General features: G+C 43.0%; 4 protein-coding genes across 5 annotated transcripts; 2 read left to right on the top strand and 2 right to left on the bottom strand.

Annotated features, from left to right (window-relative positions):
• Positions 1-3,814: 3,814 nt before the first annotated feature.
• LOC311132318 (putative tyrosine carboxypeptidase MATCAP2) lies at positions 3,815-17,110 on the bottom strand. 2 transcript variants are annotated; one of them, XM_084165567.1, is made up of 7 exons: positions 16,842-17,110; positions 14,428-15,197; positions 12,464-12,607; positions 7,765-7,897; positions 7,034-7,339; positions 6,386-6,483; positions 3,815-5,580 (listed from the first exon to the last, which is right to left on the bottom strand). In XM_084165567.1, exons 1-7 carry the CDS (start codon positions 16,864-16,866, stop codon positions 5,422-5,424), a joined length of 1,635 nt encoding a protein of 544 aa, XP_084021693.1. In that variant the 5' UTR covers positions 16,867-17,110; the 3' UTR covers positions 3,815-5,421. The 2 variants fall into 2 exon arrangements, with proteins under 2 accessions (XP_084021693.1, XP_084021694.1); XM_084165568.1 differs by having other exon boundaries at positions 14,428-15,193.
• Positions 17,111-25,819: 8,709 nt separating this feature from the next.
• On the top strand, positions 25,820-46,940 carry LOC311131746 (anillin-like). Its single transcript, XM_084164874.1, has 24 exons — positions 25,820-25,897; positions 27,529-27,682; positions 28,131-28,604; positions 28,775-29,148; positions 29,387-29,774; positions 29,969-30,219; positions 30,385-30,492; positions 30,623-30,797; positions 31,023-31,228; positions 31,427-31,581; positions 37,395-37,542; positions 38,043-38,178; positions 38,352-38,531; positions 38,918-39,044; positions 39,160-39,208; positions 39,308-39,361; positions 42,404-42,436; positions 42,733-42,751; positions 42,991-43,103; positions 43,446-43,499; positions 43,854-43,940; positions 44,196-44,303; positions 44,555-44,727; positions 45,103-46,940. Exons 1-24 carry the CDS (start codon positions 25,880-25,882, stop codon positions 45,215-45,217), a joined length of 3,699 nt encoding a protein of 1,232 aa, XP_084021000.1. The 5' UTR covers positions 25,820-25,879; the 3' UTR covers positions 45,218-46,940.
• Positions 46,941-47,904: 964 nt separating this feature from the next.
• On the top strand, positions 47,905-59,591 carry LOC311131693 (asparagine synthetase [glutamine-hydrolyzing]-like). Its single transcript, XM_084164802.1, has 12 exons — positions 47,905-47,991; positions 49,783-50,038; positions 53,329-53,569; positions 53,853-54,038; positions 54,402-54,503; positions 54,739-54,866; positions 55,727-55,853; positions 56,403-56,509; positions 56,727-56,827; positions 57,083-57,164; positions 57,430-57,585; positions 57,741-59,591. Exons 2-12 carry the CDS (start codon positions 49,790-49,792, stop codon positions 57,948-57,950), a joined length of 1,689 nt encoding a protein of 562 aa, XP_084020928.1. The 5' UTR covers positions 47,905-47,991; positions 49,783-49,789; the 3' UTR covers positions 57,951-59,591.
• Positions 59,592-65,449: 5,858 nt separating this feature from the next.
• Positions 65,450-69,588, bottom strand: LOC311132317 (protachykinin-like; the record flags this gene model as incomplete). Its single annotated transcript, XM_084165566.1, has 5 exons — positions 65,450-65,496; positions 65,648-65,704; positions 68,170-68,193; positions 68,431-68,533; positions 69,478-69,588. The coding sequence occupies 5 exons, from the start codon at positions 69,586-69,588 to the stop codon at positions 65,450-65,452; spliced, it is 342 nt and encodes a 113-aa protein (XP_084021692.1).
• Between the last annotated feature and the right edge of the window lie 2,199 nt (positions 69,589-71,787).

Here is a 71,787-nt window from a genome sequence, read left to right as displayed (position 1 = left end):
TGGGGGATTGGAAGTGATGCAGACAATTACATTGATAGAAGATACAATCTATCTGCAATATTAAGCTGATCTACCCCCCCCATAAAAAAATAAATTAAAATAAAAAAAGATTTAAAAAATAAAATAAAAATACAAAATAAAGAAAAATAAGTAAAAATGTATCTGTAGGGAACACAATATATGGTCTGTACTTGGCATGTAGGTTTCTCACTTATCGGTGGCACAAACTGCGACATGGGGGAGGGGAATGGGCAGGGTATATGCAAATTAAACACTGTAGTATTTGCTATAGTTAAAAAAGTGCAGTGTTTTTGCAGACCTTATTGTAGTATTTACTACAGTGGTTTTTCTCTCCAGAGAATACTGTAGTGTTTACTATAGTAGTCTACAGTATACTACAACATTCTATAGTAAGTACTACACTACACATGATCGAGGGATCCTACAGTGTGTTGTATAGTATTCTACAGTATACTACAGTTTATGATAGAATTCTATAGTAAGTAATGTAGTATTCTATAGTAAACTGTAGTATTTTGTCATGTGGGCAGACATTCAATAGTATTCTTTATCAGTATCCTAAAAGGGTAGACCTGGCTTTCCAACCAGATGTGAAAATAAGGACTATTTGGAAGCTGTGACATCCTGAAGGTAAGTGTCTGGAAAGTGTCGAGCTCTGCTCTTGCGACAGCTTATCGTTTCAGTTCAGCCAAGTTCTTCTTTCAGTGACACATGCAGGGGCGGTGTGTTCAATAGGGCGATATGGGCGACGCACTGCCAAACGGGAAAAGGAAGGGATTTTTTTTCTAATCAATTATATCACGGCAACAGTAGTTATCAGTGTTCTAATCTGATCTGACTGCCACTAAATGTCAAATCAGGCTAAAGTCGTGCTTCAAATGGCCCCGCCCGTTTTTGGGGCGATTTCAGTCATGTTGAAAATCGCCCAGAAGTCTGTCATAGACTCCCATGTAAAATCTATTTTTTTCAAATTTCAAAGCTTTCAATACAATCTCTATGGGTGTCTGTGGGCTTGCACTTACGCGCTTTCGTCATACGTGACGTAACCATGAACGTAACTAAGAAAATAGCGGCTAGCAGCGTCTCTGTTGCGACCTGCAGTGTGGCGTTATCTTATGTTTTTAATTTGTACACTTAGTGGCGTTATTTTATGTTTTTAATTTGTACACTTAGTTTACAAACATTCTGCCAACCATGGATTTCCAGTGGTGGGTTTTGGACTGATCTTGTTGATCGTGTACATACCCGCTACGAACGGACTAAATAATGAAAACGCTGCTGGCAGCGGAATCCAATACAGCTGGGAGACTTGGCTGGATGACAGAGTCCCGGACAGAGAAGTGGAGCCGGCCGGCTTCACCCTGGTCAGAGCGGACCGCGATCTGACAGTCACAGGGAAAATCGATCCTGGTAAGAGAGCGACTCTGTACCCCCGACATTGAACTGCTTTCTGTGTCACTGCGACCTTACTATCTGCCCCGTGAGTTCCCCCAATTGTTTGTTACCGTTGTGTACTGTTGATAATCACAAGTTTACTGGAGAACTGAGACCAAGTAGAGACTTTGGACAGGGTGGATATGGTATAATAAAGGCAGTTTATTCAGAGGTAAAGATATCTGGAATCGCGTGCACGGACTCGTTCGTCAAACTCTTAGGGCGCTATCTGAAGAGAGCCCCGAAAACATTGTGTGCAGACATTTTATACAATAAATGATGTAGGTTGAATCTAGTAGTTCTGATCTTCTGATTGGTCCTGATGAGTTGGGCGAGGTCCCCTCCACTGTTGCATTGGCTCTGAGTCGGGTTCTCTGTCTTCAAATGTTCAGCCTAAAGAGAGGGGATTTTTGTGTCTGTGTGTGTGTGTGTTTAACAGTGATGATGTGTGTGTGTGTGTGTTATCAGTGATGATGTGTGTGTGTGTGTGTGTGTGTGTGTGTGTGTGTGTGTGTGTGTGTGTGTGTCCTCAGAGCAAGAACTCGTGAGTTGGAAGAACTGAGAGACCTATGGCGTGGGTGTTGTCCTTGGCCACCTGCTGACAAGGCTGACAAGATAGGACTCTTTTGTCCATTGTTATAGGATAGGAACAGCATTGATTGAAAACAAACGCCCAACACAAAATGGGTCATGCACAAGATTTTAGTCAGACCAAGCTATAACATTATATATTTACTACGACAGTACATTCAACCAAAAGCTAATATAACAAAGGCATCAGAGATTATTTATAATCTGTCACAGAAACTGGAATCCATCTCCCCAGATCAGTCAATAAATGCTTCTGGTATTGACTTATATGCTGCCCCTGTCTTCATGTTGTTGCTGGACATATCTTTTTTAAAATGTGTGTAGGTCACCTAAATCATCAGAAAAATTGCCCCTCCTGAGAATTTTTTCAGGAGCCGCCACTGGACACATGACTGAGTGAACTGTGCTTAGGGGATGTTACATCCTCTATTTCTATGGTTACATCACTGTCAGTATCAGGATGAGGAAGTTCAGAGGGAACTTTTGGTCTGTGATGTCATGTATACAATCATATCCTCAGTAAGAGTATGGTTACTATCGGTCAATAATAGCAGTGTTACATTAGGATTGAATGTGTTTAAAGTAAAATGCACCTTTTGTAATCTTCATAATACTACTTTCATCATTGGTATATGATGTTGGGGGTTGAGTTGGCGCTTTCTTCAGTTTTTAAGTGATTCCTCACATATCGTAGTCGAATCATATCGCTCCCCAATAGAGTTATGGAGAAAGTAGTGGATGTGACTGCCCTCTAGTGGTGAAATATTTGGACTGCAGAGGCCTCCTCTCCTTCTGCCCACCTACACTTCAGCGGTCACCCTGTCCTATAAACGCCTGACCCACTTTGACCAGACAAGCTTCTAAAACAAAATGCCTCTGTGAAATATTTATGGTTGGCCTTTGAGGCTGCTGAGGGGAGGATGGCTCATAATAATGGCTGGAATGGAGTCAATGGAATGGTATCAAACACGTGCATGTGGTACCATTCCATTGACTCCATTCCAGCCATGATTATGAGCCATCCTCCCCTCAGCAGCCTCCACTGATAAACACCCATATCTAACTATAGAAAACACCTCCTGACAAGCCCACACTATGAAGTTGTCTCCTCAAGTAGAACAAGCACCTATCAGTTTAACAAACCAGGGCACACCAGTAGAAAAACGTTTCAAAACGTTGTGCAACAGAAAACTAAAACAAGCATTTCTTATTGGACAAGTTCCGATAGTACCTCCCTGTTTCGGCCTGTTTTCTTCCATTTCGTGCCTAGTGAATACGACCCAGGTTCTATGGAGCAGAGTGGAAGCCCAGGATAAGAGGCCCTGTTCTTGTTGGTGGTCCCCGTGTAGACAGAGGCCTATTGTCCAGCATGTCTCCCGAGTGGCGCAGTGGTCTAAGGATCCTGGTTCGAATCCAGGCTCTGTTGTAGCCGGCCGTGACTGGGAGACCCATGGGGTGGCGCACAATTGGTCCAGGGTAGGGGAGGGAATGGCAGGCAGGGATGTAGCTCAGTTGGTAGAGCATGGCGTTTGCAACGCCAGGGTTGTGGGTTCGATTCCCACAGGGGGCCAGTATGATAAATAATGTATGCACTCACTAACTGTAAGTCGCTCTGGATAAGAGCATCTGCTAAAATGTAAAAATGTCAGTGCTTGTAGGTGCCAATAAATGGAGTCCAGTTTCATAGCAAAACCGGAGATGAATGAATGGGACAAGGTGACTGCAACACCTCTTGCCCCAGATTGAGACAGAGACACAAAGCCAAGTCTCCAAGGTGATGGATCCAATTTATTAGGGTTTCCCAGGGCTTCAGTGAACACCAGGAGGTATTAAAATACAGTACAGTTACAGTACAATACAATATATAGTGCAACATAACTTATAAACACCAGTGCTCATCATACAGTTGGATCATACCCAGGGCCATTTGTGGTAAAATAGCGGCAGCAAACATGCTACCTACATCAGGTCAAAGTTAGCCTGGTCCCAGATCAGTTTGTGCTGTCCTGCCAACTCCTATGGTCATTGGAAATTACTATTAGCAAGACAGCACAAACTGATCTAGGACCAGGCTAGGTGGAAGTGTCAATATAACCATATTTATCAAATATCACAGTGTTCAGTTCTCAAAACAGGTACCAAAAGCAAGAACATCAACAACCTGTCAATCATGTTTGACCAAAAGGAGAAAAACATTACAGTACAATATTATGTTGCACTGTGCCTTTAAAAACACTAGTCCTATTGGTTGGATTTAAAATGCAGCAAGGAGAGTTCATCAATGTAAGGTTGTAAGGTTATCTCTAAGGAAACTGCCAGAAACAAAGCAGTTCAAAGTTCATAGGTGAAAGGTTATAAATGCTGGAGAGAAAAGTGCAAATCTTAAGACTGTGGGTGTGTTTGTAGGGATTGATGCTGCTGCACCAAGGTAACCTCTTGCTGGATATGTCAACGGGGCACAAATACATATGAGCCACAATGCATTTCTATGCTATCCCAATTCTACTATCTCAGCACTATGCTGCTGTCTTGTGCTTCGTTAGGTTGCCTCTTCCACATGCCTTTCTCCACTGTGACCTGGCACATCATAAATCAGTGTTGTGCTTTTATGATACCATAGCCATCTCTCTCCTGTATGTCTCTCACTGCAGCCCGATCCTGACAAACACACACACTCTCTGGTTCATGGGTAATTCCCTGAACATCAACTATCACAACAGCAACCAACCAAGTCCACAGTAAAACTCTGTTTAGAAACATTAGTATAGGAACCCATTGGTCTTTGGAACAGGAGATTGAAAATAGAAGTACACTTAGCTTTGGGGTGCAAGAGAGCGATATAGAGATGGAGAGATGGAGAGGTGAGCGAGATGGAGAGGGAAACCCTACATACAATACAGTACTCTGCACAAGTCATGTCACATCACACAACTACCATAGGTGGTGGAAAACCAGTTTACAACCAGGAAATTACATCATCATGACATCAAATGCCATTTTGCCTGTTGGGGATGGTAGTGGCGGTGAAAGATGCAAGGGTTGTCACTGTGGATGATGTCACTGACTTTAATGAGGTTTCGGTAGCCCAGTAGCTCGGTGGAGGTGTGGCATGCTGGAGGGTCAGGGGTCACTTCTTTCTGGGCATGCTCAGATGAAGAGCGTAGAGTCACTTCTCATGGGGTACCGGGCCAGAAGAACCAACACACTCACTTATTCCAACACACACCTTTATAACAACCTTATAACAACCTCTATGCCTTTGTTATATACAAAACGTTTAGATCCCAAATGGATCTTGGTCAGGTTGCTGTTAACCTATAAAAGCTATGTGTAGGAGTAACTGAGTGTGCAGGCCCTCCTCTAGTCCACCATGTCTCAGATGAGCACCCTGAGCTCCTCGTCAGTCAGCTGGTTGACCTCCATGATCTTCTCCAGCTGTTCAGCGTAGCACGCCGTGTCCTGCAGGAAGTGAGGTATCCTCACGTGCTCCATCTGCGCCAGACCTTTCAGCCGATCCACGTCCTCGTACGACACCTGGGCAAGCAGACAGACAGAAACAATCAAGATCATGCTAATGTATTTTAGAACAAGCGAACAAAAACGTCAGACTGACAGAAACAATCAAGATCGAATTTGTGCTAATGTAATAAAAGCAGGTTTCTATTCTGCAGGGAGTGCCACTGGCCAAACCGCCTCTTGGCAGGCTTTTGTTCCAGCCCTACTCTAACACACCTGGAACTGTGAATCCATGCTCTGATGAGCAGCTCATTAGTAGAATCAGATGTGCTAGAGCAGGGCAGGAATAAACGCCTGCATACCAAGTAGCTCTCTAGGAGGGTTGGCCACCTGTGCTATACAGATATGCCTAAAACAGACAGCAGTAACACTGTAAGCCCATCTGTGTGAAACACATTGAGTCATGTGTTCCCTCTCTATGCCTGAAGTCATTCTTCTTCTCAGGCAGAATAACATGGTCTGCTCTGCTTTCTCCTCATACAGCTGTAGTTACGTAAGCTTATTCAGCCTGGCATCTCATTCAATTTCATGTGCAAATAAGCATTGTCGTTATGGTGAAGGAGAAAGAGAAATAGGAAGAGAGGAGAGCGATACGAAAGCTGTGCAGTCAAACACATCAAACATATTGCCTTTGTGTCTCCTGTCTGCAGTGTAATGCAAACCCTTTGAAAAATAATCATTATGCACAAAAAGCCATAGGATGCAGATCATAGAATAAGAATTGGTGACCTTGTTAGCCGGTTTGGCAGCCTCCTGATAAACCTACTCTTGCTATGTCTACGGGTCCTAGTCTGACACACTAAACAGACCCCCTGTTACGCACCTTGCCCAGGGACATGAGCAGCTGGAAGTCAATCTTCTCTCTGTGTCTCAGGATCTTCAGGATGCCATCCAGGTACACCTGGTCCTTACTGAAACAACCTGAAATATACAACAACAAGCCCATGGAGATGACATCAGTACGTACTCAAACAACCTGAAATATACAACCACAAGCCCATGGAGATGACATCAGTACGTACTGAAACAGCCAAGTCCACATTCATTACATCTGAACTTAAAAACCCCCAAGGCCTGGTAGAAAATGCTGACTCCAGTAGGTGGAAAAGCTAAAGTAAGAGATAGGTGTGTGGCTGCATGCAGGAATGCCTATGTACAGATGTAAGATCTTAATTTGATTACCCAGTTGCAGGAGAACTTTCATGCAATGCAGAACATTTAAAACGTGTAGTATATTTGAGGTTTAAAAAGGCTTCTGAAGCTTGCAGTTTATACTTAAAAATGTCAGACTTGATTTTCCCTTACGAAAGATGTATCAACCCCTACAAAAATGTCCATTAATTATAATCAACATAATAATTCACATTTCCTGTTGCTGCAAGATTATTTTCCTGCTGTAGCAAACCGGCTCAAATTAAGATACTACATCTGTATGGGCGTGTGAACAAAAGGTTGTGTCTGTGTTAGTTACCTGGCTGTGCAGTGTCGGTCTGTCCCCTCTTGGCTCGTACACAGTAGTCCCAGCGTGTGTTGGGGTCCTGGACGAAGCGTCCCAGGCTGTGGAACAGCTGAGAGAAGGACATGCGGCTGGCCTGGTACACTGTGTAGTAGAGTAAGGCAGCCCTCCACAGGGTAGGGTCCTTACGGAACAGGACAGAGTGGATGCTGGCCAGCCCTTCCTCCGTAGGGTTCAAAGGTCGGAGATTGTGCTTCTTCCTGCCGACTACGATGTTCCACGGCTGCTGGGCGTTGTTGATGCCCCGGAAGTAGTGTGTGCCTAGGAAGAGGGCACAGACACAGGAAATGATCACAGTGGCTATATTGCACCAACAGGGTGAAGAGACCCAAGCTGACCTCATCCTAGAAAAAATAACAGTGCCGCTGAGTACAGCAGAGCCGACTAGTGGGCCGGTGAATTACTGTGCGCGAACAGCAAGTTCAGTATTGAGTGGACCAGGACCATGAGTAATGATTGTGTTAATTTAAATGTGCTGTGGTTGCGGAAGTGCCTCTTATCAACCAATACATGTTTTGCACCTAGCTCTCCTGACCCATTCTCCCTGATCCAGGACAAATGTGTGCATTATGTCACCCTTGAAATACATTACTGTGTGGCTGTAATACTGTAACAAACACTGGGATATGTGCACCTCTTGACAAAACGACGCACCCCTAGAGGTATAATGGAGTTATAGTACCAACCGATCTCGTGTCGAAGCATGCCCTCCAGCCAGTGTTCCCGGGCTGTGGCAATGTTGATGGTCAGAGTGGGACGGCTGTTCACCACCGTCATGGACGCTCTGGAGAGGAGGTCGTCTGTCACGTTGACCACTATCTGACGACAGAGAGAAGGAGAGATGTTGAGACTCACTTTATATGGAGCACTATCTGGCAAAGACACCACATAGAGATATGTAGTTAAGAAACGTCTACCTTAATAAGCGATACGGTACCGTAGCAGGATATGGGGTTACTATGTGGCGGCTACATCATATGAGGGAATTGTTATGATTGGGGTGTGCAGAATTGTAATTATAGTGATCTTAGGGGGTTTGTTCTTTTGGGAGATTTAGGAGGAACAATTAAAAAAAATTGATTAAATATTTATTTTTCTCTCACCCATCTACACACAATATCTTACAATGACAAAGTGAAAACATGTTTTTAGAAATTTTTGCAAATGTATTTAAATGAAATAAAGAAATACAGTACCAGTCAAAAGATAGATACAGTGCCTTGCAAAAGTATTCATCCCCCTTCACGTTTTTCCTATTTTGTTGCATTACAACCTGTAATTTAAATGGATTTTTATTTGGATTTCATGTAATGGACATCCACAAAATAGTCCAAATTGGTGAAGTGAAATGAAAAAAATTACTTGTTTCAAAACATTCAAAAAAAAAAATAACGGAAAAGTGGTGCGTGCATATGTATTCACCCCCTTTGCTATGAAGCCCCTAAATAAGATCTGGTGCAACCAATTACCTTCAGAAGTCACATAATTAGTTAAATAAAGTCCACCTGTGTGCAATCTAAGTGTCACATGATCGCAGTATATATACACCTGTTCTGAAAGGCCCCAGAGTCTGCAACACCACTAAGCAAGGGGCACCACCAAGCAAGCAGTACCATGAAGACCAAGGAGCTCTCCATACAGGTCAGGGACAAAGTTGTGGAGAAGTACAGATCAGGGTTGGGTTATAAAAACATATCCAAAACTTTGAACATCCCACGGAGCACCATTAAACCCATTATTAAAAAATTTAAAGAATATGGCACCACAACAAACCTGCCAAGAGAGGGCCGCCCACCAAAACTCATGGACCAGGCAAGTAGGGCATTAATCAGAGAGGCAACAAAGAGACCAAAGATAACCCTGAAGGAGCTGCAAAGCTCCACAGCGGAGATTGGAGTATCTGTCCATAGGACCACTTTAAGCCGTACACTCCACAGAGCTGGGCTTTACGGAAGAGTGGCCAGAAAAAAGCCATTGCTTAAAGAAAAAAATAACCAAACACGTTTGCAGTTCGCGAAAAGGCATGTGGGAGACCCCCCAAGCATATGGAAGAAGGTACTCTGGTCAGATGAGACTAAAATGTAGCTTTTTGGCCATTAAGGAAAACGCTATGTCTGGCGCAAACCCAACACCTCTCATCACCCCGAGAACACCATCCCCACAGTGAAGCATGGTGGTGGCAGCATCATGCTGTGGGGATGTTTTTCATTGGCAGGGACTGGGAAACTGGTCAGAATTGAAGGAATGATGGATGGCGCTAAATACAGGGAAATTCTTGAGGGAAACCTATTTCAGTCTTCCAGAGATTTGAGACTGGGACGGAGGTTCACCTTCCAGCAGGACAATGACCCTAAGCATACTGCTAAAGCAACACAAGCGTGGTTTAAGGGGAAACATTTAAATGTATTGGAATGGCCTAGTCAAAGCCCAGACCTAAATCCAATTGAGAATCTGTGGTATGACATAAAGATTGCTGTACCAGCGGAACCCATCCAACTGCCTTGAAGAATGGGCAAAAATCCCAGTGGCTAGATGTGCCAAGCTTATAGTGACATACCCCAAGAGACTTGCAGCTGTAATTGCTGCAAAAGGTGGCTCTACAAAGTATTGACTTTGGGGGGGGGGGGGGGGGGGGGGTGAATAGTTATGCACGCTCAAGTTTTCAGTTTTTTTCTCTTATTTCTTGTTTGTTTCACAAGAAAAAATATTTTGCATCTTCAAAGTGGTAGGCATGTTGTGTAAATCAAATGATACAACCCCCCCAAAAATCAATTTTAATTCCAGGTTGTAAGGCAACAAAATAGGAAAAATGCCAAGGGGGTGAATACTTTCGCAAGCAAATGTATTATGGCAAGAACAGCTCAAATAATGAAAGAAAAAGGACAGCCCATCATTACTTTAAGACATGAAGGTCAGTCAATACGGAACATTTCAAGAACTTTGAAAAGTTTCTTCAAGTGCAGTCGCAAAAACCATCAAGCCCATGGGGTGGCGCACAATTGGCCCAGCGTCGTCCAGGGTAGGGGAGGGAATGGCCGGCAGGGATGTAGCTCAGTTGGTAGAGCATGGCATTTGCAACGCCAGGGTTGTGGGTTCGATTCCCATGGGGGGCCAGTATGAAAAAAATAAATGTATGCACTAACTGTAAGTCGCTCTGGATAAGAGCGTCTGCTAAATGACTAAAATGTAAATGTAAAATGTAAGCGCTATGAGGAAACTGGCTCTTATGAGGACCGCCACAGGAATGGAAGACCCAGAGTTACCTCTGCTGCAGAGGATAAGTTCATTAGAGTTACCAGCCTCAGAAATTGCAGCCCAAATAAATGCTTCATAGAGTTCAAGTAACAGACACATCTCAACATCAACTGTTCAGATGAGACTGTGTGAATCAGGCCTTCATGGTCGAATTGCTGCAAAGAAATCACTACTAAAGGACACCAATAAACAAGAGCAATGGACATTAGACCGGTGGAAATTTGTCCTTTGGTCTGGAGTCCAAATTTGAGATTTTGGGTTTCAACCGTGTGGGTGAACGGATGATCTCCACATGTGTGTTTCCCAACGTAATGCATGGAGGAGGAGGTGTTATGGTGTGGGGGTGCTTTGCTGGTGACACTGTCTGTGATTTATTTAGAATTCAAGGCACACTTAACCAGCATGGCTACCACAGCATTCTGAAGCGATACGCCATCCCATCTGGTTTGGGCTTAGTGGGACTATCATTTGTTTTTCAACAGGACAATGACCCAACACACCTCCAGGGTGTGTAAGTGCTATTTTACCAAGAAGGAGAGTGATAGAGTGCTGAATCAAATGACCTGGCCTCCACAATCCCCCGACCTCAACCCAATTGAGATGGTTTGGGATGAGTCGGACCGCAGAGTGAAGGAAAAGCAGCCAACAAGTGCTCAGCATATGTGGGAACTCCTTCAAGGCTGTTGGAAAAGCATTCCAGGTGAAGCTGGTTGAGAGAATGCTATTTCATAGTTTTGATGTCTTTACTAGTATTCTACAATCTAGAAAATAGTAAAAATAAAGAAAAACCCTTGAATGAGTAGGTGTTCTAAAACTTTTGACCGGTAGTGTAAGTATTCACACCCCTGATTCAATACTTTGTAGAAGCACATTTGGCAGTGATTACATTGTTATTTTCAAAATTCTTCAAGCTCCGTCATATTAGTTGTTAATCATTGCTAGACAACCATTTTCAGGTCTTAGATTTTCAAGTAATTTTAAGTCAAAACTGTAACTCGGCCACTCAGGAACATTCACTGTCTTCTTGGTAAGCAACTCCAGTGTATATTTGGCCAGGTTTTCTACTAGGATTTTGCCTGTGCTCAGCTCCATTCTTTTTTATCCTGAAAAACTCCCCAGTCCTTAATGGTTACAAGCATACCCACAACATGATGCAAGCATCACTATGCTTGAAAATGTGGAGCGTGATACTCAGTAATGTGTTGTATTGGATTTGCCTCAAACATAACAGTTTGTATTCAGGAGAAAAAGTTAATTGCTTTGCCACATTTTTTGCAAACAGGATACATGTTTTGTAATATTTATATTCTGTACATGCTTCCTTCTTTTCCCTCTGTCAATTAGGTTAGTATTGTAGAGTAACTACAATGTTGTTGATCCATCCTCAGTTTTTTCCTATCACAGCCATTAAACTATGTAACTGTTTTAAATTCACCATTGGCCTCATGGTGAAATCCCTGAGCGGTTTCCTTCCTCTCCGGCAACTGAGTTAGGAAGGACGGCCTGTATCTTTGTAGTGACTAGGTGTATTGATAAACCATCCAAAGTGTAATTAATAACTTCACCATGCTCAAAGGGATATTCAATGTCTGCTTTTTTTTTTACCCATCTACCAATAGGTGCCTTTCTTTGCGAGGCTTTGGAAAACCTCCCTGATCTTTGTGGTTCAATCTGTGTTTGAAATTCACTGCTCGACTGAGGGACCTTACAGATAATTGTATGTGTGGGTAGTCATAAAAAAATCATGTTAAACACTATTATTGCACACGGCATGAGTTCATGCAACTTATTACGTGACTTTTATGCAAATCTTTACTCCTCACCTTATTAAGTCTTGCCATAACAGAGGGGTTGAATACTTATTGACACAAGATATCTAAAAACATAATTCCACTTTGACATTATTGGGTATTGTGTGTAGGCCAGTGACAAAAACATCGATATTTAATCCATTTTAAATTCAGGCTGTAACACAACAAAATGTGGAAAAAGGGTGTGAATCCTTTCTGAAGGCACTGTAGTTGACCCTGGATCTGTGGTAAGGGGTATCTTATACCTTTCTCCAGGTAAAAGTTGCCCTTGACCACAGATTTGGAATCAGATTACTCCAGCTGGTCCATGTCCTCTCACCTCCCCAATACAGCCCTCCTTTTCCATGTACTTCTTGACCAGGTACCAGATACGACACTTGGTGAGCAGGTTGCCCCCTGTGGCTTGCTCAAACATCTCATAGCTCCCATACTTCTGGAGGGCCAACTCCATGATACGCACCGCCTGTAGGGGGAGAGAAACACCATGACAGAATACATTATGCTAAAATCTAATGATGGACTTAAGTGTTTTCTTGGTAAGAATACAGCTATAAAGGCTTGATTCAGTTCAGGAGTGCAACTTGTGTTGAGTTGATATTGAGGAAAATAACAAGAACTTGAGTAATCCTTCAGTTGATTTGTTTGGAGGGAAATACTGCATAGCAAATAGCTATCTATGATTAGGCTATATAAATAGCTCCCTATTAGGAATAGCACTTGGAGAAGTTTTGTCCGGTGACAAGGCCAGGGCAGTACAGGTCAGTGCTTTCTCCATTCTCTCTGTGGTGTGGTCAGGGCTGTGGAATAGGCCTAATAGAGACAGTCCCTACTCCCTACAGATCATTACAGAGATCATCCTCTCTCTCGCCCCAGCACACACGCCACAGAGACCAAGTAGAGTCAGTTCTGTTAAATGTACACTAACTGGAGTTGTTACGCAATAGTACAATTAGCTGTTGAAGTCACATAGTGTAAATTTGTTCCTGAAACTTATCAGGGTTAGGATTACTGCATGAGGTAGCCTAATCAACATGAAGTTGGGCAGATTAGTGTTTCATCGTTTTGAAGTTTAATAACAGTTGATTGTCAGCATTGAGGATCAAACTAAAAAAGGGGTCCTATTCTACATTAATTCTACATCAGTGTAGAGAATGGCCACACAGTTATACACAATGGGAATCTGTAAAACGATACTAGTGCCAGGAGTGGAAGACAGAAAACATGATAGCACAAAGGGCAATGTCCACCACAGGATCACATTACCTGCATTTTCTGTAGACTTCATTCAACAAAAGAGGCTGCCATAGGTTCCTATCAGTATACTAGTGTTACCCAGGTAGCTAGCACTCAACGGAACACCTTAGGGGTTGCTATTAAGTTCAGACAGCACTAGAAACACTAGACCAGACTACATTCTATTAATTCTCCTGAACTATATGTTAGACAGCAGGCTATCTAGTACAATCACTATGATTTACAGTAGTACTTAAAAGCATATTTTCTTGGAAATTGATTTGTCCCTCAATTCATTCTTGTAGCTCCGCTAACTATTGCGTAAGGTACTGATTTCTCTTGTCTCTCTTGTTGGGGTAATCGCAACATGACTTTTAACATACTCACTCAGCTATTGATCTGTCGGTAGAGTAGCTTGTTGGCTATCTGCCCAGAATAAGGGCTAATGTTGATAGCCATTTGATAAATACTAATGTGGATAGAGAGTGCACAAAGACATATTTTCTACCTCAATCATACAGCTCAGACAGAGAGAGCACTGATGTCTCTTTCCACCCCCTGACTGGTGTGCTGGAGTTTTAAAGCACCACCCCCCAACTAATCTATCCAAGCTTGTCTGACAGGGTTTGTCTGCTGCCTGGCTGCGTGGCTTTCAGTAAGTGGGCAGATTTACTTCAGCTCAGTCCTGGGAGAATAAGAGGTTTGGCAGAGACATTTCTTGGCCCCAGGCTCTGGGCTTGACCCCTGGCACAATGTGCCTCGCTATCTAAAATCAGCCGACTCAGCAGTAGCCTTGGGCACTTGGGACATGGTTTAGGACAGGGTAGGTCACCTGTACCGACCTCTGGAAGTGCTTAGTGTTTGTTTGTTGTGCCTAGTCTACCTCTTGCCTTAGTTGTATAAAACCTGTCCTATCCTTAGACTTACCTGTAACAGTAATTGGCATGATAATTCACTCCTCACCTCTCCACTGTTATAGCTGATGTGTAGGGAGATTTATGGTTTAAAATGGCCCGAAAAGCACTATTAATTCATTGACATGGGTCTCACCTGTGTCAGGAAGCGGTCGGAGGCGTTGTTGTGGCGAGCCAGCACCAGCGGAGACACAGGGTTGCTGTACTCAAACTGAGGATTGTAGCTGAAGTCCGACTTGAAGAACTTCACCTTCTCCTTCTCCACGTTGGACGGCTTGATGGCGGTGAGGATGCAAAGCTTCTTGATTCCGGCGTTCTCCCCTTCCCGCATCACCCCTCCTCTGGGCAGCGAGGGCAGCTTGGTACGGGTTGAGCTGGAAAAGCAGGTCTTCCATGGCCGGGCGACAGGGCGGGGGGACAGGCTCATGGTGCTACCCAGGACTGTGATGCTGTGGGCTGGCTTGGGTCCACTGGCGAAGCCCCCTGAGGCGGAGGAGAAGACATGGTGGTGGGAGGAGTGCCTGGTGTCCCTGGTGTCTCCGCTGCCCTGCTGGCCCAACAGTAACAGAGGAGTTACAGACGGATGGTGGTGGTTATCGTGTGACCTGCTGGATGTAGAGGCACATCTCACAGTCTTCTTGGGTCTGCGGTACGGGGAGTGCTTGGGGCTCTGTCTCTCCTCCTCCTCGGCCTGCAGGAGCACATTGTAGCTGCTGGTTCCTGTGGTGAAGAGGTCCTTGAGGATGCTGGACGACAGCTTCTCCAGGCACACCTGAGTGGGGCTCAGAGGCCGCTTGTCCGGCACCGTGGGGCTTGAGTACTTCTTAGAGATCTCCATCTCTACCGGCAACGTCGAGCTCAGGAGGTACTTCTTAGACTGCTCCATCGATGGCCAATGGAGCCTTTCTGAAACAACAAGTGTTGATGACTGACCAAGGGTTGAGTCAGTAATACTGACGCAGCAGCTTACTTATTTTAGATTATCTCTCTCACTCACTCACTGAACAGTACCTAGACTAATCCTTTTACAGAATGAGACAGAGGAGCTTCTTCAGTCTGCAGCCAGTTCAGCTCTAAAGCTAGACTTCTGTGAATTCTGTCATGTGTGCATGCGTTGTTTACAGAACCCAATAGAGGATTATTCAATAGCTCAGAGGGTGATATCATTGGTTTGGGTTTGGAGTGCAACACTGACTCACTCAGACCAAGCCAATAAAGGCTGCTACTATCCTCCTCCATTTCATAGAATCACAGTGCATAGACCTTAAATGGACATATCCAAATGGACATTTCTGACAACCTCTCCAGTTACAGCTTTATAGCAATTGTATCAGCAGTCCTTATTGGGACTATTAGCTATGCTTCATTGATTTCTCTATGCACAAAGCACAGTCAGTTATGATGTAGGTGTGTCACCAAATTATTCCCATCATGTCTCCAGAGTGTGACAGGGTAGCAGCCCTAGTGTAGAGCCTTGTGTCCTGTGCTCCAGTGAGATGGGCTGGATGACCAGGAGCGTCATCACACTGTGTATAACTACTTTGTTCAGACAGGAGCACTGATGTGGAAGCTATGCAACCATTGCACTAACAACACAACCACTTCGGGGCTTCAGCAGATCACATGGCAACAACAGATTTCAAAACAAACCATCTCAGATAACATTACCCAAGCTGAATCATTCCAAAAGATGAGTCAGTAGCTGGTCATGGAACAAATACATTAAGAATGGATAAATATCCCTTGACCATGTCAATGTTTTCTGCTTTATTACAGCAACAGGTGTATATTGCAGTTCTACATTATTTTAGCTACACTATTCTGTTCTTGCTGCACTGCAAAATAGCTTGATTTAGATTTTTGAGGTAGTACAGTACTGACAAATAATGCAATACAGTGGCTACTGACAGTTATAATGCATTGTTAGACTTGTTATAACAATGTTGGTGTACTTTTTTTATACTAACTTTTTTTTAATGTGTGATTTTATAGATTTTTATCCTGCTGTTGATTATCTTGTGTATGTAAAGTGACTTTGAATCTCTTGAAAAGTGCTTGAAAAGTTAAGCATGTATGTTATGACAGCTTTATAATGTCTAAAATGTCTATAATGTATCTACAAGATCATCAGCAGACTCCATCACCATCATCTACCATCCTCTGACCAGCTCCCTCCACTCAAGCCATAAACTGACCCTACCCATCTTCGGAGGATGCAGCTTTCAAAGACTTGGCCTTTGTTGACCTGTCATGATAATATTGCTTGTTGTTTTTTTTCTCTTGAAGCGCTTTGAGATTCTATGAAAAGCGCTAAAGAAATGTAACAAATTATTATTATTAAAAACATCCTATTAATGAGTGTCAAAACAACAGCCAGTTTCAGAATGAGTGGAAAATGCAGAACAACTTATTATAAGCATTTTATGTTTGAAGTTCAGACTTCTGTGTTCAGTGTGTCTCTGTTGTTGCTGGCTTTCTGACCAGATTGGAACGCTAATGTTAGCTAATTCAAGCAAATTCAAGTCATACACAGATAAAGTGCATACATACCAGTCACTTTTATTGATTCGAGCATTGATTCGAGTCTTTGTTCTGTGGACCACCTCTTGACAACAACGTCTCCCAAGCAAAAAAAAAACAAGTAGCTAGCAAGCTAACAAGTAACCTTAGCTAATGTAGCTAGCTAACCAGTTTGCCAACTGTCACTAACCTAACCTAACTAGCTAGTTAGATCAAACTAAACAAGATTAGCTAGCTAGCAAGCTAGACAGTCAACTAACGATGATAGCAGATAACCAGCTAGCTGAGAATGTCTTCACAAAAAGAAAAGCCTTGTTGAAGGCATCTTGTCCTTCTATTTTGAGCACTCAGACATCAGTCGTTCCGTACTGTTGAGACTGAAGAACGAAATTACACAAACTAAGAGCTGTTTCCATAGTGCCCGTGCAACGTCACACATAAACGACTGTGCTTCTGGGAGATAATGTTTTCAGTAAAAAGACAAGATTCGATTTTTTGCAACTAATATTATTCCAAAGTGTCATTACAGTTTATACAGACTTGTATTATGTTTTTAACTTTTTTAACCAAACCTCAGACAAATTCCACCAAATTGTTTCATAAATGTGGCTTCATTCAATATCTACTTATCTGATTCCATGTATTTCTGCATGTTTTAAATTTGTGACTCAGACTCAATGGCATAAAAAAAATAATATGCTTAATTTAACCAGGCAGCACAAATTCCATCCTCCTCCTAATGTCTCACTGAAGGTAGGGACTTGAATTATGGGATTATAATGATGACAGAAGCACATAACTACCTGAGTTTGTATTCTGAATTTCGTGGTTGCACATTATGATTCATGGTTGCAAGTACGATTCGCAAATGTGTAATTTAATTTCGCAATTTCGTGTGAAAGATTTAACAACGGTCGCAAACTTGTAATTTGACATTTGAATACATTCAATAAGACTTGCAAGCGTAAAGTCAATTTACAAGCATGAATATTCTGCTGTGAATCAAAAATACACTTGCAGATTTTGAATCTGCTTGCACTCTGAGTTCTGTCACTGTTGTCACCTTACCAAGAGATTCGTGGGGGCAGGACCGTTTACTCCTGAGTCTTGACCAATCAGTTTCCTCTGCCAAAACCACAGCCGCCTAACCATTGGCTGGATTGTTCCATCGATCAAATCAATGTTTATCATGTGAAATATACTGGTACATTTCAGATGAACTCCAGACCACTCTACGGGTACTTAAGAATGGCTTGACAGAAAGGACGAGAGCATGGCTAGAAGAACGATTAAGACAGGCAAAGGGGAGGCATGGCGGGAATTTTGCTCCACTATTGGTAGAGGGACCGAAATTGGTGCGCTTTGGAAAATGTTTTTTTAAATGATGGGGAAGGATAAAACTGATGGAATTCCAGTGTTGGTAGATGGAAACGTCATAGCTGTATCGAGTAAAGAAAAGTAAAATGCCCTAAGTGGTGCGTTTGCAGCGGTTCATAGATGTGAGCACCTGTGTGATGAGAGTAAGAGGAGACCATAGGGAAAAGTTAAAGAAGCATGGAGATGTCTTAAAGAGAAAAGGGGAGTCAGGAGAAGCTATGGATGCAGAGTTCTCTATGTTTGAGATGACAAGGGCAATGGAGGGCTGTGGGCAAACTGCTCCTGGAGATAAGGTGTGTTATATGATGATGTTTAAGCATGCATGGTAGAGTGTGTTGGAAGCAGTGTTAGGGTTGTATAATAAGGTGTGGAGGACTGGGGTGATACCTGCTGTGTGGAAAAGTGAGGTGGTGTTGCCGTTTGTAAAATCAGGTAAAGATCTCGCTAGGGCAGGCAGTTATAGGCCTATCGCGCTGACACCCAACGTGTACATTTATGGAAAGGATGATAGTGAGTAGGATGATGTATCTCTTGAAAGTTAGGGGTTTGATGAGCGTAGCACAGAGTGGGTTTCTGGAGAGGGAGGTCTGCCATGGATGCCCTGGTGACAGTTAGTACATATATAGCCAGAGGTGATGAGTGTTGTGTATTTTGACATTGAGAAAGCTTACGATACCATGTGGAGGGAAGGGTTGTTGATCAAGTTGAGTGCCTTGGGCATTGGGGGACTTCTGTATAACTGGATCATAGAGTTCCTGTTCGATTGAGTCATACGGGTGAGGGTGGGGTCAGAATTGTCAATGCGGTTTGAAGTGGACAATGGTACTCCTCAGGGAAGTGTTGTTAGTCCGGTGTTTATCACCCTGATGATAGATTACATATTTAAGGAGGTGGGACAGGGAGTGGGTGTGGCCTTGTATGCCGATGATGGAGCTGTATAGAAGAGAGGTGGGAATGTGAAATATGTGATGAGGAAGATGCAACAAGCTGTGGAAGTTGTGGAAGACTGGTCTCTAACATAGGGGTTTAGGATGTCTGTGGCCAAGTCCTACTTTATGGTGTTTTCTAGGAGGAAGGTTAAAGATGTTAGGCTGCACATATACGGTCAGGATATAGGTAGGGTGTCTGAGTTTAAAGTGATTAGGTATGTGGTTTGATGAGAGGCTTACGTGGAAGAGACGTTGACTATATTTAAATTAAGTGTAGGAAGGTGCTGAACCTCATCAGGGCAGTGGCAGGATATGATAGGGGGTCGGATAGACAAACACTGTTGTATATGTACCAGGTATTGATCAGGTCATCTTTGGATTATGGGTGCTTTGTATATGGATCGGCAGCCAAAATGGTACTACAGCGCCTGGATAGGATATGGTCAAGGGCCCTGAGATTGTGTGTGGTTGCCTTCAGGACCACACCTGTTGAGGCGTTGCAGGTGGATAATGGGGAACTGCCACTGAGAATAAGGCGGGACAAACTTGCATTAGCATACTGGGCGAGGTTGAAAGGGAGTTCAGAAGGACATCCTGCGGCCACAACAATTGGGGAATGCTGGGAGCGAGGAGGGGTTAAGCAGAGGGCGTACGGGTGGACAATCGGGCAAAAGGTGGTAGAATATGGATTGGGGGAGAGCGAGATAGGGCCGCCAATTGCATTGGGGAACGTTCCTCCGTGGCTGTTTCCGAAACCAAGTGTAGATGTGGACATGATTGAGGGCAGGAGAGAATGGGGTGAGGACGTGAGACGGTGTGTGGAGAGATACTGCTAACAGCAGTGAAGGAGGAGGGAGAGACACACATGGACCACAACCCCAACACCACAATGGGACAGACAACACTGGACCCAACAACCCAACAGACTCCACCCCCTCCTGACAGCCCCCCTGTCAGCTCCCCCATAGCTCTCCTGACAACCCCTACACATCCATTGAGGACACACAAAAGCCAGAAATTGTGCTCCTCATTGACTCAAATGGCAAATACATTCAAGAGAATAAACTTTTTCCCAAACACAAAGTGGCTCAACTCTGGTGCCCAAACACTAGGCATGCCCTGGAGCTGTTGTCAGAGGACAGACTAGGGTCCCCCAGCCACATTATAATTCACACGGGCACAAACGACCTGAGGGCCCAGCAGGAAAGGGTGGACACAGCACCCAAGGGAGTGATTGAAAAAGCTTCTTCCACTTTTGCTAGGATGCTGAAGGACGTCACCCTCAACCGCAGCCCCAGCACCTCACACAGGAGCAACGGACACCTCGCCCAGACCAGCGAGACACTCTCCCAGACCTGCAAGACCCCCTCCCGAAGGACCTGCATCAAGAGAACCCATGCCAAGAGGACCTACACCCAGACCACAGCTTCACCAGCCACACCCCAACCAGCTGAGACCACCCCAAACACACAAAAACAATACTAGACGCTATGGCTATGGAACACAAAGCTTTTACTATCTCATCCTGGAATATATAAGGTCTGAGGTCATCTGCCTAAAGAGCAGGAACCCAGACTTCATCAAAGAAATTGGAAATACAGACATTGTCATCCCACAAAAAACATGGTATAGAGGAGACGGACCAACTGGTTGCCCTCTAGGTTACAGAGAGCTGGTAGTCCCATCTACTAAACTACCAGGTGTGAAACAGGGAAGAGACTCAGGGGGTATGCTAATTTGGTATAGAGCAGACCTAACACACTCTATTAAATTAGTCAAAACAGGAACATTTTACATCTGGCTAGAAATTAACCTCTTAAGGATCAGATCTTTTTTTTCAATTTTTGCCTAAAATGACATACCCAAATCTAACTGCCTGTAGCTCAGGACCTAAAGCAAGGATATGCATATTCCTGATACCATTTGAAAGGAAACACTTTGTAGATTGTGGAAATGTGAAATTAATGTAGGAGAATATAACATATTAGATCTGGTAAAAGATAATACAAACAAAAAAAACATGCGTTTTCATTTTATTTTATTTTTCATCATCTTTGAAATGCAAGAGAAAGGCCACAATATAATATTGCAGTTTAGGCGCAATTTAGATTTTGGCCACTAGAGAGCAGCAGTGTGTGTGCAAAGTTTCAGATTGATCCAGTGAAGCATTGCAATGCTGGACTATTTTGTATCAAGTCTGCCCAAATGTGCCGAATTGGACAATTGATACATTTTCAAGTACATAACTATAGAGAATGTACAAAAATGATATGTTAATACAAAATGTAAGTTTACACACTCCCAGGAATGTCATACATGATGGATCATTAGCTTATACACTAACTTTCACACATCTAGATGGCCAGGCAGGGTGGGTGTGGAGCCAGAGACAGCAGAGGTTCAAATTATTGAACCCAGTTCCTACATTTAAATACAAAACTATGCTACATTTTATCTCTAGGACCCTCAGGATGACAAATCCGAGCAAGATTACTGAATGTAAGTACATTATTTACCTTCAGAGGTGAATGTATCAAACCAGTTGCCGTGATAAGTTTTTTGTTGTTGTGCACTATCCTCAAACAATAGCATGGTATTTTTTCACTGTAATAGTTACTGTAAATTGAACAGTGCAGTTAGATTAACAAGAATTTAAGCTTTCTGCCCGTATAAGACATGTCTATGTCCTGGAAAGTTTGCTGTTACTTACAACAGTCATGCTAATCACATTAGTGCACGTTAGCTCAACCGTACCGTATACGGGACACCGATCCTGTAGAGGTTAATAAGAAAATTATCTCAACAGAGAAAAATTTCCTCATGTGTGCTACCTATATCCCCCCAATAGAATCCCCATACTTACTTCTCCATCCTAGAGGGGGAGATCAACCATTTCCAGGCCCAGGGGCATGTACTAGTCTGTGGCGACCTAAATGCCAGATCTGGACAAGAACCTGACACTCTCAGCACACAGGGGGACAAACACCTACCTGGAGGTGACAGTATTCCCTCCCAAATATGCCCCCCTAGACACAACTATGACAAAACAACCAACAAAAATGGGTCACAACTCCTGCAGCTCTGTCGCACGCTGGGTCTGTACATAGTCAATGGTAGGCTTCGAGGAGACTCCTATGGTAGGTACACCTACAGCTCATCCCTTGGCAGTAGTACTGTAGATTACTTTATCACTGACCTCAACCCAGAGTCTCTCAGAGCGTTCAGAGTCAGCCCACTAACACCCCTATCAGATCACAGCAAAATCACAGTCTACCTGAACAGAGCAATACTCAATCATGAGGCATCAAAGCCAAAGGAACTGCACAATATTAAGAAATGCTATAGATGGAAGGAAAGTATTGTAGAAACCTACCAAGAAACAATTAAGCAACAACAAATTCAATCCCTTTTAGACATCTTCCTGGACAAAACATTTCACTGTAATAGTGAAGGTGTAAATGTGGCAGTAGAAAGCCTAAACAGTATATTTGACCTCTCATCTTCCCTATCAAATCTAAAAATCTCTAACAGAAAACTGAAGAAAAGTAACAACAATGACAAATGGTTTGATGAAGAACGCAAAAACCTAAGAAAGAAATTGAGAAACCTATCCAACCAAAAAAATAGAGACCCAGAAAACCTGAGCCTACGCCTTCACTATGGTGAATCACTAAAACAATACAGAAATACACTACAGAAAAAGAAGGAACAGCATGTCAGAAATCAGCTCAATGTAATTGAAGAATCCATAGACTCTAATCACTTCTGGGAAAATTGGAAAACACTAAACAAACAACAACACGAAGAGCTATCTGTCCAAAACGGAGATGTATGGGTAAACCACTTCTCCAATCTTATTGGCCCTTTAACAAAGAACAAACAGCAAAAAAATAGACATGATCAAATGAAATGAAAATCTTAGAATCAACTATTAAAGACTACCAGAACCCACTGGATTCTCCAATTACATTGAATGAACTACAGGACAAAATACAAACCCTCCAACCCAAAAAGGCCTGTGGTGTTGATGGTATCCTCAATGAAATGATCAAATAACAATTGGCTATACTTAAACTCTTTAACATCATCCTTAGCTCTGGCTTCTTCCCCAATATTTGGAACCAAGAACTGATCACCCCAATCCACAAAAGTGGAGACAAATTTGACCCCAATAACTACCGTGTGATATGCGTTAACAGCAACCTTGGGAAAATCCTCTGCATTATCATTAACAGCAGACTAGTTCATTTCCTCAGTGAAAACAATGTAGTGAGCAAATGTCAAATTGTGTTTTTACCAAATTACCGTACGACAGACCACGTATTCACCCTGCACACCCTAATTGACAAACAAACAAACAAAAATAAAGGCAAAGTCTTCTCATGCTTTGTTGATTTCAAAAAAGCTTTTGACTCAATTTGGAATGAGGGTCAGCTATACAAATTGATGGAAAGTGGGGTTGGGGGAAAAACATAATAAAATCCATGTACACAAACAACAAGTGTGCGGTTAAAATTGGCAAAAAACACACACATTTCTTTCCAAAGGGCCGTGGGGTGAGACAGTGATGCAGTTTAAGCCCCACCCTCTTCCATATTTATATCAACGAATTGGCGAGGGCACTAGAACAGTTTGCAGCACCCGGCCTCACCCTACTAGAATCTGAAGTCAAATGTCTACTGTTTGCTGATGATCTGGTGCTTCTGTCCCCAACCAAGGAGGGCATACAGCAGCACCTAGCTCTTCTGCACAGATCCTGTCAGACCTGGGCCCTGAGAGTAAATCTCTGTAAGACAAAAATAATGGTGTTCCAAAAAAGGTCCAGTTGCGAGGACCACAAATACAAATTCCATCTAGACACCGTTGCCCTAGAGCACACAAAAAACAATACATACTGTACCTCGGCCTAAGCATCAGCGCCACAGGTAACTTCCACAAAGCTGTGAACGATCTGAGAGACAAGGCAAGAAGGGTCTTCTATGCCATCAAAAGGAACATAAAATTGGACATACCAATTACGATCTGGCTAAAAATACTTGAATCAGTTATAGAACCCATTTCCCTTTATGGTTGTGAGGTCTGGGGTCAGCTCACCAACCAAGAATTCACAAAAAGGGACAAACACCAAATTGAGACTCTGCATGCAGAATTCTGCAAAAATGTCCTCTGTGTACAACGAAAAACACAAAATAATGCATGCAGAGCAGAATTAGGCCTATACCCGCTAATTATCAAAATCCAGAAAAGAGCCGTTAAATTCTATAACCACTTAAAAGGAAGCAATGTCCAAACCTTCCATAACAAAGCCATCACCTACAGAGATATGAACTTGGAGAAGAGTAAGCTGGTCCTGGGGCTCTGTTCACAAACACAAACAGACCCCACAGAGCCCCAGGACAACAACACAATTAGACCCAACCAAATCATGAGAAAACAAAAAGATAATTACTTCAACTACCTCAACTAGCCGGTGCCCCCGCACATTGACTCTGCACCGGTACCCCCCTGTATATATAGCCTCCCGACTGTTATTTTATTTTACTTCTGCTCTTTTTTTCTCAACACTTTTTTTGTTGTTGTTTTATTTTACTTTTTTATTAAAAATAAATGCACTGTTGGTTAAGGGCTGTAAGTAAGCATTTCACTGTAATGTCTGCACCTGTTGTATTCGGCGCATGTGGCTAATACGATTTGATTTGATTTGATTTGACACATTGGAAAGAATTAACAAAAAAACTGAGCAAACTAGAATGTTATTTGGCCCTAAGCAGAGAGTACACAGTGGCAGAATACCTGACCACTGTGACTGACCCAAATTTAAGGAAAGCTTTGACTATGTACAGACTCAGTGAGCATTGCTATTGAGAAAGGCCACCATAGGCAGACCTGGCTCTCAAGAGAAGACAGGCTATATGCACACTGCCCACAAAATGAGGTGGAAACTGAGATGCACTTCCTAACCTCCTGCCAAATGTATGACCATATTAGAGACACATATTTCCCTCAGATTACAGAGATCCACAAAGAATTCAAAACCCAATTTTGATAAACTCCCTTATCTACCGGGTGAAATACCACAGTGTGCCATCACAGCAGCAAGATTTGTGACCTGTTGCCACAAGAAAAGGGCAACCAGTGAAGAACAAACACCATTGTAAATACAATCCCTTTTGTACTTTAACTATTTGCAACCCATATTTATATTTATTTATTTTCCCATTTGTACTTTAACTATTTGCACATTGTTACAACACTGTATATATACATAATATGACATTTGAAATGACTTTATTCTTTTGGAACTTCTGAGTGTAATGTTTCATGTTAATATTTATTGTTTATTTCACCTTTGTTTACTATCTACTTCACTTGCTTTGGCAATGTTAACATACGTTTCCCATGCCAATAAAGCCCTTGAGTTGTTATTGAATTGAATTGAATTGAATTGAATTGAGAGAGACAGCGAGAGAGAGAGAAAGAAAGAAACTTGAATCTGATTGGCTAGACTGCGTCTGTCTACGCCCATCGTGTTTATCATTGGCTGTCGCGTGATTCCAACCGTCGGAGTCTGCGCATTGAACACAGCACTGAAATTCAAATGTTGAACTGATCTGTTTGTTAAAGAAAAGGAGGAACGAATCGAGGCGTCTGGAGAAACGACGGCTGAGAAGCTGTCCGCGTTTGGTGAATTAGGATAGATAAACGACGATTATTCAATATTGCTAAGTCAATAGATTTTAACAAAGATAAACTCTTATCGGAATGGATCCGTTTACCGAGGTGAGTGCACAGTTTGTTTCTAAGCTAGCAAGTTACGGGTAACAGCTAGCTAAGGTAGCTGCCATGGCCAGCTAAGGTAACACGTTAGCCAACAAAACATTGTTTCTTGTTGCAGTGCATGAAGATGGTAAACTTGTTTGATAGTCACTGTAAAGCCCATATTTGGTCACGTTAACTTACTAGCTAGTGTTTAAGTTAGCTGGTTACGGTTGCTAGCTAGCTGGTAGTAACTTTGGGACACAACAGCGGAAGTCTGTGTATTGGTTGGAGTCAAACTAATACAGACTCCAGACGTTGTGTCCCATAGCTAGGTAACTAGTAACTACCTCAACTTGTTCTTCAACAAATGTGAATTTAAATATCTTAACTAACTAGTGTTGCTAGGTTGCTAACTTTGGCTTTATTCAAATGTATAACCCTAACGTCAACTGAAAGTTGTTGGAAACGTTGCTAGCTAACGTTAGATAGCCAAGTCAAATATTATAGAAGCGACATCTAAACCCCGACACCTTCCATACCGTATATCATTTTATAGCTGAAGTTAGCTAGCTACCTTTCATCTTCATAATACTGTTCTAAAATTGCATGCCAGCATAAGGCAGTCAGATTGTCATCTTGTCAAAAAAACTCAGCCCCTCCCCTAACGTGCGAGCAGGGAGAGAGGAATCTAGCGAATAATGGATTCGTTAGTCAAAACTACAGTATGACGAAGAGAATAGTATGAATACAGGAATAAGTGTTTTCCTCCTTCATTTCCATACAGCAGCTGTCGGTCAATTTCACTTTCTGATGCACTCTTGTCAACTTTATCAATTTGATCAAATGTGCCAGGAGTGAGTGGATAATTTATTATTATTTTTAAATCACTCCAGTTTGGAACTAAGTGTGTTTCATGACAATTCGGATATAGAAAAAACAGTGGCAGGCAGCAGTATACAAAATCCCTCAAATTTCCATTCCAACCAATAGAAATGCCCGGGAGATTTCAAATCCAGTAGCTGCAACAGTCAGGAGTGGCTCATTCTTAAGGAATGACACACACTTTGTAACAAGTTTTCCACACAGCCTGGCTTGATGAGAGATGCTCAGGCAACTGAAACAGTCAGGAATGTGTTGAGTCTTGCACTGTATCAGCCAGGGCTCTTGCCCAGGTCAATAAATCATGCCTCAGGACTGTTTGCCCTTGACTGGGAGGCCAGCTAGGGTTTTGGTGTACATATGAGAACAGATGGGAGAAGAGGCCAGGGAGAAGGAGTTTAGAGACAACTGCAGCCTTTTATCTCCCCCAGAACAAGTAGTTTTTCTTGACCCTGTGACATGGACTAAAACATTTTCACTATTCTAAAACCATAGACCCCCGCCATCCACTGCTCACTATGGGTGCAATAAAGCAGAAAAGGAAAATGTACTGAAATGTCACTAACTTAAGTTTACGGTGGTGTGGAATGTCCCTCAGTATGTCACTTTTATCTGTGCTAGTCAGTGCTGTACAGATGGTAAGTCAGGCTACTCCTGAGTTATGTTCTTATTAGATTAATTTAAATTATAAGAGAAAAACAAGAATTGGTGCAGACAGTGCTTTTAAATGGAAATGTGTTGTATTTTGTAATAGTGTATTCTTGCCTGTTCAGAAACTCCTGGAGAGGACCCGTGCTCGCAGGGAGAACCTGCAGAAGAAGATGGCAGAGAGGCCCACTGCTGCTAACAGACAGATGGCCAAGCGAGCTAGGGAGCCTCTGGCTGAGACCCGCAACAGCCTGGTCACAGAGCCTGTCATCGAAAAAGGTATGATCTTACACATTTATTCTCAATGTGATACATCATCATTTCTCAAATTCATTTTATTTGCTACCCCAGTGTTCCCTCTGGCTGCGATAGTAAGTATTGCATTGATGGGAATTATTTTAATTTAAACTGTAGGTGGCTCCATTAGCCTTTAGGAGGTGGTTGAACTTCCTGCCCTGCACATGCATAGCTTTCCATACAGGAAGCTTGACCTTTGTAACGGCTCACTGAGAATGCTCTGTTCAAATCAAATCAGAGGAATGGGTCTAGGGCTGCAGCTTTCCCTATGCTGTATTCAAATATAGACAAAATGGTGATGTTTCAGATCGTATGTATATTTGTGAGCTTTAATATGATACTCAAGGCAAATATTTAAATTCATTTTGCGGATTGGAAATCTCCCAGTGTGTAAACTTAACTCATGGTCTTTCTCACTTGACCCCCCTAGCCCCCCACCCGTCCACCAAGCCCTCTCCCTCAAAGCGGAGTCGTTCAGGTGAACTTGGTCAGCCCACCATTATTGGTGAGGAGAACAGGGAGCCTTCGATGACTCCTCACACTCTGACAGACCCCCAGACTGACCGGAAGCCCCCAACAGGCCCAGCCAGCATCCGCTCTTCTCTGGAGAGGGTGGCTGTCCGCGCTCCCGTTCCTGAACCAGAGCCCATGGTGGCAGCACAGCTTGTCCCAGAGCAGGTCAAGTCCAGGGAGGTAGCACGCCCTGCCCCAGAACCAGAGAAGGTAGCTGTGAGTGCTGCTCCACAGCCACAGAGGACCAGGAATGTGGAGGTGGTCCCTGCTAGCCCGGTTCTTCAGAGGAACAGAGAAGAGCAGAGGGAGGCTCCCACCTCCTCTACCCCTGCTGCCATGAAGTCTCGCCTGGCCAGACTGGCTGAACAGAGGCAGTACTGGGACGCTGAAGGTCAATTTCATTTGTACATGTAGCACCTGCTTAACCTTTATAGATCACCCGAAAACCAAAACGTTTACACAACTTCTAATATGAGTTTGGAATGGGACTACAACAATCATATTAAAAACATATTTGCTTTTGGCTGACAAAAATGAATGTGTATGTTTTTCCCTTTTAAGGTACCTCTGAGGTTCCAGACATCCCAGCAGCTCTGTCCCCAGTAAAGAGCCAGACCCAACTAAGGCAGGCTGTGGCCCCGATCCCCGCACCCGTCCCTGCTGCTGCGTCCTCAGAAGCCCCCATGGGCCGGAAGGGTCGACTGGCCAACCTCGCTGCCAGCATTGGGTCCTGGGAGGACGACCTCGGCCATGCGGCCCCTCGCAGCAGAGACAATGCACAAGGGAAGCCTGGTAGTTTCAGTACCGTCACCCCTGCTTGGAGGAGAGAGGCTGGTGCTGGAGCCAAACCCGTCTCTGCTGCTGCAGACCGGACACAAATGAGTCAGACATCAAACAGCAAGCCTGTTCTGGACTCCAACCAGGTGAGTCATAATGTGACAGTTGGCTTAGTTATTAATCATGATGTACATAACTGTTGTGTGAGTAATATGTCCATGCATGGGAGAGACTGATTCTATAGAGAAGATTAAGATACGAAGTGGTGATGCTTTGCAAGAAAGCGATGTGCAGTAACAACTTATTTTAAATAGTTGTGTGTCATCGCACATGCACAATACTTTTTGCGATTTTCTGAATAGTTTGGTTAATAATTTCTCTCTTGCATTTCTTCAGCAGCCTTTCAACTCCACCAAAGCGGTTCCCCCCAGCCCACAGAAGACTGAAGTACCTGAAGCCAGACCAGCTCGACAGACAGGCAGAGGTCTCCCCTCTCCTGTATCCAGTCTCCAGAGGAGTTACCAGGGGAGATCCTCAGCCTTCACCCCCAGCCCCCAGAAAGGTGCTCCCTCCTCAGCCTCACCTGTGCCTCAGAGCCCCCTGAAGAACCAGGCCCTGTCCCGAGCCCTGGAGGTCAATGCTAGCCCCAAGAATCCCGAGCTCCCCACCAAGCCCTCTAACACTGGGCCCTCTGTCCTGCAGACCAGGGAGAGGTTCACCAATGAGACTTCCCCGGCCACTCCCCTGCAGCAGAGAGGCGTCGCAGGAGCAACTGGAACTCCAGGTGAGCGAGAATGAGCGCTCAATTTAGCTTTGTATTTCCTACGCTAAAGTTTACATCTTATTAGATTGTTCTGGAATAGCAGATGTTTTAATACGCAGTCTCTGCTCATTTGTCCATTGCTGTGTTTCAAACATGTTTAAGTCCTCTTCCATTGTTCTCCCAAGAGTTTCTAAATATTTGTCTGTTTCCAACAGGTGTCAAGTCGTTCATGGAGCGTTTTGGGGAGAGGTGCCAGGAGCGCTCCGGCCTGAGTTCCGCTGATACCAGCCATGGAGCTGCCACTCGTACCCCGACCGTAGTGAACCCGTCTGGGGCAGGCCTTGCTGGTCGTACCCCTGTGGTGAGCCAGTCTGGGACCCCCAACACCAGGCTGGTGCAGGAGACGCTGAGAGCTGCCCAGGTTGCCAACACCACCACCGCTGACCTCGCGCAGAAACAGAAACTGGTACGTACAGTCTTAGTTTTGCCTTTGTACAGCACTTTGGCATTTATTTTTGTTATAAATAGCTCTTTTGAAAATAAAAGTATTACATGTATTATGACATTTGTTTTGTGACCAGAATGTTGACAAATTGATGAAAAATCGTAATTTTCTTGTTCTTTATCGCAGGAGCGTGAGTCGGAACTGGCTCATATTCGTAACCGCTTCCAGAAAGGGAACAACATTTGGAAGAACAAGGATGAAGAGGCAGACGCCAAGAGAAACACAGTGGCCAAGGTTGGTGGTGAAGTATATTTATTTCGACCACGGTTGGACCAAACTTCATATGTGCAGACTGTTGTATGATGGACGACTGCAAAGCAGTTAGGAAGGAAATGTTAAATGAGCCTGTAGTAATTTTTCTCAGGATCTGATTGAGCAGCCTGGGGAGAGACGGCCTGTTGTCTCCCAGCCTGATGCTGAGCCAACAGCTTCCCCTCTGGATAGCCTGAATGCAGCACCCAAGAAACCCAATGTACCTGCTGCCACCACCCCAACCTCTAGCCCTGTGAAGCGAGTAGAATTCTCAGTGGAGGAATCAGGTACTGTACATAGTATACTACTTGATCATACCAACTTGGATTTCTATGAGTACACTGATCATAAAAATAAGTATTCGGACGCTTGAATCAGATGCAAGTTACAGCGTTTTAATGTCCTAATGTTTCAGTCAACAAAAAAATTAATTAGAGCAGTCATCCTTAAAATCTACGTTTATACTGATGGCGTCACTATATAATATTCCACTCACGATTGTCTCTCTGCAGACGAAGAGAGTCATGAGATAGAGGTGAATGTGGACCAGTCCATCAACTCTGATGTGATCAACGGGATCTTTGACGGGGTCCATGACCAGAGCGAGGTGCAGAGTGGTGAGGAGGAAGATAAATTGAACATTTCCTCTATGTCCATCCTGGCCCCCTTCTCTGAGACTGTGGCTTCTGTGGTCAAGAGCCCAGTGAGGAAGATGATGGTCAGTTACAGCGCAAAGCTGGAAAAAAACTACAAGCATACACAAATATTTCAGCCATTTAATGTCTTGGATGTACAACTGCGTTTTAATGCAAGCTTGTCATATGTTAATTGCGGCCATTGACTAGATATAATGTTATGGCCAATTGTATTTTTTTTGGGACAACCTAATTACTTTTTCATGTATATCCCTACCCAGACGTCAACCCCAGCCAGTTCGTTCAACGCTAAGAGCCAGACTCCTGACAGTGTTTCCAGACCCAGTAAGTTCCAGAGGGCTCACATGCTCCGGGCCGGGTCATCAGACAGCCTAGAAGAGACAGACGAACATGATGGCCACAACCTGCCCTACAGGTAACCAATCAATCAAATTGATTTATAAAGCCCTTTTTACATCAGCAGATGTCACAAAGTGCTATACAGAAACCCAGCCTAAAACCCCAAACAGCAAGCAATGCAGATGTAGAAGCACGGTGGCTAGGAAAAACTCCCTAGAAAGGCAGAAACCTAGAGGAACCAGGCTCTGAGAGGTCGCCAGTCCCCTTCTGGCTGTGCTTACATTTACATTTTCGTCATTTAGCAGATGCTCTTATCCAGAGCGACTTACAAATTGGTGCATTCACCTTATGATAGCCAGTGGGACAACCACTTTACAATATTTTTTATATATCTATTTTTTGGGGGGGGGCGTTAGGTAAGGGTGGGTAGAAGGATTACTTTATACTATCCCAGGTATTCCTTAAAGAGGGGGGGTTTCAAGTGTCTCCAGATGGTGGTGAGTGACTCCGCTGTCCTGGCGTCGTGAGGGAGCTTGTTCCACCATTGGGGTGCCAGAGCAGCGAACCGTTTTGACTGGGCTGAGCGGGAACTGTGCTTCCGCAGAGGTAGGGGGGCCAGCAGGCCAGAGGTAGATGAACGCAATGCCCTCGTTTGGGTGTAGGGACTGATCAGAGCCTGAAGGTACGGAGGTGCCGTTCCCCTCACAGCTCCGTAGGCAAGCACCATGGTCTTGTAGCAGATGCGAGCTTCAACTGGAAGCCAGTGGAGTGTGCGGAGGAGCGGGGTGGCGTGAGAGAACTTGGGAAGGTTGAACACCAGAAGGGCTGCGGCGTTCTGGATGAGTTGTAGGGGTTTAATGGCACAGGCAGGGAGCCCAGCCAACAGCGAGTTGCAGTAATCCAGACGGGAGATGACAAGTCCCTGGATTAGGACCTGTGCCGCTTCCTGTGTAAGGCAGGGTCGTACTCTGCGAATGTTGTAGAGCATGACCATGTGCTGGGTGGAGATTATAACAGTACATGGCCATTAAGGCCAGATTTTTCTCCAAGATGTTCAAAAGTTCATAGATGACCAGCAGGGTCAAATAATAATCACAGTGGTTGTAGGGGTTGCAACAGGTCAGTACATCATGAGTAAATGTCACTTGGCTTTTCATAGCCGGACATTTAGAGGTTGAAATAGCAGGTGCAGTAGAGAGAGAGAGTTGAAAACAGTAGGTCTGGGACAAGGTAGCACGTCCGGTGAACAGGTCAGGGTTCCATAGCCGCAGGCAGGAGAGTTGAAACTGGAGCAGCAGCACGACCAGGTGGACTGGGGACAGCAAGGAGTCATCAGGCCAGGTAGTCCTGAGGCATGGTCCTAGGGCTCAGGTCCTCCGGGAGGGGGAAATAAAGAATTAGAGGGAGCATACTTAAATTCACACTGGATAAGACAGGAGAATAACACCAGATATAACAGACTGACCCTAGCCCCCCGGCACATAGACTATTGCAGCATAGATACTGGAGGCTGAGACAGGGGGTCGGGAGACGCTGTGGCCCTGTCCGGACAGGGCCAACCAGGCAGGATATAACCCCACCCACTTTGCCAAAGCACAGCCCCCACACCACCAGAGGGATATCAACAGACCACCAACCTACTACCCTGAGACAAGGCTGAGTATAGCCCACGATGATCTCCTCCACTACACGAGCCCGAGGTGGCGACAAACCGAACAGGAAGATCACGTCAGTGACTCAACCCACTCAAGTGACGCACCCCTCCTGGAGACTGCATGGAAAGCACCAGTAAGCCTGTGACTCAGCACCCTTAATAGGGTCAGAGGCAGATAATCCCAATGGAGAGATGGGAACCGGCCAGGCAGAGACAGCAAGGGCGGTTCGTCGCTCCAGTCCGTTCACCTTCGCACCCCTGGGCCAGACTACACTCAATCATAGGACCTACTGAAGAGATGAGTCTTCAGTAAAGACTTAAAGGTCGAGACCGAGTCTCTCTCACATGGATAGGCAGACCATTCCATAAAAATGTAGCTCTATAGGAGGAAGCCCTGCCTCCAGCTGTTTGCTTAGAAATTCTAGGGACAATAAGGAGGCCTGTGTCTTGTGACCGTAGCGTACGTGTAGGTATGTACAGCAGGACCAAATCGGAGAGATGGGTAGGAGCAAGCCCATGTAATGCTTTGTAGGTTAGCAGTAAAACCTAGCACTGGAGTAATATGATAATTTTCTGGGGTTCTAGTCAAGATTCTAGCAGCCGTGTTTAGCACTAACTGAAGTTTATTTAGTGCTTTAGCCGGAGAGTAGAGCATTGCGGTAGTCTAATCTAGAAGTGACAAAGGCATGGATTAGCTTTTTGAGTTAAGTTTCTGATTTTTGCAATGTTATGAAGATGGAAAAAGCAGTCCTTTAAATGTTCTTGATATGTTTGTCAAAAGAGGGATCAGGCTCCAGAGTAACGACCAAGGTCCTTCAGTTATTTAATGTTTTTTGGAGACTCATCAAGATTAATTGTCAGATCCAACAAAAGATCTCTTTGTTTCTTGTGACCTAAAACTAGCATCTCTGTTTTGTCCGAGTTTAAAAGTAACACATTTGCCGCCATCCACTTCCTTATGTCTGAAACACAGGCTTCCAGGGTAGGCAATGCTGGGGCTTCAACATGTTTCATCAATGTACAGCTGCGTGTCGTCCGCATAGCAATGAAAGTTAACATTGTTTCCAAATGACATCACCAAGAGGTAAAATGTACAGTGAAAACAAAAGTGGTCCAAAAATGGAACCTTGAGGAACACCGAAACTTACAGTTGATTTGTCAGAGGCCAAACCATCCACAGAGACGAACTGATATCTTTTCGACAGATAAGATCTAAACTAGGCAAGAACTTGTCCATGTAGACAATTAAGGTTTCCAATCTCTCCAAAAGAATGTGTTGATTGATGGTGTCAAAAGCAGCACTTACGCTTCGAACACACCGACTGCGTCATTGCGTTTTGGTACACCAGAAGTACATTAATTTCCAATGGAAAGCTGTGTTTGCCTTGCAGCATTGCGTTGCAGGGACAGTTGCAGTGCGTTGTGTGTGTGTGTGTGGTGCATACGTTGGATTTATCAAATGTATGCGGCAAACTGTATGCGTACAGTTGACAGAAATGGTAGCAGAAGGTGAATGTTGAACTTTTGTTGCCCACATCTAGATGATGCTGCATACTATTTTGCGCAATGACTGTCGGTGTGTTCAAAGCGTAAGGTCTAGGAGCACGAGGACAGATGCAGAGCCTTGGTCTGACGCCATTTAAAAGGTAATTTACCACCTTCACGAGTGCAGTCTCAGTGCTATGATGGGGTCTAAAACCAGACTAAAGTGTTTCGTAAACATTATTTGTCTTCAGGAAGGCAGTGAGTTGCTGCACAACAGCTTTTTCAAAAAATTGCAGGAATGGGAGACTTGATATAGGCCGATAGTGTTTTACATTTCTGGGTCAAGTTTTGGCTTTTCAAGAGAGGCTTTATTACTGCCACTTTTAGTGAGTGTTACACATCCAGTGGAAGCCATTTATTATGTTCAACATAGGAGGGCCAAGCACAGGAAGCAGCTCTTTCAGTAGTTTAGTTGGAATAGGGTCCAGTATGCAGCTTGAAGGTTGAGGCAATGACTATTTTCATGAATGTGTCGATATAGGATTAAAAAACTTGAGTGTCTCCATTGATCCTAGGTCCTGGCAGTTTTGTGCAGACTCAGGACAACTGAGCTTTGGAGAAATACGCAGATTCAAAGAGGAGTCTGTAATTTGCTTTCTAATGATCATGATCTTTTCGTCGAAGAAGTTCATGAATTCATCACTGCTGAAGTGAAAGGCATCCTCTCTTGGGGAATGCTGCTTTTTAGTTAGCTTTGCGACAGTATCAAATATAAATTTTTGATTGTTCTTATTCTTCTCAATTAGGTTGGGAAAAATAGGATGATCGAGCAGCATTGAGGGCTCTACGATATTGCACTGTACTTTATTTCCAAGCTAGTAGGAAGACTTCCAGTTTGGTGGAAAGCCATTTCCGTTCCAATTGTCTGGAAGCTTGCTTCAGGGCTCGGGTATTTTCTGTATACCAGGGAGCTAGTTTCTTGTGCCAAATGTTTTTTGTTTTTAGGGGTGCAACTGCATCTAGGGTATTACGCAAGGTTAAATTTAGATCCTCGGTTAGGTCGTTAACTGATTTTTGTACTCCGACGTCCTTGAGTAGGTGAGGTGGAGGGAGTCTGGAAGGACCTCTAGGAATCTTTGGGTTGTCCGAGAATTTATAGCACAGCCTTTGATGATCCTTGGTTGGGGTCTGAGCAGATGATTTGTTGCGATTGCAAATGTAATAAGATGGTGGTCCGATAGTCCAGGATTATGAGGAAAAACATTTTGAGCCACTATTTATTCCATGGGACAAAACTAGATCCAGGGTATGACTGTGGCAATGAGTAGGTCCGGAGACATGTTGGACAAAACCTACTGAGTCGATGATGGCTACGTAAGCTTTTTGGAGTGGGTCTGTGGACTTTTCCATGTGAATATTAAAGTCACCCAAAATTAGAATATCTGCCATGACTACAAGGTCCAATAGGAATTCCGGGAACTCAGTGAGGAACTCTGAATACGGCCCAGGAGGCCTGTAAACAGTAGCTATAAAAAGTGATTGAGTAGGCTGCATAGATTTCATGACTAGAAGCTCAGAAGACGAAAATGCAGTAATTTTTTTTTTTTTGGGGGGGGGGGGTAAATTGAAATTTGCTGTCGTAAATGTTAGCAACACCTCCGCCTTTTGCGGTATGCGCGGGGGATGTGGTCACTAGTGTAACTAGGAGGAGAGGCCTCATTTAACACAGTAAATTCATCAGGCTTAAGCCATGTTTCAGTCAGGCCAATCACATCAAGATTATGATCAGTGATTAGTTCATTGACCATAACTGCCTTGGAAGTGAGGGATCTAACATTAAGTAGCCGTATTTTGAGATGTGAGATATCACAATCTCTTTCAATAATGACAGGACTGGAGGAGGTCTTTATTCCAGTGAGATTGCTAAGGCAAACACTGCCATGTTTAGTTTTGCTCAACCTAGATCGACGCACAGACACGGTCTCAATGGGGATAGCTGAGCTGACTACACTGACTGCTAGTGGCAGACTCCACTATGCTGGCTATCAGCCACTAACCAGGTAAAGCCACATACCCAAACTGGTGCCCTACTGAATTCATGGTATCTGTAATGAAACTGGCTGAGCTTCACCCCTTCAACTGATACACCAACAACTTTTCTATTTGACATTTAGTTTCACTGAGTTCAAGATGCAACTAGTTCACGATACTTAGGTGCTGATATGAATCGATAGTATTGCGATACTCACGATTCTATATGTATTGCGATTTGATGTTCCAAACATACTGCTCACTATGTCTGCTGCGGAGAGACGAGAGAGCATGAGAACTCGTTTTCATCAGTCTGAAATAAAAGCATTGAACATGTTGGCTCACTATTTAAAAAGAAGCTGGAGAACAAGCTATAGGATAAAAATACAGGCGTTTTGCCGCAGGTACAGCCTACTAACGCTACCTACAGTAGCAAATTTGTTTTAATATTTCTCTCTTCAAATCGATACTTGGACTGAAATATTGATGTAATATCGTCCAAAAATAATATTGCCATATATAACTATCGATTTTCCCCCCACCCCCATCACTAGATACAACCTCTAACTATTTTCTTAGTTCATCCAGACCCTTGTATCCAATTAACACCATTTTGATACTCTTTTTTTTTTACGGAAGCAAAGCATCCCTCCATGTTCACTCTTTCCATACAAGCATTTCGCTACACCCGCAATAACATGTTTTCCTTTCTCTGCTAGTATTGATGCGTACAGGTCGACCAGGATCAAGGATAGTACGGAGAGGCCTCGTGTGAAGCAGGTCATCGTGAGGAAGGAGGATATGTCTCGTAGAGCAGCAGAGGAACCCAGGAGCCAAGGACACACCAGCATCAAACAGAAGATGAAGGTAAAGGCACGGACAGACCGGTAGGATTGTTGAGCGTCTGTCGGCCGAGAGTACTTAGCACCTCTGAACAGAGTGCCGGCTGTAATTTGCAAACTGATTCCACATGTAGAAACGGACAATGGTCCCTATAACACACCGTGCTGACAGCGAACGAATGGCCCCATACTGTGCAGACTGACAGCGAACGATTGTACCCATACTGTGCAGACTGACAGTCGCTCTGGATAGAAGCTGGCTCGGTAACACAATGCCAGAAGAAGAACAACTTACTTCAGAGGTGACCCTGTCATACTGTTAGGAATAGTAAGGGATCTAGTAGTAGTAGAGGGTATAATATCTCAGACTCTACAAAAACCAGACTTCATAGAATCAAGTGTAAGTGCTCTGAGTGCAAAATATATTACCTCTTTCCCCTTCATTCCATGTAGGTTCTTCTGACCACTGATGTTGATTTCCTCATTCCATGTGACCAGTGATGTCTTCTTTCTGATTCCTTGTAGGTTCTGACCAATGAGATGAACCTGCAGCAGACCGTGATCAGCCAGGCCAGCCAAGCTCTGAACTGCTGTACTGATGAGGAGCATGGGAAAGGCTCGCAGGTGGAGGCAGAGGCTGAGAGGCTGCTGCTTATAGCCAGTGAGTTTCTCTTCCACCTCGACAACATGGGTGCACACACTGACCGCCAATCCCAATTTGCGCCATACCCCTTGGGACCGGCTGTGATATCTTGAGATTATTGACATTTCGCATAAACATTGTATTGTTTTCTTCAGTCTTTTCTTACATGTAGTTTTCTTGTCTCCCTCCAGCGGAGAAGCGGGGGGCTCTGAAGGTGGAGCTAGACCGTCTGAAGGGAGAGGGTCCTAGTGGTCAGAGGAGGGGGCAGGGTGGGGACATGGGGGTTACAGCCTCCAAGGGATCCATCTCCCTCCTGGAGCTACGACTGCCCCTCAAAGCTGACTTCGTCTGCTCCACTGCTAACAATCCAGGTAGAGACCCAACAATTGTTACTTGATTATCTCTTCTTTTTTTTACTAATGTTTTGTAGTGTGTAATGTGCCTGCGACCAAATTGCCTTTCGGGGACAAAGTTCTATTGAACTCCTGTTTCCCACATTGTACTGTCAAAAACAAGATACAAATGTACATTTCTCAATCCAATTGTAATATACGTTTACATTTTAGTCATTTAGCAGACGCTCTTATCCAGAGCGACTTACAGTTAGTGAGTGCATACATTTTCATACTGGCCCCCCGTGGGAAACGAACCCACAACCCTGGCGTTGCAAGCGCCATGCTCTACCAACTGAGCTACATGTATAGTGTGTTAGACTGAAGTCATTACGTTTTCCACTTTATATCTGTGTTTATTCCAGAGTCGTCCAGCCATTACTTCTTCATCATGATCCGTGCTGGAGCTGAGAATACAGTTGCTACTCCCCTGGCCAGCACACGTAGCGCTATCAGTGGAGACGCAATCACCTTCTCTACCAAGTTCACCATGTCAGTTAATTACAGATTCTCTCTCTGAAATTCTGTAGAATAGAACCACTGTCATGCATGCATGTCATTCCCCATACATGTTCTAATGCCTTTCTCTGTCTGTCTTCCATTTTAGGCCTGATGTCTCTAACGACTTTGCAATTGATATTGAGGTTTACTGCCTGGTGAGTTCTTGCTGCTTTTGGCAAATGCAGATGTTATTGTTTGAGGAGGACTGACTTCTTTGAGCTGAGATATTACTCTAACCATGTTTATTTCTTCAGGTGCAGAAGCGTGAGTTGAACCCTGACAAGAGGAAGAAGCCCAGCAAGTCAAAGGTAGTTAGATTTTCTCAAATGTGCCAAAACAAACTACAAATCAGTTTATTGAATGTTGGAACTGAGCATAGTCTTGTATCTTGGCAGCTAGTTTCTGCTTGAATACACTGCGATTGCTGTGCATCAGAATATGCATTTAGAGCAGGGGTGTCAAACTCATTTTAGCTCAGGGGCCACATGGAGGAAAATCTATTCCCAAGAGGGCCGGACCGGAAAAATCATGGTGTATATATATATATAACTTAAAAACAACAACTTCAGATTGTTTTCTTTCTTTTAATACGATCAACATACAACATAAAGCTGGAGCCTGAGGACAGTGTGTCCAAAATAGTACAAGCACAACATCACTATTAATCATAAAACACGTCAAGTTTATTTGAAAATTATAAAGAAAAAGAACACAAACACACAATGCCTCAGTGATTAACAGAACTGTTTCACAGATCACAGAACTATATCAGGGTGTCATTTCTCAGGCAGAAATGTAGATAAAAATAATGAAATCCTGTTCCCCAAACAAGTGCAAGAACCACAGAGTCAAGAATAGGTTAAATATACAAATAAAATAAAATCAATTAAAAACAATAGCACATCAACATAAAAACATATAAAGATATAGCTGGAGCCTGAGGACAGTGTCCAAAAGCACAACATCACTATTAATCATAAAACACCTCAAGGTATTTGAAAGTTCTGAGGACAAAGAACACACAAACACACAATGCCTCAGTGATTCACAGAAGTATATCACAGATCACAGAACTATATCAGGGTGTCATTTCTCAGGCAGAAATGTAGATAAAAATAATGAAATCCTGTTCCCCAAACAAGTGCAAGAACCACAGAGTCAAGAATAGGTTAAATATACAAATAAAATAAAATCAATTAAAAACAATAGCACATCAACATAAAAACATATGAACATAAATCTGAAAGCGTTGCTCAAACTCCCGTAACAGTCCCGTTATTTTATCTTTGAACCGCTTCATGTCTGCCACATGTTGGGTCGCGCACACATTTTTCAGACAGGGGAAGTGAGCTGCATCACCACCGGCAAGTTGCGTCTCCCACAATGACAGCTTCAACTTGAAAGAACGTATGCTGTCATAATACTGCGTGACAACTTTGTTGCGCCCTTGCAGCTGTTTGTTCAAGTTATTCAGGTGCTCTATAACATCCACCATAAATGCAAGGTCCTGCATCCATTCTGCGGAATGAAATTCTAACACTGGTTTGCCCTTTTCTTCCATGAACTGTTCAATTTGTTCTCGTAAATCAAAGAAACGCCTCAGCACCTCGGCTTAACCATCTTACCTCAGTGTGGTATGGCAGGCCATAGATGTGGTCTTTCTCTCTGAGAAGGCTGTCAAACTGACGGTGATTCAGGCTTCTGGATCGGATGAAATTAACAGTTTGGATGACCACCTTCATGACGTTATCCATCTTTAATGACTTGCAACACAAAGCCTCCTGGTGCAAAATACAGTGAAAAGTCAAAAAATCACGTCCTCCATTTGCAGATTGCACTTTCTCTCTGAACTTTGTCACAACGCCTGCTTTTTTCCCGATCATTGAGGGCGCACCATCTGTAGCCAGGCTGACAGCGCGGGACCAGTCCACTCCGACCCTGTCCAGCGCGCCGACGAGTGCGGTAAAAATATCAGCTGCTGTCGTTGTATCTGTCATCGGCACCAACTCCACGAACTCCTCGGTGACGGTCAATGTGTCATCAACTCCGCGGATGAAAATGGCCAGTTGTGCAACATCTGTAATGTCCGTGCTTTCATCAATTGCAACCGAAAACGCAATAAATGACTTTACTTTTTGCTTCAACTGGCTGTCCAAATCCACTGAAAGATCGGAAATCCTGTCTGCAACTGTGTTTCTTGTCAGGCTGATATTTGCAAAAGCCTGCCGCTTTTCAGGGCACACAATCTCCGCTGCCTTCATCATGCATGTTTTTACAAATTCACCCTCACTAAATGGTTTTGAAGCCACTGCGATTTCATTAGCAATGAGGTAGCTAGCTTTCACTGCAGCGTCACTGATGTCTCGGCTGTGAGTAAACACAGACTGCTGTTTCTTCAGACCCGCCAACAGTTCATTCACCTTCTCTCATCTCCGCTGTCCTTGAAAGTTGTCATATTTGTCGGCATGAAGACTCACATAGTGGCGACGAAGGTTATATTCTTTCAGCATAAATAGGATGACCATTTTTCTTGGAACACTCTGCACTCTGCGTCCACTTTTCTCTTTTTTGACAGAGACATATTGGGGCAATGAGGGTGCCAAAGCACATAATGTTAAAAGTAGAAGCCGTAATAAATATCGCGGGCAAAACAAAGTAGCTCATTGGCTGCACATGCTTGACCTACTTGCTCTGCCCCGGTATAAACAGTTTGCTTGCTTAACACAATTGCTATTGCGCCATCCAGTGGACGCAATTGGAACAGCAGTTTATTTTATTAAAAAATTGCAGCGCATTTTTATACTTCACAAAATTATTATTATTATTTTTATTTATTTTTCAAAATCATCTCGCGGGCCGGATTAAACCCGTTTGCGGGCCTGATCCGGCCCGCGGGCCGGACGTTTGACACCCCTGATTTAGAGCATTTCATTTAGAGCTATTTTCAAACAACGTCCCGTCTCTAAGATGAGATGGTGTGTGTTCAGATGCTCCGGAGGCATGTTCATGAGGCCCTTGAGTTGTGCTTGTCGGTATGGACTGATTTTAAAACCCTACTCACCTTTTGGTGTGGGTGTACTGTAATGTTACTACTCGGTAGTAGAACACAGCTAACACTAGGCCTACCAGGCCCTGGGCCTACTGCTGCCATCACACACATTAGGCTTTCAGGCTCCACTTCTTTTCATTCCAACACATGGTGAAAGGTCCCTTGTTGTAGGATGGAAGGCTTTGTTCACAGCTCACAATGGCATAGTTGGCTTAGTCAGTGATTTGAGTTAACCATTCATTCACTTGTCTGTGTCCCGACGTAACCTCTACTGAAACTGAATCACTGTTTCTCTTTCTAGGCCATCACTCCCAAGAGGTTCCTCGCCATTACTGTAAGCTTTCAATCTTACCAACCTCTAATACAGATAGTACTGCCTTGTGGTCATATGCAGAATGTTTGAACACTTACCGTATCTGTTCAGGGGGATTGGTAGGAATGATTGCCTCATGGAAAATGTAGAATTACATCAGTGAATGCATTATAGTAATATTCTGTTACTGTGTAGGTTATGCTGTCACAAAAAAATTAAAAATATATATGTTGTATGCACAGTCAGCGATCTTGAAAATGATTCTAAACATGCCTCCTCTTTCTAACTTCTCTCTCTCTCTCTATTTGCCCCTGTAGAAGAGCAGTCTGACTCCAGGTAAGGATACTTCTTCGGTTGATGAATTTGGACCCTGATGTCTTGCGGTGCTTGTTTAAATAACTCTGCTGCTAGTGGATATTTTTATGAAGGTTTTACTTGCAGTTATTGTGATGTGTGGTTCTGTCTCACCTACTTAAGTTGAACTGACTTATTAATGTTGCAAGTCTCTGGATGATGATGATGTCTGCTTAAATTACAAACAAATTGCTAAAACATCCTCCTAATGCTCTTTGCAGTGGTGGCCAGTCCTGGGGGCCCAAATGCAGTCCGCACCAGTAACTTTGTCCTGGTCGGGTCTCACAAGCTAATGCTAGCCTCTATTGGGAAAAACAAGTTCTCATTGGAGAAGGTAAAATCTGAAGACTTTTGTTACATAAAAAAAAAAAACTTTATTGAAATGTTCTAACTCCATTTTGCTTTCACTGTTGTACAATGCATTAACTTCCATTATATCCTGAATTCACCCTCTATTTCCACTTTGGCTGTATCTCTGCACACAATGCCAGCTAATGTACAGGGTAATCATAGGGGAGGGGGTAACATTTGTAGAGTTTAGAACTGATAGTTGGCAGAGCAGGGAGACAGGCCTCCCAATCTGACAGTGTTCTTTGTTCTCCCACCTGCACGGTCTGCGTGCTACCTACCAGCCTCTGACACGTATTCACTCACACTCCTTGTTTCTCTCTTTTAGATCAAATATGAAGGCATTGAGAGAGAGCTTCTCAGAGACATGTTTCACAGCAAGGTTGCTAATTGATCCACAACCACTTTTAATATTTTGGGATTTGTGTGTGGTGGTTTGTGATAAGATAATGTGGTTCTGTTGTGGCACCAACTAACATTTCTAACCTCAATCTACAAGTTAGTTGGTATTGTCGTAAGGAAAATAAGTTGTCCTGGATATCTTTTGTATGTTGCACAGTTAATGTATCTCACCATCCATCCAATGTAATCTTCCCTACGAGAAGACAAGTCTTGCGTTTCAGTCTAAAGCCTGATTAACACAATCGGTCCTGTCACCCGATGGAAGCGTTTTGTGGAGGTGTTGGTAGTCTTTCAGCTGAGGCCTGTGTTACAACATGTCCTGTGTAATCTGTAGGTGCCTTTCCTGTGCCCCTTGGAGGGACACATCTACCTGAAGATGCAGTGTGAGGTGGGCTCCTTGGTGGAGGAGAGAGGCTTCTTGGTGAGTACACACTGTCTTTGAACTGTGTCCCCTGCGCACCGCAAGACTGTTGGCCTGCTGAGCTAAAGCCTATCAATGTATTTATAAATCCCTTTTTACACAGCAATTGCCAGTGTGTTTACAGGAACCCTGCTTAGACCACAAAGAGCAAGCAGAAGTAGAGACAAAGCCTAGGCATTCACGTCTTCATGTCTCAGTCAAGGTTTATTACACAAGCGGGTTCAATAGCCTAATCAACATCCTTCTGTTTTTCAGACGATGTTTGAGGATGTGAGTGGGTTCGGAGCGTGGCACAGGAGATGGTGTGTCCTGTCAGGATACTGTATCTCCTACTGGACCTACCCTGATGATGAGAAACGCAAGGTAAGAGAGGACGTGGAAGCCAACCTGCCTTCGATCGCTATTATTGGAACCTTTAGTCTTGAATAATAAGCCCTGTGAGCCTCATTTTGCAATACCATAGGACTCCAGTGGAAATGAGACTTCAGTCTTTGTGTTAATTCTTGATAGTTTTAATGTACCAGTATGCCAATTCATGTTTCCTCCGATTAGAGTAGCTTTTTATGTATTTTAATTGTTAATCAATTTCTCTGGACGGATCCACGTCTTTCTAGAACCCAATGGGTCGCATCAACTTGGCCAACTGCACCAGTCGTAAGGTGGAGCCAGCCAACAGGGAGTTCTGTGCCCGGCCCAACACCTTTGAGCTGATCACTGTCCGGCCTCAGCGAGAGAATGACAGAGAGACGCTCGTCAGCCAGTGTAAAAACACAATGTGTGTCACCAAGTAAGTCACTGGTCGAAGTTGCCATAGTACGCTGTGTTTTGTAGGCAAATACCTTGTGTGGAGCAATTGTTTGCAGTCATGAAGTATGATTGCTGATTTTATTACATTTAATGCACTGGAGCCCAAGTTTTCTATTTTTTGCACTCTTCTCCCTGAAGTGAGCACTTATTTACTCCCCCCTCAAAGGTTTTAAAACCATTGGATTGGTGTAGGCAGTGTCTAGTGTTAACATATTTCTTAAACCAATCCAATGCCTTCAAATCCTTCAGGGAAGTGAACGAGTGCACACTTCAGGAAGAAGGAAACTGAATTGGACTTGGGTCTCCAGTCCAGTATACTGAAACGCATGACATGACTCTTTACGTGTACCTGCAGGAACTGGCTGTGTGCCGACACCAAGGACGAGAGGAACCTGTGGATGCAGAAGCTCAACCAGATCCTAGTGGACTTGCGCATGTGGCAGCCAGATTCCTGCTACAGGCCTGTGTGAGCACAGCACCCCTGCCTAGACTGGAGGGCTAACACCCTGCATGGCTCTGGGTCTCTCATATGGACTGTCACTATCAGTGACACTTACGATGACTAAAGTGCAATACAGTATGAAAGTTATTGAATAAGATTTACAGGTGGATGGTATTTTTAGAGGTGCTTTAGTGGACAGTCAAGACAGTTTAAGTCCAGGGTGGGCAACTGGCGGATCAATCCCCCACCCAACTCAGTCAGGGTCTCAACTTACTGTTGAGAATTATAGTAGACACTACAAGGTGTAATTTGGTTGTGAATCAGCTGTTTTTCTCTTGTCAGTCACTGACAGTCACTCAATTAGCCCATGTCAGCTAACATTTTTTAGATTGGTTGGTAAGTTAGTCTAGCCAGCTATCTAAACTTGGAGTAATCATACTCGAATTACAGTCTGGGGGGGCATTGATTTTGTTAGTCACTCATATCATATTAACTGCAAATATTTATCTCCGCCCATGGCAAAATGTGTAGAATTGCTGGAAATTAACAAACATTTTCTCTCTGCTGTCGAGGGCCGCTAAAATGTTTTCCTCGCAAGGTCGCTGCATGTGGTTATGGATGTGGTATGCAGACCCGCAAGCTACTGTGGCCCCTCGTGATGAGTTCAGATTTTGTGGCCACCACCCCCATCAAAGATGCCCATCCCTGGTTTAAGTTATGAGTGTGAGAGATATATCAATAAAGCCATACTTTAGTAGATATTACAGTATTGACAAGGGCTGCTGTTGCTTTTAACACAGTCCATGCTGACCCTGTATTTTATATGCATTTCCAAAGTGTTGGGAGGTCATAATCGTATTTGAGAGAATTTTGAGATGGTTGCATTTTAGTTTTCTATGCTGTTACTAATATGATACATCCTGCTGACGAGATATTATACGGCTTTATAGGTTGAATCGGTTTTATTAAATATTTAACTTGATGTGTCACAACCAATTCTAGAATAATCTGCGTCAGTGCCAAGGTGATGCACCAGAATTTTCTCACAATATGCATACGTGTGAATGCTCCACTTTTTCATAGTATTGGGAGAATGGCATGATTCAAAGCACTGTTGAACAACCATAACACTGAGGTTTTTAGATTTAGCCACACACTTCTCCATTCCAATACCCTTTATATATTCCCTTTGCAATCTAAGCTATAGTTAATCTTTATATTTATCATGTTGCGCACTGTGGGTAGAAACTTCTAGGCGGTCAATGAGACTACCGAACAAGAAAAACCTTAATATTGTTTTTTTATGTAAATGTTTTATATTTTTGTGTACATGTTTTAAATGGTTACAGGTCAGCAGATACGAGTATGTTTTACCACCATTATACTGTAATGGTAAACTTTGACAGTTGAGGTTATTGCAAATCCTTTTTATATGGGCAGATTTCTATTCTCATTATAGTATAGCTATACACTCTCATTAACGGCAAAGCTTATTCTCAGTCCATGTTTTAAGCATGCGCTTTGAGGACTGAGTGTGCTTTTACGGGGATGTTTTGGGGGGATAATATGCCTAATCTACCCATAAATTAATGCACAAAATGTTCTTTCTCCAAATGTTAGCAGTTCTATTATATCCTCTGATCTGTCCTGTCTAAATGTCGGCCTTTCATTGGAACAACAAGCACTCCAAATATTCCTCCGATGTACTGGTATTTCTGAAACTGAGACTTAAATAAATGCCAGCTTTAACCAAAATAGTCTGGTTTCTTTCAAGCCGATTAGGGTTGCAGTTTCATGTTCTTTAAGGTACTTTGTGTTTTTAGACTGTAGAAGACCATGTCAATATAAAATTGGCTATGACGGGTGAGAAACTGAACAGATATTCAGTGTTAAATTGTACACAGTGACTTTTCCAAAACCTATCTACACTGAACAAAGATACTGGGCAGGGGTGCAGTCATGGGTGGGCCTCAGAGGGCATAGGACCACCCACTTGGCAGCCAGGCCCCCCCCCAAACAAATGTGCACATATTTAGAGAATTAAGCTTTGTGTGCGTATGGAACATTTCTGGGATTTTTTATTTCAGCTCATGAAACATGGGACAAACATGTTTGTTTCATGAGCTGAAATCAAAATTCCCAGAAATGTTCCATATGCACAAAAAGCTTGATTCTCTCATTTTGTGCACGTTTTGGGGGGCCTGGCTGCCAAGTGGGTGGTCCTATGCCCTCTGAGGCCCACCCATGGCTGCACCCCTGCCCAGTCATGTGAAATCCATAGATTAGGGCCTAATTTATTTATTTCAATTGACTGATTTCCTCTTATGAACTGTAAATCAGTAAAGTCTTTGAAATTGTTGCATTTATATATTTTACAGTATAAATTGGAACTGCATGTCCTTGCTAGAATAAGGCGAACTCCATATTAATGCCCATGATTTTGGAATGAGATGTTGCACGAGCAGGTGTCCACATACTTTTGGTCATGTAGTGTATCTATGTTTATATATGAACATATGTTTATAGTCACATGTTATTTTGGCTTGCAAACTAACTAGAATCTGTAAAATTTGATAATCTCAAATGTAACCATAAAGTGATGCAACCGTACATGATGTTAAATGATGTAAATGATGTTGCAAGTCACGCTCCTGAAGTACATCGTCATCACTACACTACACTACACTGTCTTTGACATTTGTCTGTGTCTGCATCCCTGGCTATAGCAAGTTCTCTCGATGCATCATTTCAGCCGCTGAGAATAATAATATTGGGTCATCCTTTTGTATCCACGAAATAAAGGTATGTCTTTCAGTCAACTATCTGCATGCGTTTTAGCTACATTTCAATCGAATGTGTCTTTTCATTTATCATTGAGAGAACCGTTACTCGTCCTTTCTATTACCGGGTAGTTTGTGCGGAATGATAAAGCCACATGGGCACATACGTTTACGTTAATGTTACCGTGTGTGGAGCAGAGAGCTACACAGTATTTGGTTGAATAAATGTGATGGGGACTCGCTTTATGTTTTTGGTGTCTAACTTGCCTAAACGGTTTCAGCGTTTTTATTTTGTTGTGGGTAATGATCTTATTGATGCAATTGTGTGTTGCAGTCTCGAATACATTAATGACATTCTGACTGGACCGGGCACGCGCATGTTGATTTTGTCCACCCACACCAGACGCGATCAGGGACACGCAGGTTGAAATATCAAAACGAACTCTGAACCAACTATATTAATTTGGGGACAGGTCGAAAAGCATTAAACATTTATGGCAATTTAGCTAGCTAGTTTACTGTTGCTAGCTAATTTGTCCTGGGATATAAACCTGAAATGCACATGCTCCTCCGACAATTAATCCACAGATAAAAGGGGAAAGTTCGTTTCTAGTAATATCTCCTCCTTCGTGCTTCTTCTTCTTTGGACTCTAGATGGCAGTTGGCAACCAACTTTAAAGTGCATTACCACCACCAACTGGACGGGAGTGTGTACCGCAGTTCATCTTTCAATCACCCACGTGGGTATATGCTCTTAAAAACCAATAGAACCAAGTTCTATTTTAGCAACCAACTTTAAGGTGCATTACCACCACCAACTGGACTGGAGTGTGTACCTCAGTGGGTTCTATTTGTGACGCTTGACGTGCTGCAAGTCCCACCTCTCCCATCTCCTCATTGGTTTTTAGGAGCATATACCCAAGTGGGTGATTGAAAGATGAACTGAGGTACACACTCCAGTCCAGTTGGTGGTGGTAATGCACCTTAAAGTTGGTTGCTAAAATAGAACTTGGTTCTATTTGTGACTCTTGATGCGCTGCAAGTCCTGCAGCTCCCATCTCCTCATTGAAAAATGAACTGAGGTACACACTCCAGTCCAGTTGGTGGTGGTAATGCATTTGTGAAGCTTGACGCGCGTGAGCAGTGTGGGTGCAATGATTGAATAACATGTATGTGTACATTTATTTTGCGACGTGAGCAGTGTGGTCAGCATGTAATGATGTCAATGATGCATTATAGCGTGGGGGTTGTTCAATTCAGTCATCAGCTTTCCTACATTTTGATTCAGCACTCAAGCAGCTGTCAATTTGCCAATGCTGTTGTATTAGAGTTTGGAATGCTATGTTTTAAAATCTCACTTACTGCTAAATGATATATGACCCTATATTTGGTATTGGGTCGTGGATTTAATATAATTTAGCAGTAAGTGAGATTTTACAACAGCTTTCCAAACTCTAATACTACTAGTAATACTACTTCTAATACACAGATTAATACGTTGACATCAATAGTTTTGTAAAAAGTATGATAGTGTGGAATCTTATAGTTTCCTATCTGATTAGCAAAGGTACAATATGTCCAATAGTCCGTTGTATAACCCTTCAAGTTTTTCTTCCTTCTCAGTTGAAAGGTTGTAAAGAACAGTTACTGAAGGGGCACTAGTCTCTAGACCATCTGCTCTGCCTCTTGTTGCATGTATTTATTACCCCCTCTCTCTCCCCCCTCTCTCTCCCCCCTCTCCCTCTTTCTCTCTTCCCCCTATCTCGATCTCTATCTCCTTTCTCTCCCCTGCCCTGCTCTCTCACCTCTCCAGCCCCAGGATGTGTGGTATATGGGCTTTGTTTGGCAGTGATGAGTGCCTGTCGGCTCAGTGCACCAGCGCTATGAAGATCGCCCACCGGGGCCCCGATGCCTTTCGCTTTGAGAACATCAACGGCTTCACTAACTGTTGCTTCGGCTTCCATCGACTGGCTATCGTAGACCAGCTGTATGGCATGCAGCCCATCCGCGTCAAGAAGTTCCCCTACCTCTGGCTTGTCTACAACGGAGAGATCTACAACCACCACACTGTAGGTCTAGCCCTCCACATTGTTTCACTGTTTCACAAATCCCAGGCTCAATAGATCTACAAACACCACAGTAGTTATGGCCCATAGACATATAAGGTATGCCTGGAATCCACATTGTGTCACTGTTGTTTCATGTCACAAATCCCAGGCTATGGTAGGAGATCTACAAACCACACAGTAGTTACGGCCCATAGACATATAGTAAGGTATAGCCTGAAATCCAAACTTCTGGACCCCAGGCTACTGTAGGTAAGGAAATGGGACCAGGCCTCAGGGAACTCTAGTATCTGGCCAAGTTTTGGTGTGGAACGTATTCAGTTTCTACTTGCTAGTCACGAAGCAGGGATATACTATGGCTTTAGGCCAGGTAACTCCTCCTTTCTTAAAAAGGTACTATCTCTATGCCAAAGGGACATACGTGGCCAAAGAAGTTAAGGAAACTTTTGTTCATGTGAGTTTGGGAAAACAGGGAGGGAAGAAAGTCATTAATATCTTCAAAGATCATATTGATAAAAATGGCATTAAGTTATTATCTCACATCTTTTGTGCCCTGCATAATTGTTGGATGTGATTGTGCATACACTACTTACAATCCATTGTGATTCAGTGATAAGCATGTATTTATTTGGACAGTGAAGCAAAATCTTTTCAGAATGTCACTTTTTATTTGAGGGTATCTAGTCCCCCCATTTGAAGGTGCCATCTATTTGGACAAATTCACTTATAGTGTATTACATTTAGTCAAAAGTTTAGTATCTGTTCCCATATTCATGGCATGCAATGACTACATCAAGCTTGTGACTCTACAAACAGTGCATTCTTTTCCAAACGGTAAAATAGATATACAGTGCCTTGGGGAAGTCTTCAGACCCCTTGACTTTTTCCACATTTTGTTACGTTACAGCCTTATTCTTAAATTGATTAAATCGTTTTTTCCCCTCATCAAACTGCACACAATACCCCATAATGACAAGGCAAAAACAGGTTTTTAGACATTTGTACAAATGTATACAAATTTTAAAACTGAAATATCACATTTACATAAGTATTCAGACCCTTTACTCAGTACTTTGTTGAAGCACCTTTTGCAGCGATTACAGCCTTGAGTCTTCTTGGGTATGACGCTACAAGCTTGGCACACCTGTATTATTATTATTATTATTATATTTGGGGAGTTTCTCCCATTCCTCTCTGCAAATCCTCAAGTTCTGTCAGGTTGGATGGAGAGCGTTGCTGCGTAGCTATTTTCAGGTCTCTCCAGAGATGTTCGATTGGGTTCAAGTCCGGGCTCTGGCTGGGCCACTCAAGGACATTAAGAGACTTGTCCCGAAGCCACTCCTACGTTGTCTTGGCTGTGTGCTTAGGGTCGTACCCCAGTCTGAGTTCCTGAGCACTCTGGAGCAGGTTTTCATCAAGGATCTCTCTGTATCTTTGCCTCGATCCTGACTAGTCTTCCAGTCCCTGCCGCTGAAAACCATCCCCACAGCATGATGCTGCCACCACCATGCTTCACCGTAGGGATGGTGCCAGGTTTCCTCCAGATGTGACGCTTGGCATTCAGGCCAAAGAGTTCAATCTTGGTTTCATCAGACCAGATAATCTTGTTTCTCATGGTCTGAGAGTCTTTAGGTACCTTTTGGTAAACTCCAAGCGGGCTGTCATGTGCCTTTTACTGAGGAGTGGCTTCCCTCTGGCCACTCTACCATAAAGGCCTGATTGGTGGAGTGCTGCTGAGATGGTTGTCCTTCTGGAAGGTTCTCCCATTTCCACAGAGGAACTCTGAAACTCTGTCAGAGTGACCATCAGGTTCTTGGTCACCTCCCTGACAAAGGCCCTTCTCCCCCGATTGCTCAGTTTGGCTGGGCGGCCAGCTCTAGGAAGAGTCTTGGTGGTTCCAAACTTCTTCCATTTAAGAATGATGGAGGCCACTGTGTTCTTGGGGACCTTCAATGCTGCAGAAATGTTTTGGTACCCTTCCCCAGATCTGTGCCTCGACACAATCCTGTCTCGGAGCTCTACGGACAATTCCTTTGACCTCATGGCTTGGTTTTTGCTCTGACATGCACTGTCAACTGTGGAACCTTATAAAGACAGGTGTGTGCCTTTCCAAATCATGCCCAATGAATTGAATTTACCACAGGTGGACTCCAATCAAGTTGTAGAAACATCTCAAGGATGATCAATGGAAACAGGATGCACCTGAGCTCAATTTTGAGTCTCATAGCAAAGGGTCTGAATACTTATGTAAATAAAGTATTTGTTTTTTATTTTTAATAAATTTGCAAAAATGTATACAAACCTGTTTTCGCTTTGTCATTATGGGTTATTGTGTGTAGATTGCTGAGGACTTGTTTGTATTTAATCCATTTTAGAATAAGGCTGTAACGTAACAAAATGTGGAAAAAGTCAAGGGGTCTGAATACTTTCCGAAGGCACTGTATGTATGAAAATACCCTCAAATAAAAGGAGACATTCTGGACTGTCGCCTCATATAAAACATTTGATCTCAAATCCAAAATGCTGGAGTATAGATCACAGTGGTATAAAGTACTAATGTGAAAATACTTGAAAGTACTTCCTGAGTAGTTTTTTTTGGGTATCTGTACTTTACTATTTATATTTTTGACAACTTTTACTTTTACTCCATTACATTCCTAAAGAAAATAATGTACTTTTTACTCCATACATTTTCCCTGACACCCAAAAGTACTTGTTACATTTTGAAGGCTTAGTAGGACAGGAAAATTGTCAAATTCGCGCACTTATTAAGAGAACATCCCTGGTCATCCCTACTGCCTCTGATCTGGCGTACTCACTAAACACAAATTCTTTCTTTGTAAATTATGTCTGAGTGTTGGAGTGTTCCCCTGGCTATCCGTAAATTTAAAAAACAAGACAATTGTGCCCTCTAGTATGCTTAATATGAGGAATTTGAAATGATTTATTATTTTACTCTTGATACTTAAGTTCTGTATATATTTGCAATTGCATTTACTATTGATACTTAAGTATATTTAAAACCAAATAGTTTTAGACTTTTACTCAAGTAGTATTTTACTGGGTGACTTTCACTTTTACTTGAGTCATTTTCTATTAAGGTATCTTTACCTTTACTTAAGTATGACAATTGGGTTCTTTTCCCACCACTGATAGAGCCAAATTAAAAATGTTTGCTTCACTGTCAAAATAAAAATGTAGGTGAGTGTATGTCATGAGCATGTATGACCACTTGTAATGTCTTACATCTCATAATAATCCTAATACTTTTCTCCATCTTCCTCCCTCTTTAGCTGAAGAATCAGTTTGAGTTTACTGACTACCAGACCAAAGTAGACGGTGAGATCCTTCTTCACCTATACGAGCGCTTCGGCATTCAGAAGATGGCATCCCTATTGGATGGAGTGTTCGCCTTCATCCTCCTGGACACAGCCAATAGGAAGGTGTTCCTGGGGAGGGATACGTATGGCGTGCGGCCCATGTTCAAACTACTGACCGACGACGGCTTCCTGGCTGTGTGCTCTGAGGCTAAAGGTGAGAGGGGACTACTTACTTAATATCTCCTTTGGGGTTGAGCGGTTTTGGTTGCTACACAAGTGGATTAAAGAACAATCCCTATTCAGGATAGGATAGGATGAACTTTAAAGTCACAGAGTGAAGAAAAAAAATCATCTACTCAAGTACAATTTAAGAAAATGTTAAGATGTTGTTACTAGTATGTACTGACAGTGTTACTACACAGGTATGATAACAACAACTTAATGTAAAGTGTTACCATGTTCGTTCTTAAACAGATGTTTTTTGTGTTTGTTCCCAGGTCTGACTGATATCACCCACTCAATGTCCTCACCTCCTAAGATCACTCCGTTCCTCCCAGGACACTTTGAGGTGTTTGACCTGAAGCCCACAGGGAAGGTAGAGTCTGTTCAGATGGACCACTTCCACTGCTGCACCCAGGAGCCCAACCACGCTGCCTATGACACGGTAGAGAGGCTATCCTCAGGTACACACACCTATCCATAATATTTCCATAACTTCACCATCTTGATTGATGTGGCTATAATGTGAGTCAAGGTCATTATGTAACAGTGCCACTACCTATAGCTAGCTATCTGTGAAAGGTGACAAATGTTGTTTGACACCTAAGATGAGGGGAGGAATGGCTCACTGATTATTGTTTCAGGATGCACGTCTTTGGTATTGAGGGTATTGCCATGAATGAAGCCTGTTGTCCAACTGAAATCATTATAGTCACTGACAATAGGAGTTGGATGTGTAGTATGTTAGAGTTGATTTGCTGGTCTTTAACCATTCAGTTGACTGGTCCCTGTGTTATGACAGTAAGATCTCTTGCTGTCCCCGGTAGGTTTTGTCCCAGAGACAGTGAAGAGCAACATCCGGTCTTTGTTTGAGAACGCTGTCCGGAAACGCCTCATGGCCCACAGGAGGATTGGATGTCTTCTCTCAGGTACAAATAATGATTATTACAGAGTATCTTTGCTTCTTTGTGTAGTGTCACACATGAAAGCTTGTGGCTTGAGTAAGTAATGCTTGAGGTCTGTTACTTGTTGTTTTCACTTATGCTTGTCTGCGCAAATACATCAATGAAAATACATTCATATTATCATTACACCATAGGTCAAATTAAACGTGTGATAAGCTAGTAAATGATGTATATGACTGTTATTATATATTTCTGCCAGGTGGTCTGGACTCCAGTCTGGTGGCAGCTACGCTGGTCAAACTGGCCAAAGAAGAGAAGTTGAAATACCCCATCCAGACCTTCGCTATCGGGGCTGAAGACAGCCCAGACATCCTGGCTGCTCGCAAGGTGAGTGAGGCTCTCTCCATCCTCCATAGAGAGACTCTGCATTATAATAATGATGATGATATTGTTATGGAACGGGCTGGGTAGGTTAGGTCTTAGGAGCATGATTAGACACTACCACTTCCACACTCCATCCCCCAGGGCGTAGCAGCAACCGGGTCCAGGTGCTCTGTCAAGCCTTGATGAAGCCCACAGGTGCAGGCAATCAGGTTGAGCGTGAATCCTTCAGAGAGAGGTGGCCATAGAGCCTTTCGGCCTGCCAGTCTTAGTTTTTTTGTTTTAGTTAACGTTTTTAGTTTTGGAGCGGTCTTTTGACGTTTATTTTTGTAAATATGTATTTTGGTCACCCTTTTCAACAACAAACAATACTCTGCTTGGGCTAGCCGACCCATAGGAGTCAGGACGGAGCTGGCCCTGGATCCGGGTAAATTTGCTGTCTCCTGGGCACATGTACATACAGCACGGTCCTCATACGCTGATTTCTCACGTAGTTGCACATCTTAAATCAGGTTATAGACCAGTTAACTAGGCCTAAGACTCCTATACTTAGCTAGTGCAACAATATTAGCAGGCTAGTCAATCGGTTTTGTAACAATATAACTTCATAATCAGTAATAATCCAACTTTATTTTACCCAATACATTACAGCTCACAGGGCATTACAAATGAGCATTTAAAAGAATAAAAACACAACATAATAGAATAGAATAATACAAATATAATGCTAAAGACTCCTTTGTTAAGCAGCCTGTGAAGTCATTGTTCCCTGTAATTGTAAAAGAGTATGTGTTCTCAATAAGTTGAAGGCAATAAATAGATACAACGTGAAGGAATGTCTTGGTGAATGTCTTGTGTTGTTCCAGGTGGCGTCCTACATCGGCAGTGAGCACCACGAGGTGAACTTCACTCCTGAGGAGGGTCTCAAAGCCGTGGAGGAGGTCATCTTTCACCTAGAGACCTATGACATCACCACCATACGCGCCTCTGTCGGTGAGAGAGTACACTGTCCCATCTTAGATCGGCCTAGACCTCCAAACATCAAGCAGAAGTGGTAACCCATTGAAGCTGAATTAATAGGCTATGAGGATGACGCATTTGTGAAATACCTAGACACTAGACAGCTTTTTTGTACCTTCTCAATGTGCCCACTGACCTGGACAAAGGGAGTCTGGCCAGGCTGCATTCCTTTTCCTCCTGATTGGCTGGTTTGAATCCCAGTGGAATCCTGGGAGATTAGTGAGTGTGGCCTGTAAAAGCCTGTCAATAGAGAGAAGCTATCAGCCAGACCTGGGCCAAATATGTGGATGAAATACGTGATTCAGTTCGCCTGGTACAATGGAATAGTCCCAAAAGTACGAACTTGAAGTAAAGACCAAAGTTCATGTGATGATCGGTTTACTTTCATTTACTTTTTTCAGCCAAATACAGATGGTTTTATTTGCCTCTAGATGGCGCAATAACCTTTTATAAGAAATGTATATTTGGCAAGGGAGTACTTCAACTCAATTCTGTTTCCAATCATCTTTTCTCATTCTACAGGCATGTACCTAGTGTCAAAGTACATCCGTGAGAAGACTGACAGTGTGGTGATCTTCTCTGGGGAAGGCGCTGATGAGCTGACACAAGGATACATCTACTTCCACAAGGTACTGTTAGTCTGTTCCACATCAGAGATGTCATTCTCTCCCACTCACCAATGTTCATGTACCAGACAGGGTTGTGGTGAATGCAGTAGTCAATTCAGGAAGTGAAAATCTATAGGACATTCCTGGTTTGACTTAATTGAAAATGGAATTGAACCCAACCCTGGAACCAGTTGTTATGTCTGGGAATATGACTGAGTTTTTGTGTTTCCTGTTCCAGGCTCCCACTCCCAAGGCGGCAGCAGAGGACAGTGTTCGTCTGATGAAGGAGCTGTACCTGTTTGACGTGCTAAGAGCAGACCGCACCACCGCTGCACACGGGTAGGGGCATCAACCTATCTTTCAATACATTCATCCATTTTTACATCCATTCCTCAAACTTTTCAGACCGCTATCTGCTCTTCTTTCTTTCTTTCTTTCTTTCTTTCTTTCTTTCTTTCTTTCTTTCTTTCTTTCTTTCTTTCTTTCTTTCTTTCTTTCTTTCTTTCTTTCTTTCTTTTGAGAAGCTATAGGTTCAATACAGAAGATCTAGGATTTAAAGATGGCATCTAACTGACTTTCCTCTTCTCTCTACAGTCTGGAGCTGAGAGTGCCTTTCCTGGACCACAGGTTCACAGCGTACTACCTCTCCCTACCTGAGGAGATGAGGCAACCTAAGGTCAGTCTTCTCAGCCCTATCACTATATCCTCACTATCCCAATCTACCTATCCCCTACATTTGGCTCTGATGAGATAGTGGAGTATGAAATCGGAAGTAATGTATTATTGCAAAAGTGGAAAATATGTGGATTGAGTGATTGTTGTAAGTGTTGTGTATCCAAATCAGAGTCCTTGCGGCAAAAATCAGTCTCTAAACATGTAAAGGATTCCAGTGCTATAATTCCAAACAGTTCAGTTTCACTGAGGGATGTGTGTGTAACCAGGATGGAGTGGAGAAGCACCTCCTCAGAGACTCGTTTAAAGGTCTGAACCTGATCCCAGACGAGATCCTATGGAGACGTAAAGAGGCCTTCAGTGACGGAATGACGTCTGTCAAGAAGTCCTGGTACAACAGCCTGCAGGACCAGATGGAGTCTGAGGTACACATTCACACAGTCAGACACACAGCAGGCACGCACATACACACAGCAGGCACGCACATACACACAGCAGGCACGCACATACACACACCGGCACGCTGGCACATCACATATACGCACACACACATTCTGACTCCTTCTTTCTCTCCTCCAAGGTGAACGACTTCCAGCTGGAGAAGGCTCCTAAAACGTTCCCGTTCCTCCCTCCCAGAACCAAAGAGGCGTACTTCTACCGCCAGGTGTTTGAGAAGCAGTTCCCGGGCCAGGCCGAGTGGCTCAGCCACTACTGGATGCCCCGCTGGATCAATGCTACAGACCCCTCAGCCAGAACCCTCTCCATCTACAAGCCTGACAAGGACCAGTGATACAGCAACAACAGTGGCTCTTTTCCAATATCCTCACTAGCGTAGCACTTAGAATGAAGCAGTCTATTGAGCATGCATGCATTCTAAGTAGTATGCTAGTATGGATATTGAAATGTAGACCGTGTCAGCTGTCTGTCACTTCTGTCACCATTACTACACCTCCCCTTCACAACATACCTATCTGGAAACTGTCTGTTGCTATAGTTGTGACGATTATGGAATTTTGGGTAACGATTAGGCTTACTTGTCATGCAAATGGCCACGGTTATTGTCATAATTGTCATTTTTGTTAAACATTTTTTGACCTTGTAGTGCTTCATAATGCATCTTTAGCTACGACATACCTAATTAGCTAGGACATACCTAATGAATAGAACACAGCTTTGGTGACATCCCTGTCTCAAAAACGAATTGAATTGACCACTTGGAACTTTTGGAAATTAAGCTTCTCCTCCCAACTGTGCCGTTCTGCTCGTAAAATGATTACCAGATTTACCCACTTCATGTAAAAATATAAAACTGCTATTGGGTAAACTATGTCTACTTGAATATAAAGTTGAATCCCCCATTCTCCTGAAACTTGAATATAAAGTTGAATCCCCGTTTTCCTAAAATGAATGTATTAAGACTATAAGACAATTTTTTTGTTCATGGTTATTGACCATAATTGTCGGTTACACGATTATGCGATAATTATGCCAGCTCTATGCAGGAATCATCAAGCTCTAGTACTTGGGACCAGTGTTAATTACAGTTACAGGGTCAGTACTGATTTGGGAAACTGCTGTTTCACTAGGAATAGTTGATAATGTTGGAAGACTGGAAAGATGCTGAAGGCCTCTAACTGGGATTCAGTAGCACTACTATAATGCTTTCATAGATTAGAGTACCATACCGATACATGGTGATTACATAATGCATATTATCAAATGTAAATTATATACATATTTTAACAGCTTCAGACATTCGCTAAACCTTAACATGATTTTTAACTGTTCCTAATGTGTGCTGCAGAATCTGCTTTTTCCTATCATTTACATTATTGTGAAGTTAGATGCATACAGTATAACAGGTACTATAAAGATGTGTTTTTTTAATATAGCGTCTTACCCAGAAGTTAGATATAACCGGTACCGCAATAGTATTTTTGCCTCTTACCCAGACAGGAAGCAGGCTGTAATAGGTTCAATTCCGTGCAAGACGACGACTTGATTATGTCACAGGAGACAATAGACAGGATAGCTATAGGTGTAGATAGACATTCTCCTGTTCTCTTCCCAACCTGATAAAGAGAAGTACCCTAATTCAACTCATGTGTCTTTTAAACATTTTAAATGTCAGAACAGAGTTATGATGAAACTTTTTGATGCTTTGATGCCTTGATCAATCCCCAAAGTTCTCTTTCTTTGAACATTTCTTACTGAAAAGGATAAGGCTCAACATTCGCTCACCATTAAAAACGTATTATTTTATTGAAGCAACTATTAAAAGCTTGACTATTCGGCCTTCATCAGAACATTCATTTGAACATGTCTTACTTTTTACTCCACCCCCCGTTGTTGTTTTAATTTATCATACTATGATAATGGACTATAATCCATAATTCTCACAAACGCTTAAATAAAGTGTGTGTGCATGGTGTGTGTATTTGTATTTTTTATATATATCTATATATTTTTTGATTGAATATTTAAAACATACAATCTACTTGCAGTGAAGCCGCTCAACAACTACATCACATTAGTAATCTAACAGACTCCCATCCAGAGTGACACACAGAAGCAACCAGGGTCAACGCCCTGCTCAAGGGCACGTCCACAGATCTCCCACAAGGTCAAAAACGGGGAACCGAACCAGCGATCCATCAGCTACCGGGCCAAGCTCCCAACCGCCAGGCCACCAGTCCTCCAAGATCCCCCCCACAGTTCCCCAAGAGCTCCCCGAGAAAAACAAAATAATTCCATTCCCCACCGCCAAGACACCCCGTCCCCAATGCACCAACAACCAACAAAATGAACAGATAAAAAAGACAAAGGAAAACAGGAAACAACAATGCAACAAACAAAAGACATCAGCCTCAGGCAAACAGGCATTAGCTGTAACAACACTGTGTCATTCAAACTTACTGTTTGTTATGTTTTATTTTAACTTTATTTCTTTAAAATGGTATCTTTGGCCGTCATTCTATCCCCCGCCCAGCAACTCCACTCCCACATCCCAACCCTCAGCCCATCCCTGCTGGCCACCCTCTTCGAATTTCTACGCACCATATGTTTTCTTATTTTTTATTTGTTTCATTTAGCAGACGCTCTTATCCAGAGCGACACTCAGGAGCAATTAGGGTTAAGTGCCTTGTTCAAGGGCACATCAACAGATTTTTCACCTAGTCGGCTCGGGGATTAGAACCAGCGACCTTTTGGTTACTGGCACAACGCTCTTAACCACTAAGCTACCTGCCGCCCCAGATATATCTTTCAACTATGCTGTGATGTTTAACATACAATTTAAATCTATCTAATCGAATAGAATCCACAGATTGCGAGTTGAAGATAAATACTTTTACTAAGAGTATTAGTATATTAGTAATTGACTGACCCGGTCTCTCCAGATCTCCCAACAGTACTATTTCTAGGGTCAATTGTAGATCAATGTTATGCATTTTCAGCCATTCCTGAACCTGAGACCAGAAACAGGCTACCTGAGGGCAATACCAAAATAAATGGTCTATTGATTCTGTATCCTCACAACAAAATATGCAGAGCTTCGATGATTGTATGCCCCAAATATTAAAAATGTTGTTGGCGGCAAGAATTCTATATAATAATTGTAGCTGAAAAGCACGGTCTTGAATCTTGCATCGTTTTATATATCAACTCATACACCCTGTACCATGGTATCGAATCGGTACATCAAAAATCTCTTCCCAACTATTTTGCAATCTGTATGGCACAGCTGTCAACATCCTGGTCCTCAAATGAAACTGGTATACTTTCCTATTTATGCTATTTTTATTCCTCCGCCAGTTTTGATCCTTTATATTGGGCATACAGAGTAGTTCCCTACCTCCTCCTGCTCCCACCTGCCTCCTCCATTTTTGGGGTAATGCTGTAATCAATTGGTCATGGATGTGTGTATTTGTTTTTGTATTTATGTGTGGGTGCTTGCGTGAGTGTGTCGTTGAGATTTTTTATTTAATTTCAATGTAATTTAACCTTTATTTAACTAGGCAAGTCAGTTAAGAACAATTCTTATACAAAATTAAATATAGGACAAAACACACATCACAAGAGAGACACCACAACACTACATAAAGAGAGACCTAAGACAACAACATAGCATGGCAGCAACACATGACAACACAGCATGGAAGCAACACAACATAACAACATGGTAGCAACACAACATGGTACAAACATTATTGGGCACAGACAACAGCACAAAGGGCAAGAAGGTAGAGACAACAATACATCATGCGAAGCAGCCACAACTGTCAGTAAGAGTGTCCATGATTGAGTCTTTGAATGAAGAGATGGAGATAAAACTGACCAATTTGAGTATTTTTTGCAGCTCGTTCCAGTCGGTAGCTGCAGCGAACTGAAAAGAGGAGCGACCCAGGGATGTTTGTGCTTTGGGGACGTTTAACAGAATGTGACTGGCAGAACGGGTGTTGTATGTGGAGGATGAGGGATGCAGTAGGTATCTCAGATAGGGGGGAGTGAGGCCTAAGAGGGTTTTATAAATAAGCATTAACCAGTGGGTCTTGCGATGGGTATACAGAGATTTACAGTTTACAGAGGAGTATAGAGTGCAATGGTGTGTCCTATGAGGAGCATTGGTGGCAAATCTGATGGCTGAATGTTAAAGAACATATAGCCGCTCGAGAGCACCCTTACCTGCCGATCTATAAATTACGTCTCCGTAATCTAGCATGAGTAGGATGGTAATCTGAATCAGGGTTAGTTTGGCAGCTGGGGTGAAAGAGGAGCGATTACGATAGAGGAAACCAAGTCTAGATTTAACCTTAGCCTGCAGCTTGGATATGTGCTGAGAGAAGGACAGTGTACCGTCTAGCCATACTCCCAAGTACTTGTATGAGGTGACTACCTCAAGCTCTAAACCCTCAGAGGTAGTAAGCACACCGGTGGGGAGAGGGGTGGGCCATTCTTCTTACTGAACCACATGACCTTTGTTTTGGAGGTGTTCAGAACAAGGTTAAGGGCAGAGAAAGCTTGTTGGACACTAAGAAAGCTTTGTTGTAGAGCATTTAACACAAAATCCGGGGAGGGGCCAGCTGAGTATAAGACTGTATCATCTGCATATAAATGGCTGAGAGAGTTTCCTACTGCCTGAGCTATGTTGTTGATGTAAATTGAGAAGAGAGTGGGGCCTAGGATCGAGCCTTGTTGTACTCCCTTGGTGACAGGCAGTGACTGAGACAGCAGATGTTCTGATTTTATACACTGCACTCTTTGAGAGAGGTAGTTAGCAAACCAGGCCGAAGACCCCTCAGAGACACCAATACTCTTTAGCCGGCCCACAAGAATGGAATGGTCTACCATATCAAAAGCTTTGGCGAAGTCAATAAAAATAGCAGCACAACATTGCTTAGAATCAAGGGCAATGGTGACATCATTTAGGACCTTTAAGGTTGTAGTGACACATCCATAACCTGAGCAGAAACCAGATTGCATACCAGAGAGAATACTATAGACATCAACAAATCCAGTCAGTTGATTATTGACAAGTTTTTCCAACACTTTTGATAAACAGGGCAAAATAGAAATTGGCCTAAAACAGTTAGGATCAGCTTGATCTCACCCTTTAAATAAAGGACGCACCGTGGCTGCCTTCCAAGCAATGGGAACCTCCCCAGAGAGGAGAGGCAGGTTAAAAAGGTCAGAGATAGGCTTGGCGATGATAGGGGCAGCAATCTTAAAGAAGAAAGGGTCTAAACCATCTGACTCAGATGTTTTTTTTGGGTCAGGTTTCAGAAGCTCCTTTAGCACCTCGGACTCAGTGACCGCCTGCAGGGAGAAACTTTGTAGCGGGGGAAAAAGAGGCAGGAGCATCGGGGCTAGTCGCATTAGAAGGGGTGGGAGATGAGGAAATGTTGGACGGGCAAGGAGGCATGGCTGAGTCAAATAGGAATCCTGACTTAATGAAGTGGTGATTAAAGAGCTCAGCCATGTGCTCCTTGTCAGTAACAACCACATCATCAACATTAAGGGACATGGGCAACTGTGAGGAGGAGGGTTTATTCTCCAGGTCTTTCACCGTTTTCCAGAACTTCTTGGGGTTAGACCCACAGAGAGAGAACTGCTCCTTAAAGTAACTAACTTTAGACTTCCGGATAGCCTGAGTGCACTTATTTCTCATTTGCCTGAACGAGAGCCAGTCAGCCTGAGTATGCGGGTGCCGAGCCTTTTCGCCAATGGAATTCTTGAGGTGGAGTAAATCTGCCAGATCACGGTCGAACCAGGGGCTGGACCTGTTTTTAATTCTAATTTCCTTTATGGGGGCGTGTTTGTTAACAATACCACTGAAAATATCAGAAAAGAAGGTCCAATCGTCTTCGACAGAGGGAGTCAAGCTGATTCTAAACCAATGTACAGAGGCCAGGTCATGAAGGAAGGCTTGCTCATTAAAGTTTTTTAGCAAGCGTCTATGACAAATCAGGACAGGTCGTTTCACTGAGCAGCCATTACGAACACAGGCTGTAAAACAGTGATCACTAAGGTCATTACAGAAAACACCAGACTGATACCTATCAGGATTATTTGTGAGGATAACATCAAGGAGAGTAGCCTTTTCATGATGTTTGGAGTCATACCTTGTGGGATTGGTAATAATCTGAGAAAGATTTAGGGTGTACCATTGCTTTAGGACTTGGTCAGATGGTTTAAGCATGTCCCAATTTAGGTCACCTAGCAGGACAAATTCAGACTTAGTGTAAGGGGCCATTAGAGAGTTTAGGGCATTTAGGGTACAGGTCGGTGCTGATGGTGGACGATAACACCCAGCAACAGTCAATAAAGATAACAATACAATACAGAATATCATGCTGGGAACAACATGATTGAATTGAAGATGAAACATACTTGAGACAGGCTGGTATAATGGGTTACATTACATAAGGAAACTACTGAACCCAAAAGACACATGACAGGTTGGACGCTAACCATGGTGCATTGATTGCACTTTGTTTTCTCAACTACGATCCATATAGAGTCTAGACTGATGGAAATGTGTGAAACTATAGCATTAGATGTCTAAAGTGATGTACATAATGCTATGTCTCTGTCTACTGTATTTCATCCTAACTGCTGCTGATATAAAAAGTGCTCCATACCCTTGACAATATCTATCTGACGTGTTATTGTTTTGTTTTTTTGTGTGTGGTCATGATCTTCATGAGTTTGCATTACAATATCCGCACTAGCATACCATTTAAGTAGAAAGCAATATATTGGGAATGCATTCTAAGTAGTATGGGTATCCTAGTATGGATCATATCCACTTATGGTGAGAGGGAGGGGTTGCCCAATTTTACAACTCTGTGTGCTACTTTCTTTGTCCCTCAGAGGGTGCACCACTCCACAATATCTACACCCATTACACAATTCCCTTCCTTTGGTTTCACAGCATATTCCTATCGGTGAAAATAAGAAATTCAAGTTCCACCAATAAAGAAAATAGTTTTAATATATCAAGCCACAATCACACACAAGTATTCTGTCATATCATACCATACATCTTGGTTTTATAAACATGACAGTTTGATTTACAGTCAATTTAAATGAAAGCGTGCCCTGATAAAGCACCAGGTCTGTAGTGTACCAGAGTGTGTCATTTATTTACAGCACAATCAGTTGTGATTAAAACAGTTACGAGGCACTAGACAGTGGGCTTGGCAGTGCAATTTTTTACATACCCTGGGGTAGAGCTTTGCTTTGATGGTCCACGACAACAGTATTCTCTGGAACATATGATATGCTGATGGTACTAATACTGTGACATACATTAAATAACATAATGTTTCTGTAAGGTACGGTAGGAGTACCAGATCACACCGAGGGTGGCAAAATTTCGCAAACTTTCCCAAATGTCCCAGGTTTTCCCATAAATCCTGATCGGAGGATTCTGAAAATGTCTGGTTTACGATTTCCCTTCTGATTTAATCTTACAACCAGGATTTATGGAACAACTGGGAATTTTGGGGAAAACGACCGGAATTTTGTAACCCTATTCAGATCACATCCTGCCCTCCTTTGTGCTCCCTTCTTCCTGGACAAATGAAACTGGCACAGTCAGGTACAGTACAGCTACGAAAACACGATGTGAAAACAGACATTATATTATGGTAACTTACAATAAGTTTGACTAACTATACATATTTTGGAGAAAACAAAACTTGGCATCAGACACCCCTTCCACTCTTCTGTAGGAATGACTGGATGAGAAGCGGACCAATAGCAGAGGACTGAGGACAGACCAACCGGTTAGCGGCGCTTGTCGTAGTTCTGTAGTGCGTTCCACTCATATGAATCTTTAATTAAAGAGAAAGTTTGTAAATAACACAGCACAGTTTATTTTCATATTGTCATTGTTAGCACGGTTCCAGCAATTATTGTGGATTTGTAACCAGGCCAGCTAAGAACAGCTTGGTTCGATCAGTAGTGTAAATATGAGGCCCTTACCTGGTTTCTCTTGGCTCCTCTTACCCATCAGTCCAACAAATGAGTTAATTTTATGTCCTGAAAGAGAAGAGAAGAGAGGAGAAAAAGGTGTGTTTCTTCCCGTAACAGCTAATACCATTGACACTGCAATTACAGACAGCGAGTGATGTAGTGACTGGTGTGCAGAACAAAAAGGTGTGAGTTCTTCCAGTAACTGCCTATATTATTTACACCCTAACCCAAAACTTAACCCTAGCCCTAACCTTAACCCTTAACCTTATTCTAAACCTAACCCTAACCATAACCTTAGCAAGCTGTTGCTTATCAACAGATAGTTTGTTGATAGTATGACCATGTGTAGATCATCTATATGGGACTATCCAAATAATGTGTGACCCATAATTGTTGTCAGTGATGCAATGCCTAGTGTATAACCTCGATGGTGAGAGAGTGTGAAGAATATCTACACCCCTCCTACTGATCTCTAGTCTCATGCAAATTGACGGACGGACTCCGTCCCCTTACCCTAGTGACTGAGGGATATAGCGGTGCCCACCCACAGGTTTTGGAAGGAAGGGTTGTGGTTGGAGATTGTTTTTCCTAAGAGGGTGGGGATAGGATGCACGTCCCGAGGGGACATTTGTGTCCCAGACTGACTGTCATCTCTGTCAGCCTCTGTCAATCACACTAATGGAATATAATATAAGGGTGGAGGGAATGGGGATACGGGGGAGGATGTGGGGGAGACGGGGGAGTGTTGGGGTTATAAAACTCCTCGTGAGATCCCTGGGATACCCTTTCTGTCCATACATCCAACATACTCATTCAAATTAAGTGGAGTAAACTCAAATGTGATCAATTGACTTAAATGATTCAATATTCCCATCAGAGATATGGGAATCATGATTATCATAAAGGGGCGATGGCATCATGTGTATCTTCCATTGGTGGTCTAGTTACGAGTCACTTGCAATATTTCTTCTCAGTTTTCCCCCTGGACATCATAAGTGCTTGGCCCCTCCACTGTGTGTTACATACTATATATATTATAATGTATAGATCATATTATATATATATACTGTATAATGTATATATTATATTATACAGTTTGTGTAAATGGAAGGGTGAGATGCTCGGGTCCATCTTTCCATCATCAGCGTAACCAATCTAATTTAACGCCTAAATGTCCTTGGGGCATTGATCGAAGCACTCGCTCTCTTCCTCTCTCTCCCCCTTTCTCTCCCTCCCTCTCTCTCTCCATGTCTCTCCTTCACTCTCTCTCCACATCTCTCTTTCTCTCTCCTTCTATCTCCCACCCTCACTCACTTTCTCTCTCTCTCCTTGCCGCTAATGAGTGATGTACAGTCATGCCTGCATCAAGGCTTCGGCAAAACGTTGGTCTACACCAGATACATGTATTTATGATGCACTTGATGCCTCCGCTGTGTGGGGGAGTCATTTAGGAAATGCCTCAATGACTGAACAGAGGGGAGACAGCGAGGGGTCTTCATGGCAGAATTAAGTATAGGTATCCTAGCGAGGGAATAGAGGGGTCTTCAAGGCAGAATTAAGACTAGGTATCCTAGCGAGGGAATAGAGGGGTCTTCAAGGCAGAATTAAGACTAGGTATCCTAGCGAGAGAATAGAGGGGTCTTCAAGGCAGAATTAAGACTAGGTATCCTAGCGAGGGAATAGAGGGGTCTTCAAGGCAGAATTAAGACTAGGTATCCTAGCGAGGGAATAGAGGGGTCTTCAAGGCAGAATTAAGACTAGGTATCCTAGCGAGGGAATAGAGGGGTCTTCAAGGCAGAATTAAGACTACCACCTACTGCATCCTAAAATCCCGTCAAACGACCTGTTAGCTGTGTGGGTTGTGATTTAATGAAAACATTTGACAGGTCTCTCTCTATCTCTCTCTTTCTCGCTCTACTTTTATTTACCATTTTCCAAAAATAAATATCATTATTCAACCCCTGCATTTTGTTGTTTTTTACTGCTGGGCAACATTTGGTGTGTGTTCTCCCTCCCATGCATGGTAATGAGGACCTGTTGGCCTATGGCACTTGATATGTGACACCAGCCTGTCTTCTCCCTCACCCCCTCTCACCCCTCTTCTCACCCCACCTATCACACCCTGTCACCCCTCTGGTTAGCATAACTCCTCTCACCCACATAGGAGTACTGGTGAAGGACCTATGGCATCCCTTATCCCTCCTACTCATGGAGTTAACGTCATCAAGCTTCATCACTTGTCACATGGTCCACCTGACCCAATGTGCAAATAATGCCATCATCACCTGGGTTGATCTCATAATAGATTTTCCCCAACATTGCGAAATGGTCTGATTGGCTACACCTGCCTGCCTACACACTGTCCACATGGTCCTTTCCCCTTTGTAACACAATGTCAGAAAAACGAATTATAACTAAATCATGGCTTAATTTTTCAGAATGCATGGACAATTGCAACATTTTCTGGGAAATGTTCTCCAAGATAAATGAAAAATATGAATTAATGAATTAATTATATGTTTTTCACTTACTTTTTCGGGTTATCTGTGGATTTGCTGTTGGAATAAGGGGGGGGGGGACTTCAATCAATGTAGGCCTATAATTATCTAATTTATGAATTTATGAATAAGCTAAAAACGTGCGTAAAGATATTGATATACAGTATGTAATTAATAAGCGCATTAATAATGCATATAAATAATGTCATTCCATTTAATTTCAATAAACGGGAAAGTGCCTTATAGAGCGTGAAGGGTGAGGACAGGGCGATGCGCGAGGAAGCACAGTCTTACCGGAGGAGCGTTTCCCCATCAGGCCAAAGAACTGATGCGGCCGCGGTTTCCGTGTCATTCTCCGCAGTATCTCTCCGAATGGGTCAGATGACAGCCACTCGTCCTGCACGAAGGAGAAAATCTAATTAACGGAACATTAGACACCAGAGTAGGGAATAGGATGAGGGAGGGGGAGACTGACTCCCTTATAGCCTACCAACCTGTACCTCTGCGTAAAATATTGTACACTTTTATGGCACTAGATCTAATCTCGCAGAGCAATCAATATAAAACAGTAAAGACACCCCGTGTGAACTTTCATATCCGATCCTATTTTTATCTGACGGGGTAGCCTACAGGTCAGCATTAGTCTAAGCAGTGGCCCAACGGCTGCTAATGGCTAATGCACCACACGCATTAAAGTACCCATCAATTATCCAAGACATCCCAGGTCCGTTGGTTCCTTCCTTATTGTATAGCCCACCCGCCTTGTTAAAACGCTCTGCGTAACCTGCTGAATGTTCCCAAATCGACTGCAGATTATGAGAAATAAACCCCAAGAGCCACGCCCGGAGACTTGGCAGGCGCCCAACCCGCAATGTCAAAGGGAGAACGTGCGCTACATGTGAATAGAGCTTCAGTCTGGGACTAAGGTAATGATGGAAGCACACTTAGCTCAGAGCTCATACTTTATGCCCATTGAATCATAACAAATATTTCACCCGACATAGAATTTGTATTGCGGGTAGAATGATTGATGTTTTGTCTCTATACATGCGTAATTACGCATGACCAAACTCTCCAAACAGGTGAATTATTTTATAAAAGCACACAAATATTTTAGATTTATTTTATTTGATAGAAATTGGTTGAAATTCCATTCAATAATTTTGGTGATACAAAACACAAGGCTGTGCCATCAAATTAAACATTATTTTCCCCATAGTTAAGCAATCATAAATTTTTCCATGTCACATTTTTTTAATTCGTTTAATAGGCGATTCTAACCAACAAATTAGGCCAAACATATTTTTATTGTTTTACATTAAATCATTAAATCATGCCTACCGTAATTTGATCGTTCATCCAATAATCAAGATCTTCTTCTGGACCAATTTCTTCACAAAAAACTTGGGCGATAGCAAGAAAAGCTATTACAAGCGGTAGAAGTAATTTCATGATGCAGCTATCTGTTGCGTGTAATTCTTCAGCCGTAAAAGTCTTCTTTCTTCGTTTGTTTCGATTTTCAAAAGTAGAAATAGGCTGTTCGAGCACTTGTAAACTGAGTTTAAATGTTTTTTAACCACTCTCTATGACTCGATGTTGACACCTGTGGAAATTGGTATCTTCTCCTCTCCAAATAAGTGCCTCAAGCGTGCGCAAAAAAATTATATGTTCCCTCCTTGGTTGCGACCTCGCCTCAGTTCTATCTCTGCTCTAGTCGGCGAGCTCTGCCGCTCTTTAGTGCCTTCACTTTGGTCCTGTTGTGTCTTTGTGACCACGCTGTAGTACTGCACTAGGTTATATAGCAAGGGATAGAAGGCAGGTATCTCATTCGCTTTATATCAATTAAGCAAGTACATGTACTTGACAGGTGCTTCCTCGGAGCTGTGTGATGACTAACATCCGTTGTGGTATTTTGCATATGGTCAATATTACTTTCAAACGTTCCCCTATGACCCTCCTCTGCTTATTGTTCCTGTTGTAATTGGAATGTCCAAGTGAAGCGAATGAAGTAAGAGAGTCTGATGACGCACTGAAGTAGAAGCTTTCTACATAATTCTTTAAGACCTGTCCTACCCCAAAGCCACAAATTAATAATAAAAATAAAGTTGATTTGCGTCTTACTCATCAGTGGAACATGTATTTTTTTTTTTTTATGTCCAGAACCTTCACATTGACAATAGTTTGGATTCTGAAAGTCACTTTTCTAAACTTTTCTAAAAATGAATAATTGGAAATTGAATCATTAGAATAGCTAAGCTATCTCACAAGCGGTCTCATCTTTATTCTAATTTCATGTGTTGCATGATGAGAAAGTACAAATGTTTTTCTCTTAGATACAGAATATCATTTGTAGTGACCTTGATCCATAACCATTTAGTCTTTTTTTTCTTCTTTTTTTTCATTTTGAACCCCATAACCCCATAACCCCATAACCCCTTCTCTAAAATCACACAGACAAGGTCCCCCATCACTTATAGGCACTACAGGCTTCTCTCAGAAGTATGTGCTTTCTTCTTTTCTACACAGATATAGGCTATTTGACAATGGTTCAGGACACATAAAGAATTAACAGAAAAACGGAGCAAACTAGAACGCAATTTGGCCCTAAACAGAGAGTACACAGTGGCAGAATACCTGACCACTGTGACAGACCCAAAATGAAGGAAAGCTTTGACTATGTACAGACTCAGTGAGCATAGCCTTGCTATTGAGAAAGGCCGCCGGCCGTAGGCAGACCTGGCTCTCAAGAGAAGACAGGCTATGTGCACACTGCCCACAAAATGAGGTGGAAACTGAGCTGCACTTCCTAACCAAATGTATGACCATTCATTATACCTGAATGGCGCCGGAGAAGATGGCTGCCGTTTTACAGCCCTCTAACCAATTGTACTATTATGTGTGTTTTTCCGCATTATTTGTCATTTATTCTGTATATAATGTTTCTGCCATCGTCTCTTATAACCAAAAAGAGTTTCTGGATATCAGGACAGCGATTACTCACCTCGTATTGGACAAAGATTTTTTCTTCAACAAGTCAGACACAAAGGATATCCTACAGACACCCGACAAGGCCCAAATCCCCGTCATTCGCATGAGAAAGAGACAGAGATAACGTAGACGTAGGTCGGGGTGCCTTGTAAGGATCCGATGGCGAGCGAGTAAACTGCCGCTCCCATCAATCCTATTAGCCAATCTTCAATCATTTGAGAATAGATTGGATGACCTAAGATTACTGTTATCCTACCAACGGGACATTAAAAACTGTAATATCTTATGTTTCACCGAGTCATGGCTGAACGACGACATGGACAACATGCTAGCGGGCTATACGCTACATCGGCAGGATAGAACGGCTGACTCTGGTAAGACAAGGGGTGGCGGTCTGTGTATATTTGTAAACAACAGCTGGTGCACAAAATCAAATACTAAGGAAGTCTCGAGGTTTTGCTCGCCTGAGGTAGAGTATCTTATGATAAGCTGTAGACCACACTATTTACCAAGAGAGTTTTCATCTATATTTTTCATAGCTGTCTATTTACCACCACAAACCAATGCTGGCATTAAGATTGCACTGAATGAGATGTATAAGGCCATAAGTGAACAGGAAAACGCTCATCCAGAGGCAGCGCTCCTAGTGGCCAGGGACTTTAA

This window comes from Coregonus lavaretus (assembly GCF_964263955.1).
Source record: "Coregonus lavaretus genome assembly, chromosome: 7".
In the NCBI taxonomy this organism is placed as follows: domain Eukaryota; kingdom Metazoa; phylum Chordata; class Actinopteri; order Salmoniformes; family Salmonidae; genus Coregonus; species Coregonus lavaretus.
This window is presented reverse-complemented; position numbering and strand designations above follow the sequence as displayed.

Bases quoted from the DNA above. Each gene is read 5' to 3' on its own strand.
- LOC311131693 (XM_084164802.1), top strand. From the start codon at position 49,790: ATGTGTGGTATATGGGCTTTGTTTGGCAGTGATGAGTGCCTGTCGGCT. The intron at 53,570-53,852 runs GTGAGAGGGGAC...GTTTGTTCCCAG, and splicing joins TGTGTGCTCTGAGGCTAAAG to GTCTGACTGATATCACCCAC. The intron at 54,867-55,726 runs GTGAGTGAGGCT...GTGTTGTTCCAG, and splicing joins ACATCCTGGCTGCTCGCAAG to GTGGCGTCCTACATCGGCAG.
- LOC311132318 (XM_084165567.1), bottom strand. From the start codon at position 16,866: ATGCTCGAATCAATAAAAGTGACTG. The intron at 12,608-14,427 runs GTGAGACCCATG...CTCCCCCTACAG, and splicing joins CCGACCGCTTCCTGACACAG to GCGGTGCGTATCATGGAGTT. The intron at 7,340-7,764 runs GTTGGTACTATA...CCCTCTTCCTAG, and splicing joins CATGCTTCGACACGAGATCG to GCACACACTACTTCCGGGGC.
- LOC311131746 (XM_084164874.1), top strand. The intron at 28,605-28,774 runs GTCAATTTCATT...TTCCCTTTTAAG, and splicing joins GCAGTACTGGGACGCTGAAG to GTACCTCTGAGGTTCCAGAC. The intron at 44,728-45,102 runs GTAAGTCACTGG...GTGTACCTGCAG, and splicing joins AACACAATGTGTGTCACCAA to GAACTGGCTGTGTGCCGACA.